This window comes from Ochotona princeps, chromosome 32 (assembly GCF_030435755.1).
Source record: "Ochotona princeps isolate mOchPri1 chromosome 32, mOchPri1.hap1, whole genome shotgun sequence".
In the NCBI taxonomy this organism is placed as follows: domain Eukaryota; kingdom Metazoa; phylum Chordata; class Mammalia; order Lagomorpha; family Ochotonidae; genus Ochotona; species Ochotona princeps.
Genome location: NC_080863.1, coordinates 14,513,650 through 14,583,860, shown reverse-complemented (window position 1 = coordinate 14,583,860; position 70,211 = coordinate 14,513,650).

Below are 70,211 nucleotides of genomic sequence, written 5' to 3'. Positions count from 1 at the left end.
TCACTGAGTTCCCTAGGTGTCATAGCCACTTTCAGACATATGTGCTGCCAGAGCACTTGGTTTCCATGGCAGCGGGAAATGGCTTGGGCGCTGAACTTGTGTTTGGCTGTGGAGTTTTGAGCGCCTTGAGTGAGGAGCTCCATGTTAGTTTACTGTCGCTGCTCAAGCTGCTTGATTCCATCACACTGGGCTCAATGGGCATTGGACCGGAAGTGACCAAACAGGGTTTCCTAGATAGCTGCTAGCTAGCACAGCTGATGGTATGTGAAGTTCCTGAGCCAGGTGGAGTCGTTTTGGCACTGGAAGAGCTGTGCTGCTGCTTCGGGCAGTTGCCATTCACCACCTCACTGAGTTCCCTAGGTGTCATAGCCACTTTCAGACATATGTGCTGCCAGAGCACTTGGTTTCCATGGCAGCGGGAAATGGCTTGGGCGCTGAACTTGTGTTTGGCTGTGGAGTTTTGAGCGCCTTGAGTGAGGAGCTCCATGTTAGTTTAGTGTGGCTGCTCAAGCTGCTTGATTCCATCACACTGGGCTCAATGGGCATTGGACCGGAAGTGACCAAACAGGGTTTCCTAGATAGCTGCTAGCTAGCACAGCTGATGGTATGTGAAGTTCCTGAGCCAGGTGGAGTCGTTTTGGCACTGGAAGAGCTGTGCTGCTGCTTCGGGCAGTTGCCATTCACCACCTCACTGAGTTCCCTAGCTGTCATAGCCACTTTCAGACATATGTGCTGCCAGAGCACTTGGTTTCCATGGCAGCGGGAAATGGCTTGGGCGCTGAACTTGTGTTTGGCTGTGGAGTTTTGAGCGCCTTGAGTGAGGAGCTCCATGTTAGTTTACTGTCGCTGCTCAAGCTGCTTGATTCCATCACACTGGGCTCAATGGGCATTGGACCGGAAGTGACCAAACAGGGTTTCCTAGATAGCTGCTAGCTAGCACAGCTGATGGTATGTGAAGTTCCTGAGCCAGGTGGAGTCGTTTTGGCACTGGAAGAGCTGTGCTGCTGCTTCGGGCAGTTGCCATTCAACACCTCACTGAGTTCCCTAGCTGTCATAGCCACTTTCAGACATATGTGCTGCCAGAGCACTTGGTTTCCATGGCAGCGGGAAATGGCTTGGGCGCTGAACTTGTGTTTGGCTGTGGAGTTTTGAGCGCCTTGAGTGAGGAGCTCCATGTTAGTTTAGTGTGGGTGCTCAAGCTGCTTGATTCCATCACACTGGGCTCAATGGGCATTGGACCGGAAGTGACCAAACAGGGTTTCCTAGATAGCTGCTAGCTAGCACAGCTGATGGTATGTGAAGTTCCTGAGCCAGGTGGAGTCGTTTTGGCACTGGAAGAGCTGTGCTGCTGCTTCGGGCAGTTGCCATTCACCACCTCACTGAGTTCCCTAGCTGTCATAGCCACTTTCAGACATATGTGCTGCCAGAGCACTTGGTTTCCATGGCAGCGGGAAATGGCTTGGGCGCTGAACTTGTGTTTGGCTGTGGAGTTTTGAGCGCCTTGAGTGAGGAGCTCCATGTTAGTTTACTGTCGCTGCTCAAGCTGCTTGATTCCATCACACTGAGCTCAATGGGCATTGGACCGGAAGTGACCAAACAGGGTTTCCTAGATAGCTGCTAGCTAGCACAGCTGATGGTATGTGAAGTTCCTGAGCCAGGTGGAGTTGTTTTGGCACTGAAAGAGCTGTGCTGCTGCTTCGCGCAGATGCCATTCACCACCTCACTGAGTTCCCTAGCTGTCATAGCCACTTCCAGACATATGTGCTGCCAGAGCACTTGGTTTCCATGGCAGCGGGAAATGGCTTGGGCGCTGAACTTGTGTTTGGCTGTGGAGTTTTGAGCGCCTTGAGTGAGGAGCTCCATGTTAGTTTAGTGTGGGTGCTCAAGCTGCTTGATTCCATCACGTTGGGCTCAATGGGCATTGGACCGGAAGTGACCAAACAGGGTTTCCTAGATAGCTGCTAGCTAGCACAGCTGATGGTATGTGAAGTTCCTGAGCCAGGTGGAGTCGTTTTGGCACTGGAAGAGATGTGCTGCTGCTTCGGACAATTGCCATTCACCACCTCACTGAGTTCCCTAGCTGTCATAGCCACTTTCAGACACATGTGCTGCCAGAGCACTTGGTTTCCATGGCAGCGGGAAATGGCTTGGGCGCTGAACTTGTGTTTGGCTGTGGAGTTTTGAGCGCCTTGAGTGAGGAGCTCCATGTCAGTTTAGTGTGGGTGCTCAAGCTGCTTGATTCCATCACACTGGGCTCAATGGGCATTGGATCGGAAGTGACCAAACAGGGTTTCCTAGATAGCTGCTAGCTAGCACAGCTGATGGTATGTGAAGTTCCTGAGCCAGGTGGAGTCGTTTTGGCACTGGAAGAGCTGTGCTGCTGCTTCGGGCAGTTGCCATTCACCACCTCACTGAGTTCCCTAGGTGTCATAGCCACTTTCAGACATATGTGCTGCCAGAGCACTTGGTTTCCATGGCAGCGGGAAATGGCTTGGGCGCTGAACTTGTGTTTGGCTGTGGAGTTTTGAGCGCCTTGAGTGAGGAGCTCCATGTTAGTTTAGTGTGGGTGCTCAAGCTGCTTGATTCCATCACACTGGGCTCAATGGGCATTGGACCGGAAGTGACCAAACAGGGTTTCCTAGATAGCTGCTAGCTAGCACAGCTGATGGTATGTGAAGTTCCTGAGCCAGGTGGAGTCGTTTTGGCACTGGAAGAGCTGTGCTGCTGCTTCGGGCAGTTGCCATTCACCACCTCACTGAGTTCCCTAGCTGTCATAGCCACTTTCAGACATATGTGCTGCCAGAGCACTTGGTTTCCATGGCAGCGGGAAATGGCTTGGGCGCTGAACTTGTGTTTGGCTGTGGAGTTTTGAGCGCCTTGAGTGAGGAGCTCCATGTTAGTTTAGTGTGGCTGCTCAAGCTGCTTGATTCCATCACACTGGGCTCAATGGGCATTGGACCGGAAGTGACCAAACAGGGTTTCCTAGATAGCTGCTAGCTAGCACAGCTGATGGTATGTGAAGTTCCTGAGCCAGGTGGAGTCGTTTTGGCACTGGAAGAGCTGTGCTGCTGCTTCGGGCAGTTGCCATTCACCACCTCACTGAGTTCCCTAGCTGTCATAGCCACTTTCAGACATATATGCTGCCAGAGCACTTGGTTTCCATGGCAGCGGGAAATGGCTTGGGCGCTGAACTTGTGTTTGGCTGTGGAGTTTTGAGCGCCTTGAGTGAGGAGCTCCATGTTAGTTTACTGTCGCTGCTCAAGCTGCTTGATTCCATCACACTGGGCTCAATGGGCATTGGACCGGAAGTGACCAAACAGGGTTTCCTAGATAGCTGCTAGCTAGCACAGCTGATGGTATGTGAAGTTCCTGAGCCAGGTGGAGTCGTTTTGGCACTGGAAGAGCTGTGCTGCTGCTTCGGGCAGTTGCCATTCAACACCTCACTGAGTTCCCTAGCTGTCATAGCCACTTTCAGACATATGTGCTGCCAGAGCACTTGGTTTCCATGGCAGCGGGAAATGGCTTGGGCGCTGAACTTGTGTTTGGCTGTGGAGTTTTGAGCGCCTTGAGTGAGGAGCTCCATGTTAGTTTAGTGTGGGTGCTCAAGCTGCTTGATTCCATCACACTGGGCTCAATGGGCATTGGACCGGAAGTGACCAAACAGGGTTTCCTAGATAGCTGCTAGCTAGCACAGCTGATGGTATGTGAAGTTCCTGAGCCAGGTGGAGTCGTTTTGGCACTGGAAGAGCTGTGCTGCTGCTTCGGGCAGTTGCCATTCACCACCTCACTGAGTTCCCTAGCTGTCATAGCCACTTTCAGACATATGTGGTGCCAGAGCACTTGGTTTCCATGGCAGCGGGAAATGGCTTGGTCGCTGAACTTGTGTTTGGCTGTGGAGTTTTGAGCGCCTTGAGTGAGGAGCTCCATGTTAGTTTACTGTCGCTGCTCAAGCTGCTGGATTCCATCACACTGAGCTCAATGGGCATTGGACCGGAAGTGACCAAACAGGGTTTCCTAGATAGCTGCTAGCTAGCACAGCTGATGGTATGTGAAGTTCCTGAGCCAGGTGGAGTTGTTTTGGCACTGAAAGAGCTGTGCTGCTGCTTCGCGCAGATGCCATTCACCACCTCACTGAGTTCCCTAGCTGTCATAGCCACTTCCAGACATATGTGCTGCCAGAGCACTTGGTTTCCATGGCAGCGGGAAATGGCTTGGGCGCTGAACTTGTGTTTGGCTGTGGAGTTTTGAGCGCCTTGAGTGAGGAGCTCCATGTTAGTTTAGTGTGGGTGCTCAAGCTGCTTGATTCCATCACGTTGGGCTCAATGGGCATTGGACCGGAAGTGACCAAACAGGGTTTCCTAGATAGCTGCTAGCTAGCACAGCTGATGGTATGTGAAGTTCCTGAGCCAGGTGGAGTCGTTTTGGCACTGGAAGAGATGTGCTGCTGCTTCGGGCAATTGCCATTCACCACCTCACTGAGTTCCCTAGCTGTCATAGCCACTTTCAGACATATGTGCTGCCAGAGCACTTGGTTTCCATGGCAGCGGGAAATGGCTTGGGCGCTGAACTTGTGTTTGGCTGTGGAGTTTTGAGCGCCTTGAGTGAGGAGCTCCATGTCAGTTTAGTGTGGGTGCTCAAGCTGCTTGATTCCATCACACTGGGCTCAATGGGCATTGGATCGGAAGTGACCAAACAGGGTTTCCTAGATAGCTGCTAGCTAGCACAGCTGATGGTATGTGAAGTTCCTGAGCCAGGTGGAGTCGTTTTGGCACTGGAAGAGCTGTGCTGCTGCTTCGGGCAGTTGCCATTCACCACCTCACTGAGTTCCCTAGGTGTCATAGCCACTTTCAGACATATGTGCTGCCAGAGCACTTGGTTTCCATGGCAGCGGGAAATGGCTTGGGCGCTGAACTTGTGTTTGGCTGTGGAGTTTTGAGCGCCTTGAGTGAGGAGCTCCATGTTAGTTTAGTGTGGGTGCTCAAGCTGCTTGATTCCATCACACTGGGCTCAATGGGCATTGGACCGGAAGTGACCAAACAGGGTTTCCTAGATAGCTGCTAGCTAGCACAGCTGATGGTATGTGAAGTTCCTGAGCCAGGTGGAGTCGTTTTGGCACTGGAAGAGCTGTGCTGCTGCTTCGGGCAGTTGCCATTCACCACCTCACTGAGTTCCCTAGGTGTCATAGCCACTTTCAGACATATGTGCTGCCAGAGCACTTGGTTTCCATGGCAGCGGGAAATGGCTTGGGCGCTGAACTTGTGTTTGGCTGTGGAGTTTTGAGCGCCTTGAGTGAGGAGCTCCATGTTAGTTTAGTGTGGGTGCTCAAGCTGCTTGATTCCATCACACTGGGCTCAATGGGCATTGGACCGGAAGTGACCAAACAGGGTTTCCTAGATAGCTGCTAGCTAGCACAGCTGATGGTATGTGAAGTTCCTGAGCCAGGTGGAGTCGTTTTGGCACTGGAAGAGCTGTCCTGCTGCTTCGGGCAGTTGCCATTCACCACCTCACTGAGTTCCCTAGCTGTCATATCCACTTTCAGACATATGTGCTGCCAGAGCACTTGGTTTCCATGGCAGCGGGAAATGGCTTGGGCGCTGAACTTGTGTTTGGCTGTGGAGTTTTGAGCGCCTTGAGTGAGGAGCTCCATGTTAGTTTACTGTGGGTGCTCAAGCTGCTTGATTCCATCACACTGGGCTCAATGGGCATTGGACCGGAAGTGACCAAACAGGGTTTCCTAGATAGCTGCTAGCTAGCACAGCTGATGGTATGTGAAGTTCCTGAGCCAGGTGGAGTCGTTTTGGCACTGGAAGAGCTGTGCTGCTGCTTCGGGCAGTTGCCATTCACCACCTCACTGAGTTCCCTAGGTGTCATAGCCACTTTCAGACATATGTGCTGCCAGAGCACTTGGTTTCCATGGCAGCGGGAAATGGCTTGGGCGCTGAACTTGTGTTTGGCTGTGGAGTTTTGAGCGCCTTGAGTGAGGAGCTCCATGTTAGTTTAGTGTGGGTGCTCAAGCTGCTTGATTCCATCACACTGGGCTCAATGGGCATTGGACCGGAAGTGACCAAACAGGGTTTCCTAGATAGCTGCTAGCTAGCACAGCTGATGGTATGTGAAGTTCCTGAGCCAGGTGGAGTCGTTTTGGCACTGGAAGAGCTGTGCTGCTGCTTCGGGCAGTTGCCATTCACCACCTCACTGAGTTCCCTAGCTGTCATAGCCACTTTCAGACATATGTGCTGCCAGAGCACTTGGTTTCCATGGCAGCGGGAAATGGCTTGGGCGCTGAACTTGTGTTTGGCTGTGGAGTTTTGAGCGCCTTGAGTGAGGAGCTCCATGTTAGTTTAGTGTGGCTGCTCAAGCTGCTTGATTCCATCACACTGGGCTCAATGGGCATTGGACCGGAAGTGACCAAACAGGGTTTCCTAGATAGCTGCTAGCTAGCACAGCTGATGGTATGTGAAGTTCCTGAGCCAGGTGGAGTCGTTTTGGCACTGGAAGAGCTGTCCTGCTGCTTCGGGCAGTTGCCATTCACCACCTCACTGAGTTCCCTAGGTGTCATAGCCACTTTCAGACATATGTGCTGCCAGAGCACTTGGTTTCCATGGCAGCGGGAAATGGCTTGGGCGCTGAACTTGTGTTTGGCTGTGGAGTTTTGAGCGCCTTGAGTGAGGAGCTCCATGTTAGTTTACTGTCGCTGCTCAAGCTGCTTGATTCCATCACACTGGGCTCAATGGGCATTGGACCGGAAGTGACCAAACAGGGTTTCCTAGATAGCTGCTAGCTAGCACAGCTGATGGTATGTGAAGTTCCTGAGCCAGGTGGAGTCGTTTTGGCACTGGAAGAGCTGTGCTGCTGCTTCGGGCAGTTGCCATTCACCACCTCACTGAGTTCCCTAGCTGTCATAGCCACTTTCAGACATATGTGCTGCCAGAGCACTTGGTTTCCATGGCAGCGGGAAATGGCTTGGGCGCTGAACTTGTGTTTGGCTGTGGAGTTTTGAGCGCCTTGAGTGAGGAGCTCCATGTTAGTTTACTGTGGCTGCTCAAGCTGCTTGATTCCATCACACTGAGCTCAATGGGCATTGGACCGGAAGTGACCAAACAGGGTTTCCTAGATAGCTGCTAGCTAGCACAGCTGATGGTATGTGAAGTTCCTGAGCCAGGTGGAGTCGTTTTGGCACTGAAAGAGCTGTGCTGCTGCTTCGGGCAGTTGCCATTCACCACCTCACTGAGTTCCCTAGCTGTCATAGCCACTTCCAGACATATGTGCTGCCAGAGCACTTGGTTTCCATGGCAGCGGGAAATGGCTTGGGCGCTGAACTTGTGTTTGGCTGTGGAGTTTTGAGCGCCTTGAGTGAGGAGCTCCATGTTAGTTTAGTGTGGGTGCTCAAGCTGCTTGATTCCATCACGTTGGGCTCAATGGGCATTGGACCGGAAGTGACCAAACAGGGTTTCCTAGATAGCTGCTAGCTAGCACAGCTGATGGTATGTGAAGTTCCTGAGCCAGGTGGAGTCGTTTTGGCACTGGAAGAGCTGTGCTGCTGCTTCGGGCAATTGCCATTCACCACCTCACTGAGTTCCCTAGCTGTCATAGCCACTTTCAGACATATGTGCTGCCAGAGCACTTGGTTTCCATGGCAGCGGGAAATGGCTTGGGCGCTGAACTTGTGTTTGGCTGTGGAGTTTTGAGCGCCTTGAGTGAGGAGCTCCATGTCAGTTTAGTGTGGGTGCTCAAGCTGCTTGATTCCATCACACTGGGCTCAATGGGCATTGGACCGGAAGTGACCAAACAGGGTTTCCTAGATAGCTGCTAGCTAGCACAGCTGATGGTATGTGAAGTTCCTGAGCCAGGTGGAGTCGTTTTGGCACTGGAAGAGCTGTGCTGCTGCTTCGGGCAGTTGCCATTCACCACCTCACTGAGTTCCCTAGCTGTCATATCCACTTTCAGACATATGTGCTGCCAGAGCACTTGGTTTCCATGGCAGCGGGAAATGGCTTGGGCGCTGAACTTGTGTTTGGCTGTGGAGTTTTGAGCGCCTTGAGTGAGGATCTCCATGTTAGTTTAGTGTGGGTGCTCAAGCTGCTTGATTCCATCACACTGGGCTCAATGGGCATTGGACCGGAAGTGACCAAACAGGGTTTCCTAGATAGCTGCTAGCTAGCACAGCTGATGGTATGTGAAGTTCCTGAGCCAGGTGGAGTCGTTTTGGCACTGGAAGAGCTGTGCTGCTGCTTCGGGCAGTTGCCATTCACCACCTCACTGAGTTCCCTAGCTGTCATAGCCACTTTCAGACATATGTGCTGCCAGAGCACTTGGTTTCCATGGCAGCGGGAAATGGCTTGGGCGCTGAACTTGTGTTTGGCTGTGGAGTTTTGAGCGCCTTGAGTGAGGAGCTCCATGTTAGTTTACTGTGGCTGCTCAAGCTGCTTGATTCCATCACACTGAGCTCAATGGGCATTGGACCGGAAGTGACCAAACAGGGTTTCCTAGATAGCTGCTAGCTAGCACAGCTGATGGTATGTGAAGTTCCTGAGCCAGATGGAGTCGTTTTGGCACTGGAAGAGCTGTGCTGCTGCTTCGGGCAGTTGCCATTCACCACCTCACTGAGTTCCCTAGGTGTCATAGCCACTTTCAGACATATGTGCTGCCAGAGCACTTGGTTTCCATGGCAGCGGGAAATGGCTTGGGCGCTGAACTTGTGTTTGGCTGTGGAGTTTTGAGCGCCTTGAGTGAGGAGCTCCATGTTAGTTTAGTGTGGGTGCTCAAGCTGCTTGATTCCATCACGTTGGGCTCAATGGGCATTGGACCGGAAGTGACCAAACAGGGTTTCCTAGATAGCTGCTAGCTAGCACAGCTGATGGTATGTGAAGTTCCTGAGCCAGGTGGAGTCGTTTTGGCACTGGAAGAGCTGTGCTGCTGCTTCGGGCAGTTGCCATTCACCACCTCACTGAGTTCCCTAGCTGTCATAGCCACTTTCAGACATATGTGCTGCCAGAGCACTTGGTTTCCATGGCAGCGGGAAATGGCTTGGGCGCTGAACTTGTGTTTGGCTGTGGAGTTTTGAGCGCCTTGAGTGAGGAGCTCCATGTTAGTTTAGTGTGGGTGCTCAAGCTGCTTGATTCCATCACACTGGGCTCAATGGGCATTGGACCGGAAGTGACCAAACAGGGTTTCCTAGATAGCTGCTAGCTAGCACAGCTGATGGTATGTGAAGTTCCTGAGCCAGGTGGAGTCGTTTTGGCACTGGAAGAGCTGTGCTGCTGCTTCGGGCAGTTGCCATTCACCACCTCACTGAGTTCCCTAGCTGTCATAGCCACTTTCAGACATATGTGCTGCCAGAGCACTTGGTTTCCATGGCAGCGGGAAATGGCTTGGGCGCTGAACTTGTGTTTGGCTGTGGAGTTTTGAGCGCCTTGAGTGAGGAGCTCCATGTCAGTTTAGTGTGGGTGCTCAAGCTGCTTGATTCCATCACACTGGGCTCAATGGGCATTGGACCGGAAGTGACCAAACAGGGTTTCCTAGATAGCTGCTAGCTAGCACAGCTGATGGTATGTGAAGTTCCTGAGCCAGGTGGAGTCGTTTTGGCACTGGAAGAGCTGTGCTGTTGCTTCGGGCAGTTGCCATTCACCACCTCACTGAGTTCCCTAGGTGTCATAGCCACTTTCAGACATATGTGCTGCCAGAGCACTTGGTTTCCATGGCAGCGGGAAATGGCTTGGGCGCTGAACTTGTGTTTGGCTGTGGAGTTTTGAGCGCCTTGAGTGAGGAGCTCCATGTTAGTTTACTGTCGCTGCTCAAGCTGCTTGATTCCATCACACTGGGCTCAATGGGCATTGGACCGGAAGTGACCAAACAGGGTTTCCTAGATAGCTGCTAGCTAGCACAGCTGATGGTATGTGAAGTTCCTGAGCCAGGTGGATTCGTTTTGGCACTGGAAGAGCTGTGCTGCTGCTTCGGGCAATTGCCATTCACCACCTCACTGAGTTCCCTAGCTGTCATAGCCACTTTCAGACATATGTGCTGCCAGAGCACTTGGTTTCCATGGCAGCGGGAAATGGCTTGGGCGCTGAACTTGTGTTTGGCTGTGGAGTTTTGAGCGCCTTGAGTGAGGAGCTCCATGTCAGTTTAGTGTGGGTGCTCAAGCTGCTTGATTCCATCACACTGGGCTCAATGGGCATTGGACCGGAAGTGACCAAACAGGGTTTCCTAGATAGCTGCTAGCTAGCACAGCTGATGGTATGTGAAGTTCCTGAGCCAGGTGGAGTCGTTTTGGCACTGGAAGAGCTGTGCTGCTGCTTCGGGCAGTTGCCATTCACCACCTCACTGAGTTCCCTAGCTGTCATATCCACTTTCAGACATATGTGCTGCCAGAGCACTTGGTTTCCATGGCAGCGGGAAATGGCTTGGGCGCTGAACTTGTGTTTGGCTGTGGAGTTTTGAGCGCCTTGAGTGAGGATCTCCATGTTAGTTTAGTGTGGGTGCTCAAGCTGCTTGATTCCATCACACTGGGCTCAATGGGCATTGGACCGGAAGTGACCAAACAGGGTTTCCTAGATAGCTGCTAGCTAGCACAGCTGATGGTATGTGAAGTTCCTGAGCCAGGTGGAGTCGTTTTGGCACTGGAAGAGCTGTGCTGCTGCTTCGGGCAGTTGCCATTCACCACCTCACTGAGTTCCCTAGGTGTCATAGCCACTTTCAGACATATGTGCTGCCAGAGCACTTGGTTTCCATGGCAGCGGGAAATGGCTTGGGCGCTGAACTTGTGTTTGGCTGTGGAGTTTTGAGCGCCTTGAGTGAGGAGCTCCATGTTAGTTTACTGTGGCTGCTCAAGCTGCTTGATTCCATCACACTGAGCTCAATGGGCATTGGACCGGAAGTGACCAAACAGGGTTTCCTAGATAGCTGCTAGCTAGCACAGCTGATGGTATGTGAAGTTCCTGAGCCAGATGGAGTCGTTTTGGCACTGGAAGAGCTGTGCTGCTGCTTCGGGCAGTTGCCATTCACCACCTCACTGAGTTCCCTAGGTGTCATAGCCACTTTCAGACATATGTGCTGCCAGAGCACTTGGTTTCCATGGCAGCGGGAAATGGCTTGGGCGCTGAACTTGTGTTTGGCTGTGGAGTTTTGAGCGCCTTGAGTGAGGAGCTCCATGTTAGTTTAGTGTGGGTGCTCAAGCTGCTTGATTCCATCACGTTGGGCTCAATGGGCATTGGACCGGAAGTGACCAAACAGGGTTTCCTAGATAGCTGCTAGCTAGCACAGCTGATGGTATGTGAAGTTCCTGAGCCAGGTGGAGTCGTTTTGGCACTGGAAGAGCTGTGCTGCTGCTTCGGGCAGTTGCCATTCACCACCTCACTGAGTTCCCTAGGTGTCATAGCCACTTTCAGACATATGTGCTGCCAGAGCACTTGGTTTCCATGGCAGCGGGAAATGGCTTGGGCGCTGAACTTGTGTTTGGCTGTGGAGTTTTGAGCGCCTTGAGTGAGGAGCTCCATGTTAGTTTAGTGTGGGTGCTCAAGCTGCTTGATTCCATCACACTGGGCTCAATGGGCATTGGACCGGAAGTGACCAAACAGGGTTTCCTAGATAGCTGCTAGCTAGCACAGCTGATGGTATGTGAAGTTCCTGAGCCAGGTGGAGTCGTTTTGGCACTGGAAGAGCTGTGCTGCTGCTTCGGGCAGTTGCCATTCACCACCTCACTGAGTTCCCTAGCTGTCATAGCCACTTTCAGACATATGTGCTGCCAGAGCACTTGGTTTCCATGGCAGCGGGAAATGGCTTGGGCGCTGAACTTGTGTTTGGCTGTGGAGTTTTGAGCGCCTTGAGTGAGGAGCTCCATGTCAGTTTAGTGTGGGTGCTCAAGCTGCTTGATTCCATCACACTGGGCTCAATGGGCATTGGACCGGAAGTGACCAAACAGGGTTTCCTAGATAGCTGCTAGCTAGCACAGCTGATGGTATGTGAAGTGCCTGAGCCAGGTGGAGTCGTTTTGGCACTGGAAGAGCTGTGCTGCTGCTTCGGGCAGTTGCCATTCACCACCTCACTGAGTTCCCTAGGTGTCATAGCCACTTTCAGACATATGTGCTGCCAGAGCACTTGGTTTCCATGGCAGCGGGAAATGGCTTGGGCGCTGAACTTGTGTTTGGCTGTGGAGTTTTGAGCGCCTTGAGTGAGGAGCTCCATGTTAGTTTACTGTCGCTGCTCAAGCTGCTGGATTCCATCACACTGGGCTCAATGGGCATTGGACCGGAAGTGACCAAACAGGGTTTCCTAGATAGCTGCTAGCTAGCACAGCTGATGGTATGTGAAGTTCCTGAGCCAGGTGGAGTCGTTTTGGCACTGGAAGAGCTGTGCTGCTGCTTCGGGCCGTTGCCATTCACCACCTCACTGAGTTCCCTAGCTGTCATAGCCACTTTCAGACATATGTGCTGCCAGAGCACTTGGTTTCCATGGCAGCGGGAAATGGCTTGGGTGCTGAACTTGTGTTTGGCTGTGGAGTTTTGAGCGCCTTGAGTGAGGAGCTCCATGTTAGTTTAGTGTGGGTGCTCAAGCTGCTTGATTCCATCACACTGGGCTCAATGGGCATTGGACCGGAAGTGACCAAACAGGGTTTCCTAGATAGCTGCTAGCTAGCACAGCTGATGGTATGTGAAGTTCCTGAGCCAGGTGGAGTCGTTTTGGCACTGGAAGAGCTGTGCTGTTGCTTCGGGCAGTTGCCATTCACCGCCTCTCTGAGTTCCCTAGGTGTCATAGCCACTTTCAGACATATGTGCTGCCAGAGCACTTGGTTTCCATGGCAGCGGGAAATGGCTTGGGCGCTGAACTTGTGTTTGGCTGTGGAGTTTTGAGCGCCTTGAGTGAGGAGCTCCATGTTAGTTTAGTGTGGGTGCTCAAGCTGCTTGATTCCATCACACTGGGCTCAATGGGCATTGGACCGGAAGTGACCAAACAGGGTTTCCTAGATAGCTGCTAGCTAGCACAGCTGATGGTATGTGAAGTTCCTGAGCCAGGTGGAGTCGTTTTGGCACTGGAAGAGCTGTCCTGCTGCTTCGGGCAGTTGCCATTCACCACCTCACTGAGTTCCCTAGCTGTCATAGCCACTTTCAGACATATGTGCTGCCAGAGCACTTGGTTTCCATGGCAGCGGGAAATGGCTTGGGCGCTGAACTTGTGTTTGGCTGTGGAGTTTTGAGCGCCTTGAGTGAGGAGCTCCATGTTAGTTTACTGTGGCCGCTCAAGCTGCTTGATTCCATCACACTGAGCTCAATGGGCATTGGACCGGAAGTGACCAAACAGGGTTTCCTAGATAGCTGCTAGCTAGCACAGCTGATGGTATGTGAAGTTCCTGAGCCAGGTGGAGTTGTTTTGGCACTGAAAGAGCTGTGCTGCTGCTTCGCGCAGTTGCCATTCACCACCTCACTGAGTTCCCTAGGTGTCATAGCCACTTTCAGACATATGTGCTGCCAGAGCACTTGGTTTCCATGGCAGCGGGAAATGGCTTGGGCGCTGAACTTGTGTTTGGCTGTGGAGTTTTGAGCGCCTTGAGTGAGGAGCTCCATGTCAGTTTAGTGTGGGTGCTCAAGCTGCTTGATTCCATCACGTTGGGCTCAATGGGCATTGGACCGGAAGTGACCAAACAGGGTTTCCTAGATAGCTGCTAGCTAGCACAGCTGATGGTATGTGAAGTTCCTGAGCCAGGTGGAGTCGTTTTGGCACTGGAAGAGCTGTGCTGCTGCTTCGGGCAGTTGCCATTCACCACCTCACTGAGTTCCCTAGGTGTCATAGCCACTTTCAGACATATGTGCTGCCAGAGCACTTGGTTTCCATGGCAGCGGGAAATGGCTTGGGCGCTGAACTTGTGTTTGGCTGTGGAGTTTTGAGCGCCTTGAGTGAGGAGCTCCATGTTAGTTTAGTGTGGGTGCTCAAGCTGCTTGATTCCATCACACTGGGCTCAATGGGCATTGGACCGGAAGTGACCAAACAGGGTTTCCTAGATAGCTGCTAGCTAGCACAGCTGATGGTATGTGAAGTTCCTGAGCCAGGTGGAGTCGTTTTGGCACTGGAAGAGCTGTGCTGCTGCTTCGGGCAGTTGCCATTCACCACCTCACTGAGTTCCCTAGCTGTCATAGCCACTTTCAGACATATGTGCTGCCAGAGCACTTGGTTTCCATGGCAGCGGGAAATGGCTTGGGCGCTGAACTTGTGTTTGGCTGTGGAGTTTTGAGCGCCTTGAGTGAGGAGCTCCATGTCAGTTTAGTGTGGGTGCTCAAGCTGCTTGATTCCATCACACTGGGCTCAATGGGCATTGGACCGGAAGTGACCAAACAGGGTTTCCTAGATAGCTGCTAGCTAGCACAGCTGATGGTATGTGAAGTGCCTGAGCCAGGTGGAGTCGTTTTGGCACTGGAAGAGCTGTGCTGCTGCTTCGGGCAGTTGCCATTCACCACCTCACTGAGTTCCCTAGGTGTCATAGCCACTTTCAGACATATGTGCTGCCAGAGCACTTGGTTTCCATGGCAGCGGGAAATGGCTTGGGCGCTGAACTTGTGTTTGGCTGTGGAGTTTTGAGCGCCTTGAGTGAGGAGCTCCATGTTAGTTTACTGTCGCTGCTCAAGCTGCTGGATTCCATCACACTGGGCTCAATGGGCATTGGACCGGAAGTGACCAAACAGGGTTTCCTAGATAGCTGCTAGCTAGCACAGCTGATGGTATGTGAAGTTCCTGAGCCAGGTGGAGTCGTTTTGGCACTGGAAGAGCTGTGCTGCTGCTTCGGGCCGTTGCCATTCACCACCTCACTGAGTTCCCTAGCTGTCATAGCCACTTTCAGACATATGTGCTGCCAGAGCACTTGGTTTCCATGGCAGCGGGAAATGGCTTGGGTGCTGAACTTGTGTTTGGCTGTGGAGTTTTGAGCGCCTTGAGTGAGGAGCTCCATGTTAGTTTAGTGTGGGTGCTCAAGCTGCTTGATTCCATCACACTGGGCTCAATGGGCATTGGACCGGAAGTGACCAAACAGGGTTTCCTAGATAGCTGCTAGCTAGCACAGCTGATGGTATGTGAAGTTCCTGAGCCAGGTGGAGTCGTTTTGGCACTGGAAGAGCTGTGCTGTTGCTTCGGGCAGTTGCCATTCACCGCCTCTCTGAGTTCCCTAGGTGTCATAGCCACTTTCAGACATATGTGCTGCCAGAGCACTTGGTTTCCATGGCAGCGGGAAATGGCTTGGGCGCTGAACTTGTGTTTGGCTGTGGAGTTTTGAGCGCCTTGAGTGAGGAGCTCCATGTTAGTTTAGTGTGGGTGCTCAAGCTGCTTGATTCCATCACACTGGGCTCAATGGGCATTGGACCGGAAGTGACCAAACAGGGTTTCCTAGATAGCTGCTAGCTAGCACAGCTGATGGTATGTGAAGTTCCTGAGCCAGGTGGAGTCGTTTTGGCACTGGAAGAGCTGTCCTGCTGCTTCGGGCAGTTGCCATTCACCACCTCACTGAGTTCCCTAGCTGTCATAGCCACTTTCAGACATATGTGCTGCCAGAGCACTTGGTTTCCATGGCAGCGGGAAATGGCTTGGGCGCTGAACTTGTGTTTGGCTGTGGAGTTTTGAGCGCCTTGAGTGAGGAGCTCCATGTTAGTTTACTGTGGCCGCTCAAGCTGCTTGATTCCATCACACTGAGCTCAATGGGCATTGGACCGGAAGTGACCAAACAGGGTTTCCTAGATAGCTGCTAGCTAGCACAGCTGATGGTATGTGAAGTTCCTGAGCCAGGTGGAGTTGTTTTGGCACTGAAAGAGCTGTGCTGCTGCTTCGCGCAGTTGCCATTCACCACCTCACTGAGTTCCCTAGCTGTCATAGCCACTTCCAGACATATGTGCTGCCAGAGCACTTGGTTTCCATGGCAGCGGGAAATGGCTTGGGCGCTGAACTTGTGTTTGGCTGTGGAGTTTTGAGCGCCTTGAGTGAGGAGCTCCATGTTAGTTTAGTGTGGGTGCTCAAGCTGCTTGATTCCATCACGTTGGGCTCAATGGGCATTGGACCGGAAGTGACCAAACAGGGTTTCCTAGATAGCTGCTAGCTAGCACAGCTGATGGTATGTGAAGTTCCTGAGCCAGGTGGAGTCGTTTTGGCACTGGAAGAGCTGTGCTGCTGCTTCGGGCAGTTGCCATTCACCACCTCACTGAGTTCCCTAGCTGTCATAGCCACTTTCAGACATATGTGCTGCCAGAGCACTTGGTTTCCATGGCAGCAGGAAATGGCTTGGGCGCTGAACTTGTGTTTGGCTGTGGAGTTTTGAGCGCCTTGAGTGAGGAGCTCCATGTTAGTTTAGTGTGGGTGCTCAAGCTGCTTGATTCCATCACACTGGGCTCAATGGGCATTGGACCGGAAGTGACCAAACAGGGTTTCCTAGATAGCTGCTAGCTAGCACAGCTGATGGTATGTGAAGTTCCTGAGCCAGGTGGAGTCGTTTTGGCACTGGAAGAGCTGTGCTGCTGCTTCGGGCAGTTGCCATTCACCACCTCACTGAGTTCCCTAGGTGTCATAGCCACTTTCAGACATATGTGCTGCCAGAGCACTTGGTTTCCATGGCAGCGGGAAATGGCTTGGGCGCTGAACTTGTGTTTGGCTGTGGAGTTTTGAGCGCCTTGAGTGAGGAGCTCCATGTTAGTTTAGTGTGGGTGCTCAAGCTGCTTGATTCCATCACACTGGGCTCAATGGGCATTGGACCGGAAGTGACCAAACAGGGTTTCCTAGATAGCTGCTAGCTAGCACAGCTGATGGTATGTGAAGTTCCTGAGCCAGGTGGAGTCGTTTTGGCACTGGAAGAGCTGTCCTGCTGCTTCGGGCAGTTGCCATTCACCACCTCACTGAGTTCCCTAGCTGTCATATCCACTTTCAGACATATGTGCTGCCAGAGCACTTGGTTTCCATGGCAGCGGGAAATGGCTTGGGCGCTGAACTTGTGTTTGGCTGTGGAGTTTTGAGCGCCTTGAGTGAGGAGCTCCATGTTAGTTTACTGTGGCTGCTCAAGCTGCTTGATTCCATCACACTGAGCTCAATGGGCATTGGACCGGAAGTGACCAAACAGGGTTTCCTAGATAGCTGCTAGCTAGCACAGCTGATGGTATGTGAAGTTCCTGAGCCAGGTGGAGTTGTTTTGGCACTGAAAGAGCTGTGCTGCTGCTTCGCGCAGTTGCCATTCACCACCTCACTGAGTTCCCTAGCTGTCATAGCCACTTCCAGACATATGTGCTGCCAGAGCACTTGGTTTCCATGGCAGCGGGAAATGGCTTGGGCGCTGAACTTGTGTTTGGCTGTGGAGTTTTGAGCGCCTTGAGTGAGGAGCTCCATGTTAGTTTAGTGTGGGTGCTCAAGCTGCTTGATTCCATCACGTTGGGCTCAATGGGCATTGGACCGGAAGTGACCAAACAGGGTTTCCTAGATAGCTGCTAGCTAGCACAGCTGATGGTATGTGAAGTTCCTGAGCCAGGTGGAGTCGTTTTGGCACTGGAAGAGCTGTGCTGCTGCTTCAGGAAATTGCCATTCACCACCTCACTGAGTTCCCTAGGTGTCATAGCCACTTTCAGACATATGTGCTGCCAGAGCACTTGGTTTCCATGGCAGCGGGAAATGGCTTGGGCGCTGAACTTGTGTTTGGCTGTGGAGTTTTGAGCGCCTTGAGTGAGGAGCTCCATGTCAGTTTAGTGTGGGTGCTCAAGCTGCTTGATTCCATCACACTGAGCTCAATGGGCATTGGACCGGAAGTGACCAAACAGGGTTTCCTAGATAGCTGCTAGCTAGCACAGCTGATGGTATGTGAAGTTCCTGAGCCAGGTGGAGTTGTTTTGGCACTGAAAGAGCTGTGCTGCTGCTTCGCGCAGTTGCCATTCACCACCTCACTGAGTTCCCTAGCTGTCATAGCCACTTCCAGACATATGTGCTGCCAGAGCACTTGGTTTCCATGGCAGCGGGAAATGGCTTGGGCGCTGAACTTGTGTTTGGCTGTGGAGTTTTGAGCGCCTTGAGTGAGGAGCTCCATGTTAGTTTACTGTGGGTGCTCAAGCTGCTTGATTCCATCACGTTGGGCTCAATGGGCATTGGACCGGAAGTGACCAAACAGGGTTTCCTAGATAGCTGCTAGCTAGCACAGCTGATGGTATGTGAAGTTCCTGAGCCAGGTGGAGTCGTTTTGGCACTGGAAGAGCTGTGCTGCTGCTTCGGGCAGTTGCCATTCACCACCTCACTGAGTTCCCTAGCTGTCATAGCCACTTTCAGACATATGTGCTGCCAGAGCACTTGGTTTCCATGGCAGCAAGAAATGGCTTGGGCGCTGAACTTGTGTTTGGCTGTGGAGTTTTGAGCGCCTTGAGTGAGGAGCTCCATGTCAGTTTAGTGTGGGTGCTCAAGCTGCTTGATTCCATCACACTGGGCTCAATGGGCATTGGACCGGAAGTGACCAAACAGGGTTTCCTAGATAGCTGCTAGCTAGCACAGCTGATGGTATGTGAAGTTCCTGAGCCAGGTGGAGTCGTTTTGGCACTGGAAGAGCTGTGCTGCTGCTTCGGGCAGTTGCCATTCACCACCTCACTGAGTTCCCTAGCTGTCATAGCCACTTTCAGACATATGTGCTGCCAGAGCACTTGGTTTCCATGGCAGCGGGAAATGGCTTGGGCGCTGAACTTGTGTTTGGCTGTGGAGTTTTGAGCGCCTTGAGTGAGGAGCTCCATGTTAGTTTAGTGTGGGTGCTCAAGCTGCTTGATTCCATCACACTGGGCTCAATGGGCATTGGACCGGAAGTGACCAAACAGGGTTTCCTAGATAGCTGCTAGCTAGCACAGCTGATGGTATGTGAAGTTCCTGAGCCAGGTGGAGTCGTTTTGGCACTGGAAGAGCTGTGCTGCTGCTTCGGGCAGTTGCCATTCACCACCTCACTGAGTTCCCTAGCTGTCATAGCCACTTTCAGACATATGTGCTGCCAGAGCACTTGGTTTCCATGGCAGCGGGAAATGGCTTGGGCGCTGAACTTGTGTTTGGCTGTGGAGTTTTGAGCGCCTTGAGTGAGGAGCTCCATGTTAGTTTAGTGTGGGTGCTCAAGCTGCTTGATTCCATCACACTGGGCTCAATGGGCATTGGACCGGAAGTGACCAAACAGGGTTTCCTAGATAGCTGCTAGCTAGCACAGCTGATGGTATGTGAAGTTCCTGAGCCAGGTGGAGTCGTTTTGGCACTGGAAGAGCTGTGCTGCTGCTTCGGGCAGTTGCCATTCACCACCTCACTGAGTTCCCTAGCTGTCATAGCCACTTTCAGACATATGTGCTGCCAGAGCACTTGGTTTCCATGGCAGCGGGAAATGGCTTGGGCGCTGAACTTGTGTTTGGCTGTGGAGTTTTGAGCGCCTTGAGTGAGGAGCTTCATGTCAGTTTAGTGTGGGTGCTCAAGCTGCTTGATTCCATCACACTGAGCTCAATGGGCATTGGACCGGAAGTGACCAAACAGGGTTTCCTAGATAGCTGCTAGCTAGCACAGCTGATGGTATGTGAAGTTCCTGAGCCAGGTGGAGTTGTTTTGGCACTGAAAGAGCTGTGCTGCTGCTTCGCGCAGTTGCCATTCACCACCTCACTGAGTTCCCTAGCTGTCATAGCCACTTCCAGACATATGTGCTGCCAGAGCACTTGGTTTCCATGGCAGCGGGAAATGGCTTGGGCGCTGAACTTGTGTTTGGCTGTGGAGTTTTGAGCGCCTTGAGTGAGGAGCTCCATGTTAGTTTAGTGTGGGTGCTCAAGCTGCTTGATTCCATCACGTTGGGCTCAATGGGCATTGGACCAGAAGTGACCAAACAGGGTTTCCTAGATAGCTGCTAGCTAGCACAGCTGATGGTATGTGAAGTTCCTGAGCCAGGTGGAGTCGTTTTGGCACTGGAAGAGCTGTGCTGCTGCTTCAGGAAATTGCCATTCACCACCTCACTGAGTTCCCTAGGTGTCATAGCCACTTTCAGACATATGTGCTGCCAGAGCACTTGGTTTCCATGGCAGCGGGAAATGGCTTGGGCGCTGAACTTGTGTTTGGCTGTGGAGTTTTGAGCGCCTTGAGTGAGGAGCTCCATGTCAGTTTAGTGTGGGTGCTCAAGCTGCTTGATTCCATCACACTGAGCTCAATGGGCATTGGACCGGAAGTGACCAAACAGAGTTTCCTAGATAGCTGCTAGCTAGCACAGCTGATGGTATGTGAAGTTCCTGAGCCAGGTGGAGTTGTTTTGGCACTGAAAGAGCTGTGCTGCTGCTTCGCGCAGTTGCCATTCACCACCTCACTGAGTTCCCTAGCTGTCATAGCCACTTCCAGACATATGTGCTGCCAGAGCACTTGGTTTCCATGGCAGCGGGAAATGGCTTGGGCGCTGAACTTGTGTTTGGCTGTGGAGTTTTGAGCGCCTTGAGTGAGGAGCTCCATGTTAGTTTAGTGTGGGTGCTCAAGCTGCTTGATTCCATCACGTTGGGCTCAATGGGCATTGGATCGGAAGTGACCAAACAGGGTTTCCTAGATAGCTGCTAGCTAGCACAGCTGATGGTATGGGAAGTTCCTGAGCCAGGTGGAGTCGTTTTGGCACTGGAAGAGCTGTGCTGCTGCTTCAGGCAGTTGCCATTCACCACCTCACTGAGTTCCCTAGGTGTCATAGCCACTTTCAGACATATGTGCTGCCAGAGCACTTGGTTTCCATGGCAGCGGGAAATGGCTTGGGCGCTGAACTTGTGTTTGGCTGTGGAGTTTTGAGCGCCTTGAGTGAGGAGCTCCATGTCAGTTTAGTGTGGGTGCTCAAGCTGCTTGATTCCATCACACTGGGCTCAATGGGCATTGGACCGGAAGTGACCAAACAGGGTTTCCTAGATAGCTGCTAGCTAGCACAGCTGATGGTATGTGAAGTTCCTGAGCCAGGTGGAGTCGTTTTGGCACTGGAAGAGCTGTGCTGCTGCTTCGGGCAGTTGCCATTCACCAACGGACTGAGGGCCCTAGGTGTCTTAGCCACTTTCAGACATATGTGCTGCCAGAGCACTTGGTTTCCATGGCAGCGGGAAATGGCTTGGGCGCTGAACTTGTGTTTGGCTGTGGAGTTTTGAGCGCCTTGAGTGAGGAGCTCCATGTTAGTTTAGTGTGGGTGCTCAAGCTGCTTGATTCCATCACACTGGGCTCAATGGGCATTGGACCGGAAGTGACCAAACAGGGTTTCCTAGATAGCTGCTAGCTAGCACAGCTGATGGTATGTGAAGTTCCTGAGCCAGGTGGAGTCGTTTTGGCACTGGAAGAGCTGTGCTGCTGCTTCGGGCAGTTGCCATTCACCACCTCACTGAGTTCCCTAGCTGTCATAGCCACTTTCAGACATATGTGCTGCCAGAGCACTTGGTTTCCATGGCAGCGGGAAATGGCTTGGGCGCTGAACTTGTGTTTGGCTGTGGAGTTTTGAGCGCCTTGAGTGAGGAGCTCCATGTTAGTTTAGTGTGGGTGCTCAAGCTGCTTGATTCCATCACACTGAGCTCAATGGGCATTGGACCGGAAGTGACCAAACAGGGTTTCCTAGATAGCTGCTAGCTAGCACAGCTGATGGTATGTGAAGTTCCTGAGCCAGGTGGAGTTGTTTTGGCACTGAAAGAGCTGTGCTGCTGCTTCGCGCAGATGCCATTCACCACCTCACTGAGTTCCCTAGCTGTCATAGCCACTTCCAGACATATGTGCTGCCAGAGCACTTGGTTTCCATGGCAGCGGGAAATGGCTTGGGCGCTGAACTTGTGTTTGGCTGTGGAGTTTTGAGCGCCTTGAGTGAGGAGCTCCATGTTAGTTTAGTGTGGGTGCTCAAGCTGCTTGATTCCATCACGTTGGGCTCAATGGGCATTGGACCGGAAGTGACCAAACAGGGTTTCCTAGATAGCTGCTAGCTAGCACAGCTGATGGTATGTGAAGTTCCTGAGCCAGGTGGAGTCGTTTTGGCACTGGAAGAGCTGTGCTGCTGCTTCGGGCAGTTGCTAATCACATCCTCACTGAGTTCCCTAGGTGTCATAGCCACTTTCAGACATATGTGCTGCCAGAGCACTTGGTTTCCATGGCAGCGGGAAATGGCTTGGGCGCTGAACTTGTGTTTGGCTGTGGAGTTTTGAGCGCCTTGAGTGAGGAGCTCCATGTCAGTTTAGTGTGGGTGCTCAAGCTGCTTGATTCCATCACACTGGGCTCAATGGGCATTGGATCGGAAGTGACCAAACAGGGTTTCCTAGATAGCTGCTAGCTAGCACAGCTGATGGTATGTGAAGTTCCTGAGCCAGGTGGAGTCGTTTTGGCACTGGAAGAGCTGTGCTGCTGCTTCGGGCAGTTGCCATTCACCACCTCACTGAGTTCCCTAGGTGTCATAGCCACTTTCAGACATATGTGCTGCCAGAGCACTTGGTTTCCATGGCAGCGGGAAATGGCTTGGGCGCTGAACTTGTGTTTGGCTGTGGAGTTTTGAGCGCCTTGAGTGAGGAGCTCCATGTTAGTTTAGTGTGGGTGCTCAAGCTGCTTGATTCCATCACACTGGGCTCAATGGGCATTGGACCGGAAGTGACCAAACAGGGTTTCCTAGATAGCTGCTAGCTAGCACAGCTGATGGTATGTGAAGTTCCTGAGCCAGGTGGAGTCGTTTTGGCACTGGAAGAGCTGTGCTGCTGCTTCGGGCAGTTGCCATTCACCACCTCACTGAGTTCCCTAGGTGTCATAGCCACTTTCAGACATATGTGCTGCCAGAGCACTTGGTTTCCATGGCAGCGGGAAATGGCTTGGGCGCTGAACTTGTGTTTGGCTGTGGAGTTTTGAGCGCCTTGAGTGAGGAGCTCCATGTTAGTTTACTGTGGCTGCTCAAGCTGCTTGATTCCATCACACTGAGCTCAATGGGCATTGGACCGGAAGTGACCAAACAGGGTTTCCTAGATAGCTGCTAGCTAGCACAGCTGATGGTATGTGAAGTTCCTGAGCCAGGTGGAGTTGTTTTGGCACTGAAAGAGCTGTGCTGCTGCTTCGCGCAGTTGCCATTCACCACCTCACTGAGTTCCCTAGCTGTCATAGCCACTTCCAGACATATGTGCTGCCAGAGCACTTGGTTTCCATGGCAGCGGGAAATGGCTTGGGCGCTGAACTTGTGTTTGGCTGTGGAGTTTTGAGCGCCTTGAGTGAGGAGCTCCATGTCAGTTTAGTGTGGGTGCTCAAGCTGCTTGATTCCATCACGTTGGGCTCAATGGGCATTGGACCGGAAGTGACCAAACAGGGTTTCCTAGATAGCTGCTAGCTAGCACAGCTGATGGTATGTGAAGTTCCTGAGCCAGGTGGAGTCGTTTTTTCACTGGAAGAGCTGTGCTGCTGCTTCAGGAAATTGCCATTCACCACCTCACTGAGTTCCCTAGGTGTCATAGCCACTTTCAGACATATGTGCTGCCAGAGCACTTGGTTTCCATGGCAGCGGGAAATGGCTTGGGCGCTGAACTTGTGTTTGGCTGTGGAGTTTTGAGCGCCTTGAGTGAGGAGCTCCATGTCAGTTTAGTGTGGGTGCTCAAGCTGCTTGATTCCATCACACTGAGCTCAATGGGCATTGGACCGGAAGTGACCAAACAGGGTTTCCTAGATAGCTGCTAGCTAGCACAGCTGATGGTATGTGAAGTTCCTGAGCCAGGTGGAGTTGTTTTGGCACTGAAAGAGCTGTGCTGCTGCTTCGCGCAGTTGCCATTCACCACCTCACTGAGTTCCCTAGCTGTCATAGCCACTTCCAGACATATGTGCTGCCAGAGCACTTGGTTTCCATGGCAGCGGGAAATGGCTTGGGCGCTGAACTTGTGTTTGGCTGTGGAGTTTTGAGCGCCTTGAGTGAGGAGCTCCATGTTAGTTTAGTGTGGGTGCTCAAGCTGCTTGATTCCATCACGTTGGGCTCAATGGGCATTGGACCGGAAGTGACCAAACAGGGTTTCCTAGATAGCTGCTAGCTAGCACAGCTGATGGTATGTGAAGTTCCTGAGCCAGGTGGAGTCGTTTTGGCACTGGAAGAGCTGTGCTGCTGCTTCGGGCAGTTGCCATTCACCACCTCACTGAGTTCCCTAGCTGTCATAGCCACTTTCAGACATATGTGCTGCCAGAGCACTTGGTTTCCATGGCAGCAGGAAATGGCTTGGGCGCTGAACTTGTGTTTGGCTGTGGAGTTTTGAGCGCCTTGAGTGAGGAGCTCCATGTCAGTTTAGTGTGGGTGCTCAAGCTGCTTGATTCCATCACACTGGGCTCAATGGGCATTGGACCGGAAGTGACCAAACAGGGTTTCCTAGATAGCTGCTAGCTAGCACAGCTGATGGTATGTGAAGTTCCTGAGCCAGGTGGAGTCGTTTTGGCACTGGAAGAGCTGTGCTGCTGCTTCGGGCAGTTGCCATTCACCACCTCACTGAGTTCCCTAGGTGTCATAGCCACTTTCAGACATATGTGCTGCCAGAGCACTTGGTTTCCATGGCAGCGGGAAATGGCTTGGGCGCTGAACTTGTGTTTGGCTGTGGAGTTTTGAGCGCCTTGAGTGAGGAGCTCCATGTTAGTTTAGTGTGGGTGCTCAAGCTGCTTGATTCCATCACACTGGGCTCAATGGGCATTGGACCGGAAGTGACCAAACAGGGTTTCCTAGATAGCTGCTAGCTAGCACAGCTGATGGTATGTGAAGTTCCTGAGCCAGGTGGAGTCGTTTTGGCACTGGAAGAGCTGTGCTGCTGCTTCGGGCAGTTGCCATTCACCACCTCACTGAGTTCCCTAGGTGTCATAGCCACTTTCAGACATATGTGCTGCCAGAGCACTTGGTTTCCATGGCAGCGGGAAATGGCTTGGGCGCTGAACTTGTGTTTGGCTGTGGAGTTTTGAGCGCCTTGAGTGAGGAGCTCCATGTTAGTTTAGTGTGGGTGCTCAAGCTGCTTGATTCCATCACACTGGGCTCAATGGGCATTGGACCGGAAGTGACCAAACAGGGTTTCCTAGATAGCTGCTAGCTAGCACAGCTGATGGTATGTGAAGTTCCTGAGCCAGGTGGAGTCGTTTTGGCACTGGAAGAGCTGTGCTGCTGCTTCGGGCAGTTGCCATTCACCAGCGGACTGAGGGCCCTAGGTGTCTTAGCCACTTTCAGACATATGTGCTGCCAGAGCACTTGGTTTCCATGGCAGCGGGAAATGGCTTGGGCGCTGAACTTGTGTTTGGCTGTGGAGTTTTGAGCGCCTTGAGTGAGGAGCTCCATGTTAGTTTACTGTGGCTGCTCAAGCTGCTTGATTCCATCACACTGAGCTCAATGGGCATTGGACCGGAAGTGACCAAACAGGGTTTCCTAGATAGCTGCTAGCTAGCACAGCTGATGGTATGTGAAGTTCCTGAGCCAGGTGGAGTTGTTTTGGCACTGAAAGAGCTGTGCTGCTGCTTCGCGCAGATGCCATTCACCACCTCACTGAGTTCCCTAGCTGTCATAGCCACTTCCAGACATATGTGCTGCCAGAGCACTTGGTTTCCATGGCAGCGGGAAATGGCTTGGGCGCTGAACTTGTGTTTGGCTGTGGAGTTTTGAGCGCCTTGAGTGAGGAGCTCCATGTTAGTTTAGTGTGGGTGCTCAAGCTGCTTGATTCCATCACGTTGGGCTCAATGGGCATTGGACCGGAAGTGACCAAACAGGGTTTCCTAGATAGCTGCTAGCTAGCACAGCTGATGGTATGTGAAGTTCCTGAGCCAGGTGGAGTCGTTTTGGCACTGGAAGAGCTGTGCTGCTGCTTCGGGCAATTGCCATTCACCACCTCACTGAGTTCCCTAGCTGTCATAGCCACTTTCAGACATATGTGCTGCCAGAGCACTTGGTTTCCATGGCAGCGGGAAATGGCTTGGGCGCTGAACTTGTGTTTGGCTGTGGAGTTTTGAGCGCCTTGAGTGAGGAGCTCCATGTCAGTTTAGTGTGGGTGCTCAAGCTGCTTGATTCCATCACACTGGGCTCAATGGGCATTGGATCGGAAGTGACCAAACAGGGTTTCCTAGATAGCTGCTAGCTAGCACAGCTGATGGTATGTGAAGTTCCTGAGCCAGGTGGAGTCGTTTTGGCACTGGAAGAGCTGTGCTGCTGCTTCGGGCAGTTGCCATTCACCACCTCACTGAGTTCCCTAGGTGTCATAGCCACTTTCAGACATATGTGCTGCCAGAGCACTTGGTTTCCATGGCAGCGGGAAATGGCTTGGGCGCTGAACTTGTGTTTGGCTGTGGAGTTTTGAGCGCCTTGAGTGAGGAGCTCCATGTTAGTTTAGTGTGGGTGCTCAAGCTGCTTGATTCCATCACACTGGGCTCAATGGGCATTGGACCGGAAGTGACCAAACAGGGTTTCCTAGATAGCTGCTAGCTAGCACAGCTGATGGTATGTGAAGTTCCTGAGCCAGGTGGAGTCGTTTTGGCACTGGAAGAGCTGTGCTGCTGCTTCGGGCAGTTGCCATTCACCACCTCACTGAGTTCCCTAGGTGTCATAGCCACTTTCAGACATATGTGCTGCCAGAGCACTTGGTTTCCATGGCAGCGGGAAATGGCTTGGGCGCTGAACTTGTGTTTGGCTGTGGAGTTTTGAGCGCCTTGAGTGAGGAGCTCCATGTTAGTTTACTGTGGCTGCTCAAGCTGCTTGATTCCATCACACTGAGCTCAATGGGCATTGGACCGGAAGTGACCAAACAGGGTTTCCTAGATAGCTGCTAGCTAGCACAGCTGATGGTATGTGAAGTTCCTGAGCCAGGTGGAGTTGTTTTGGCACTGAAAGAGCTGTGCTGCTGCTTCGCGCAGTTGCCATTCACCACCTCACTGAGTTCCCTAGCTGTCATAGCCACTTCCAGACATATGTGCTGCCAGAGCACTTGGTTTCCATGGCAGCGGGAAATGGCTTGGGCGCTGAACTTGTGTTTGGCTGTGGAGTTTTGAGCGCCTTGAGTGAGGAGCTCCATGTTAGTTTACTGTGGGTGCTCAAGCTGCTTGATTCCATCACGTTGGGCTCAATGGGCATTGGACCGGAAGTGACCAAACAGGGTTTCCTAGATAGCTGCTAGCTAGCACAGCTGATGGTATGTGAAGTTCCTGAGCCAGGTGGAGTCGTTTTTTCACTGGAAGAGCTGTGCTGCTGCTTCAGGAAATTGCCATTCACCACCTCACTGAGTTCCCTAGCTGTCATAGCCACTTTCAGACATATGTGCTGCCAGAGCACTTGGTTTCCATGGCAGCGGGAAATGGCTTGGGCGCTGAACTTGTGTTTGGCTGTGGAGTTTTGAGCGCCTTGAGTGAGGAGCTCCATGTCAGTTTAGTGTGGGTGCTCAAGCTGCTTGATTCCATCACACTGAGCTCAATGGGCATTGGACCGGAAGTGACCAAACAGGGTTTCCTAGATAGCTGCTAGCTAGCACAGCTGATGGTATGTGAAGTTCCTGAGCCAGGTGGAGTTGTTTTGGCACTGAAAGAGCTGTGCTGCTGCTTCGCGCAGTTGCCATTCACCACCTCACTGAGTTCCCTAGCTGTCATAGCCACTTCCAGACATATGTGCTGCCAGAGCACTTGGTTTCCATGGCAGCGGGAAATGGCTTGGGCGCTGAACTTGTGTTTGGCTGTGGAGTTTTGAGCGCCTTGAGTGAGGAGCTCCATGTTAGTTTAGTGTGGGTGCTCAAGCTGCTTGATTCCATCACGTTGGGCTCAATGGGCATTGGACCGGAAGTGACCAAACAGGGTTTCCTAGATAGCTGCTAGCTAGCACAGCTGATGGTATGTGAAGTTCCTGAGCCAGGTGGAGTCGTTTTGGCACTGGAAGAGCTGTGCTGCTGCTTCGGGCAGTTGCCATTCACCACCTCACTGAGTTCCCTAGCTGTCATAGCCACTTTCAGACATATGTGCTGCCAGAGCACTTGGTTTCCATGGCAGCAGGAAATGGCTTGGGCGCTGAACTTGTGTTTGGCTGTGGAGTTTTGAGCGCCTTGAGTGAGGAGCTCGATGTCAGTTTAGTGTGGGTGCTCAAGCTGCTTGATTCCATCACACTGGGCTCAATGGGCATTGGACCCGAAGTGACCAAACAGGGTTTCCTAGATAGCTGCTAGCTAGCACAGCTGATGGTATGTGAAGTTCCTGAGCCAGGTGGAGTCGTTTTGGCACTGGAAGAGCTGTGCTGCTGCTTCGGGCAGTTGCCATTCACCACCTCACTGAGTTCCCTAGGTGTCATAGCCACTTTCAGACATATGTGCTGCCAGAGCACTTGGTTTCCATGGCAGCGGGAAATGGCTTGGGCGCTGAACTTGTGTTTGGCTGTGGAGTTTTGAGCGCCTTGAGTGAGGAGCTCCATGTTAGTTTACTGTGGCTGCTCAAGCTGCTTGATTCCATCACACTGGGCTCAATGGGCATTGGACCGGAAGTGACCAAACAGGGTTTCCTAGATAGCTGCTAGCTAGCACAGCTGATGGTATGTGAAGTTCCTGAGCCAGGTGGAGTCGTTTTGGCACTGGAAGAGCTGTGCTGCTGCTTCGGGCAGTTGCCATTCACCACCTCACTGAGTTCCCTAGGTGTCATAGCCACTTTCAGACATATGTGCTGCCAGAGCACTTGGTTTCCATGGCAGCGGGAAATGGCTTGGGCGCTGAACTTGTGTTTGGCTGTGGAGTTTTGAGCGCCTTGAGTGAGGAGCTCCATGTTAGTTTAGTGTGGGTGCTCAAGCTGCTTGATTCCATCACACTGGGCTCAATGGGCATTGGACCGGAAGTGACCAAACAGGGTTTCCTAGATAGCTGCTAGCTAGCACAGCTGATGGTATGTGAAGTTCCTGAGCCAGGTGGAGTCGTTTTGGCACTGGAAGAGCTGTGCTGCTGCTTCGGGCAGTTGCCATTCACCACCTCACTGAGTTCCCTAGCTGTCATAGCCACTTTCAGACATATGTGCTGCCAGAGCACTTGGTTTCCATGGCAGCGGGAAATGGCTTGGGCGCTGAACTTGTGTTTGGCTGTGGAGTTTTGAGCGCCTTGAGTGAGGAGCTCCATGTTAGTTTACTGTCGCTGCTCAAGCTGCTTGATTCCATCACACTGGGCTCAATGGGCATTGGACCGGAAGTGACCAAACAGGGTTTCCTAGATAGCTGCTAGCTAGCACAGCTGATGGTATGTGAAGTTCCTGAGCCAGGTGGAGTCGTTTTGGCACTGAAAGAGCTGTGCTGCTGCTTCGCGCAGTTGCCATTCACCACCTCACTGAGTTCCCTAGCTGTCATAGCCACTTCCAGACATATGTGCTGCCAGAGCACTTGGTTTCCATGGCAGCGGGAAATGGCTTGGGCGCTGAACTTGTGTTTGGCTGTGGAGTTTTGAGCGCCTTGAGTGAGGAGCTCCATGTTAGTTTAGTGTGGGTGCTCAAGCTGCTTGATTCCATCACGTTGGGCTCAATGGGCATTGGACCGGAAGTGACCAAACAGGGTTTCCTAGATAGCTGCTAGCTAGCACAGCTGATGGTATGTGAAGTTCCTGAGCCAGGTGGAGTCGTTTTGGCACTGGAAGAGCTGTGCTGCTGCTTCGGGCAATTGCCATTCACCACCTCACTGAGTTCCCTAGCTGTCATAGCCACTTTCAGACATATGTGCTGCCAGAGCACTTGGTTTCCATGGCAGCGGGAAATGGCTTGGGCGCTGAACTTGTGTTTGGCTGTGGAGTTTTGAGCGCCTTGAGTGAGGAGCTCCATGTCAGTTTAGTGTGGGTGCTCAAGCTGCTTGATTCCATCACACTGGGCTCAATGGGCATTGGACCGGAAGTGACCAAACAGGGTTTCCTAGATAGCTGCTAGCTAGCACAGCTGATGGTATGTGAAGTTCCTGAGCCAGGTGGAGTCGTTTTGGCACTGGAAGAGCTGTGCTGCTGCTTCGGGCAGTTGCCATTCACCACCTCACTGAGTTCCCTAGCTGTCATAGCCACTTTCAGACATATGTGCTGCCAGAGCACTTGGTTTCCATGGCAGCGGGAAATGGCTTGGGCGCTGAACTTGTGTTTGGCTGTGGAGTTTTGAGCGCCTTGAGTGAGGAGCTCCATGTTAGTTTAGTGTGGGTGCTCAAGCTGCTTGATTCCATCACGTTGGGCTCAATGGGCATTGGACTGGAAGTGACCAAACAGGGTTTCCTAGATAGCTGCTAGCTAGCACAGCTGATGGTATGTGAAGTTCCTGAGCCAGGTGGAGTCGTTTTGGCACTGGAAGAGCTGTGCTGCTGCTTCGGGCAGTTGCCATTCACCACCTCACTGAGTTCCCTAGCTGTCATAGCCACTTTCAGACATATGTGCTGCCAGAGCACTTGGTTTCCATGGCAGCGGGAAATGGCTTGGGCGCTGAACTTGTGTTTGGCTGTGGAGTTTTGAGCGCCTTGAGTGAGGAGCTCCATGTTAGTTTACTGTGGCTGCTCAAGCTGCTTGATTCCATCACACTGGGCTCAGTGGGCATTGGACCGGAAGTGACCAAACAGGGTTTCCTAGATAGCTGCTAGCTAGCACAGCTGATGGTATGTGAAGTTCCTGAGCCAGATGGAGTCGTTTTGGCACTGGAAGAGCTGTGCTGCTGCTTCGGGCAGTTGCCATTCACCACCTCACTGAGTTCCCTAGGTGTCATAGCCACTTTCAGACATATGTGCTGCCAGAGCACTTGGTTTCCATGGCAGCGGGAAATGGCTTGGGCGCTGAACTTGTGTTTGGCTGTGGAGTTTTGAGCGCCTTGAGTGAGGAGCTCCATGTTAGTTTAGTGTGGGTGCTCAAGCTGCTTGATTCCATCACACTGGGCTCAATGGGCATTGGACCGGAAGTGACCAAACAGGGTTTCCTAGATAGCTGCTAGCTAGCACAGCTGATGGTATGTGAAGTTCCTGAGCCAGGTGGAGTCGTTTTGGCACTGGAAGAGCTGTGCTGCTGCTTCGGGCAGTTGCCATTCACCACCTCACTGAGTTCCCTAGCTGTCATAGCCACTTTCAGACATATGTGCTGCCAGAGCACTTGGTTTCCATGGCAGCGGGAAATGGCTTGGGCGCTGAACTTGTGTTTGGCTGTGGAGTTTTGAGCGCCTTGAGTGAGGAGCTCCATGTTAGTTTACTGTGGCTGCTCAAGCTGCTTGATTCCATCACACTGGGCTCAATGGGCATTGGACCGGAAGTGACCAAACAGGGTTTCCTAGATAGCTGCTAGCTAGCACAGCTGATGGTATGTGAAGTTCCTGAGCCAGGTGGAGTCGTTTTGGCACTGGAAGAGCTGTGCTGCTGCTTCGGGCAGTTGCCATTCACCACCTCACTGAGTTCCCTAGCTGTCATAGCCACTTTCAGACATATGTGCCGCCAGAGCACTTGGTTTCCATGGCAGCGGGAAATGGCTTTGGCGCTGAACTTGTGTTTGGCTGTGGAGTTTTGAGCGCCTTGAGTGAGGAGCTCCATGTTAGTTTACTGTGGCTGCTCAAGCTGCTTGATTCCATCACACTGGGCTCAATGGGCATTGGACCGGAAGTGACCAAACAGGGTTTCCTAGATAGCTGCTAGCTAGCACAGCTGATGGTATGTGAAGTTCCTGAGCCAGGTGGAGTCGTTTTGGCACTGGAAGAGCTGTGCTGCTGCTTCGGGCAGTTGCCATTCACCACCTCACTGAGTTCCCTAGCTGTCATAGCCACTTTCAGACATATGTGCTGCCAGAGCACTTGGTTTCCATGGCAGCGGGAAATGGCTTGGGCGCTGAACTTGTGTTTGGCTGTGGAGTTTTGAGCGCCTTGAGTGAGGAGCTCCATGTTAGTTTAGTGTGGGTGCTCAAGCTGCTTGATTCCATCACACTGGGCTCAATGGGCATTGGACCGGAAGTGACCAAACAGGGTTTCCTAGATAGCTGCTAGCTAGCACAGCTGATGGTATGTGAAGTTCCTGAGCCAGGTGGAGTCGTTTTGGCACTGGAAGAGCTGTGCTGCTGCTTCGGGCCGTTGCCATTCACCACCTCACTGAGTTCCCTAGGTGTCATAGCCACTTTCAGACATATGTGCTGCCAGAGCACTTGGTTTCCATGGCAGCGGGAAATGGCTTGGGTGCTGAACTTGTGTTTGGCTGTGGAGTTTTGAGCGCCTTGAGTGAGGAGCTCCATGTTAGTTTAGTGTGGGTGCTCAAGCTGCTTGATTCCATCACACTGGGCTCAATGGGCATTGGACCGGAAGTGACCAAACAGGGTTTCCTAGATAGCTGCTAGCTAGCACAGCTGATGGTATGTGAAGTTCCTGAGCCAGGTGGAGTCGTTTTGGCACTGGAAGAGCTGTGCTGCTGCTTCGGGCAGTTGCCATTCACCACCTCACTGAGTTCCCTAGGTGTCATAGCCACTTTCAGACATATGTGCTGCCAGAGCACTTGGTTTCCATGGCAGCGGGAAATGGCTTGGGCGCTGAACTTGTGTTTGGCTGTGGAGTTTTGAGCGCCTTGAGTGAGGAGCTCCATGTCAGTTTAGTGTGGGTGCTCAAGCTGCTTGATTCCATCACACTGGGCTCAATGGGCATTGGACCAGAAGTGACCAAACAGGGTTTCCTAGATAGCTGGTAGCTAGCACAGCTGATGGTATGTGAAGTGCCTGAGCCAGGTGGAGTCGTTTTGGCACTGGAAGAGCTGTGCTGCTGCTTCGGGCAGTTGCCATTCACCACCTCACTGAGTTCCCTAGCTGTCATAGCCACTTTCAGACATATGTGCTGCCAGAGCACTTGGTTTCCATGGCAGCGGGAAATGGCTTGGGCGCTGAACTTGTGTTTGGCTGTGGAGTTTTGAGCGCCTTGAGTGAGGAGCTCCATGTTAGTTTACTGTCGCTGCTCAAGCTGCTTGATTCCATCACACTGGGCTCAATGGGCATTGGACCGGAAGTGACCAAACAGGGTTTCCTAGATAGCTGCTAGCTAGCACAGCTGATGGTATGTGAAGTTCCTGAGCCAGGTGGAGTCGTTTTGGCACTGGAAGAGCTGTGCTGCTGCTTCGGGCAGTTGCCATTCACCACCTCACTGAGTTCCCTAGCTGTCATATCCACTTCCAGACATATGTGCTGCCAGAGCACTTGGTTTCCATGGCAGCGGGAAATGGCTTGGGCGCTGAACTTGTGTTTGGCTGTGGAGTTTTGAGCGCCTTGAGTGAGGAGCTCCATGTTAGTTTAGTGTGGGTGCTCAAGCTGCTTGATTCCATCACACTGGGCTCAATGGGCATTGGACCGGAAGTGACCAAACAGGGTTTCCTAGATAGCTGCTAGCTAGCACAGCTGATGGTATGTGAAGTTCCTGAGCCAGGTGGAGTCGTTTTGGGACTGGAAGAGCTGTGCTGCTGCTTCGGGCAGTTGCCATTCACCACCTCACTGAGTTCCCTAGGTGTCATAGCCACTTTCAGACATATGTGCTGCCAGAGCACTTGGTTTCCATGGCAGCGGGAAATGGCTTGGGCGCTGAACTTGTGTTTGGCTGTGGAGTTTTGAGCGCCTTGAGTGAGGAGCTCCATGTTAGTTTAGTGTGGGTGCTCAAGCTGCTTGATTCCATCACACTGGGCTCAATGGGCATTGGACCAGAAGTGACCAAACAGGGTTTCCTAGATAGCTGCTAGCTAGCACAGCTGATGGTATGGGAAGTTCCTGAGCCAGGTGGAGTCGTTTTGGCACTGGAAGAGCTGTGCTGCTGCTTCGGGCAGTTGCCATTCACCACCTCACTGAGTTCCCTAGCTGTCATAGCCACTTTCAGACATATGTGCTGCCAGAGCACTTGGTTTCCATGGCAGCGGGAAATGGCTTGGGCGCTGAACTTGTGTTTGGCTGTGGAGTTTTGAGCGCCTTGAGTGAGGAGCTCCATGTTAGTTTACTGTCGCTGCTCAAGCTGCTTGATTCCATCACACTGGGCTCAATGGGCATTGGACCGGAAGTGACCAAACAGGGTTTCCTAGATAGCTGCTAGCTAGCACAGCTGATGGTATGTGAAGTTCCTGAGCCAGGTGGAGTCGTTTTGGCACTGGAAGAGCTGTGCTGCTGCTTCGGGCAGTTGCCATTCACCACCTCACTGAGTTCCCTAGGTGTCATAGCCACTTTCAGACATATGTGCTGCCAGAGCACTTGGTTTCCATGGCAGCGGGAAATGGCTTGTTCGCTGAACTTGTGTTTGGCTGTGGAGTTTTGAGCGCCTTGAGTGAGGAGCTCCATGTTAGTTTACTGTGGCTGCTCAAGCTGCTTGATTCCATCACACTGGGCTCAATGGGCATTGGACCGGAAGTGACCAAACAGGGTTTCCTAGATAGCTGCTAGCTAGCACAGCTGATGGTATGTGAAGTTCCTGAGCCAGGTGGAGTCGTTTTGGCACTGGAAGAGCTGTGCTGCTGCTTCGGGCAGTTGCCATTCACCACCTCACTGAGTTCCCTAGCTGTCATAGCCACTTTCAGACATATGTGCTGCCAGAGCACTTGGTTTCCATGGCAGCGGGAAATGGCTTGGGCGCTGAACTTGTGTTTGGCTGTGGAGTTTTGAGCGCCTTGAGTGAGGAGCTCCATGTTAGTTTACTGTGGCTGCTCAAGCTGCTTGATTCCATCACACTGAGCTCAATGGGCATTGGACCGGAAGTGACCAAACAGGGTTTCCTAGATAGCTGCTAGCTAGCACAGCTGATGGTATGTGAAGTTCCTGAGCCAGGTGGAGTTGTTTTGGCACTGGAAGAGCTGTGCTGCTGCTTCGCGCAGTTGCCATTCACCACCTCACTGAGTTCCCTAGCTGTCATAGCCACTTTCAGACATATGTGCTGCCAGAGCACTTGGTTTCCATGGCAGCGGGAAATGGCTTGGGCGCTGAACTTGTGTTTGGCTGTGGAGTTTTGAGCGCCTTGAGTGAGGAGCTCCATGTTAGTTTAGTGTGGGTGCTCAAGCTGCTTGATTCCATCACGTTGGGCTCAATGGGCATTGGACCGGAAGTGACCAAACAGGGTTTCCTAGATAGCTGCTAGCTAGCACAGCTGATGGTATGTGAAGTTCCTGAGCCAGGTGGAGTCGTTTTGGCACTGGAAGAGCTGTGCTGCTGCTTCGGGCAATTGCCATTTACCACCTCACTGAGTTCCCTAGGTGTCATAGCCACTTTCAGACATATGTGCTGCCAGAGCACTTGGTTTCCATGGCAGCGGGAAATGGCTTGGGCGCTGAACTTGTGTTTGGCTGTGGAGTTTTGAGCGCCTTGAGTGAGGAGCTCCATGTCAGTTTAGTGTGGGTGCTCAAGCTCCTTGATTCCATCACACTGGGCTCAATGGGCATTGGACCGGAAGTGACGAAACAGGGTTTCCTAGATAGCTGGTAGCTAGCACAGCTGATGGTATGTGAAGTGCCTGAGCCAGGTGGAGTCGTTTTGGCAGTGGAAGAGCTGTGCTGCTGCTTCGGGCAGTTGCCATTCACCACCTCACTGAGTTCCCTAGGTGTCATAGCCACTTTCAGACATATGTGCTGCCAGAGCACTTGGTTTCCATGGCAGCGGGAAATGGCTTGGGCGCTGAACTTGTGTTTGGCTGTGGAGTTTTGAGCGCCTTGAGTGAGGAGCTCCATGTTAGTTTAGTGTGGGTGCTCAAGCTGCTTGATTCCATCACACTGGGCTCAATGGGCATTGGACCGGAAGTGACCAAACAGGGTTTCCTAGTTAGCTGCTAGCTAGCACAGCTGATGGTATGTGAAGTTCCTGAGCCAGGTGGAGTCGTTTTGGCACTGGAAGAGCTGTGCTGCTGCTTCGGGCAGTTGCCATTCACCACCTCACTGAGTTCCCTAGGTGTCATAGCCACTTTCAGACATATGTGCTGCCAGAGCACTTGGTTTCCATGGCAGCGGGAAATGGCTTGTTCGCTGAACTTGTGTTTGTCTGTGGAGTATTGAGCGCCTTGAGTGAGGAGCTCCATGTTAGTTTAGTGTGGGTGCTCAAGCTGCTTGATTCCATCACACTGGGCTCAATGGGCATTGGACCGGAAGTGACCAAACAGGGTTTCCTAGATAGCTGCTAGCTAGCACAGCTGATGGTATGTGAAGTTCCTGAGCCAGGTGGAGTCGTTTTGGCACTGGAAGAGCTGTGCTGCTGCTTCGGGTAGTTGCCATTCACCACCTCACTGAGTTCCCTAGGTGTCATAGCCACTTTCAGACATATGTGCTGCCAGAGCACTTGGTTTCCATGGCAGCGGGAAATGGCTTGGGCGCTGAACTTGTGTTTGGCTGTGGAGTTTTGAGCGCCTTGAGTGAGGAGCTCCATGTTAGTTTAGTGTGGCTGCTCAAGCTGCTTGATTCCATCACACTGGGCTCAATGGGCATTGGACCGGAAGTGACCAAACAGGGTTTCCTAGATAGCTGCTAGCTAGCACAGCTGATGGTATGTGAAGTTCCTGAGCCAGGTGCAGTCGTTTTGGCACTGGAAGAGCTGTGCTGCTGCTTCGCGCAGTTGCCATTCACCACCTCACTGAGTTCCCTAGGTGTCATAGCCACTTTCAGACATATGTGCTGCCAGAGCACTTGGTTTCCATGGCAGCGGGAAATGGCTTGGGCGCTGAACTTGTGTTTGGCTGTGGAGTATTGAGCGCCTTGAGTGAGGAGCTCCATGTTAGTTTAGTGTGGGTGCTCAAGCTGCTTGATTCCATCACACTGGGCTCAATGGGCATTGGACCGGAAGTGACCAAACAGGGTTTCCTAGATAGCTGCTAGCTAGCACAGCTGATGGTATGTGAAGTTCCTGAGCCAGGTGGAGTCGTTTTGGCACTGGAAGAGCTGTGCTGCTGATTCAGGAAATTGCCATTCACCACCTCACTGAGTTCCCTAGGTGTCATATCCACTTTCATTCATATGTGCTGCCAGAGCACTTGGTTTCCATGGCAGCGGGAAATGGCTTGGGCGCTGAACTTGTGTTTGGCTGTGGAGTTTTGAGCGCCTTGAGTGAGGAGCTCCATGTTAGTTTAGTGTGGGTGCTCAAGCTGCTTGATTCCATCACACTGGGCTCAATGGGCATTGGACCGGAAGTGACCAAACAGGGTTTCCTAGATAGCTGCTAGCTAGCACAGCTGATGGTATGTGAAGTTCCTGAGCCAGGTGGAGTCGTTTTGGCACTGGAAGAGCTGTGCTGCTGCTTCGGGCAGTTGCCATTCACCACCTCACTGAGTTCCCTAGGTGTCATAGCCACTTTCAGACATATGTGCTGCCAGAGCACTTGGTTTCCATGGCAGCGGGAAATGGCTTGGGCGCTGAACTTGTGTTTGGCTGTGGAGTTTTGAGCGCCTTGAGTGAGGAGCTCCATGTTAGTTTAGTGTGGGTGCTCAAGCTGCTTGATTCCATCACACTGGGCTCAATGGGCATTGGACCGGAAGTGACCAAACAGGGTTTCCTAGATAGCTGCTAGCTAGCACAGCTGATGGTATGTGAAGTTCCTGAGCCAGGTGGAGTTGTTTTGGCACTGGAAGAGCTGTGCTGCTGCTTCGGGCAGTTGCCATTCCCTACCTCACTGAGCTCCCTAGGTGTCTTAGCCACTTTCAGACATATGTGCTGCCAGAGCACTTGGTTTCCATGGCAGCGGGAAATGGCTTGGGCGCTGAACTTGTGTTTGGCTGTGGAGTTTTGAGTGCCTTGAGTGAGGATCTCCATGTTAGTTTAGTGTGGGTGCTCAAGCTGCTTGATTCCATCACACTGGGCTCAATGGGCATTGGACCGGAAGTGACCAAACAGGGTTTCCTAGATAGCTGCTAGCTAGCACAGCTGATGGTATGTGAAGTTCCTGAGCCAGGTGGAGTCGTTTTTTCACTGGAAGAGCTGTGCTGCTGCTTCGGGCAGTTGCCATTCACCAACGGACTGAGGGCCCTAGGTGTCATAGCCACTTTCAGACATATGTGCTGCCAGAGCACTTGGTTTCCATGGCAGCGGGAAATGGCTTGGGCGCTGAACTTGTGTTTGGCTGTGGAGTTTTGAGCGCCTTGAGTGAGGAGCTCCATGTTAGTTTAGTGTGGGTGCTCAAGCTGCTTGATTCCATCACACTGGGCTCAATGGGCATTGGACCGGAAGTGACCAAACAGGGTTTCCTAGATAGCTGCTAGCTAGCACAGCTGATGGTATGTGAAGTTCCTGAGCCAGGTGGAGTCGTTTTGGCACTGGAAGAGCTGTGCTGCTGCTTGGGGCAGTTGCCATTCACCAACGGACTGAGGGCCCTAGGTGTCTTAGCCACTTTCAGACATATGTGCTGCCAGAGCACTTGGTTTCCATGGCAGCGGGAAATGGCTTGGGCGCTGAACTTGTGTTTGGCTGTGGAGTTTTGAGCGCCTTGAGTGAGGAGCTCCATGTTAGTTTACTTTGGCTGCTCAAGCTGCTTGATTCCATCACACTGGGCTCAATGGGCATTGGACCGGAAGTGACCAAACAGGGTTTCCTAGATAGCTGCTAGCTAGCACAGCTGATGGTATGTGAAGTTCCTGAGCCAGGTGGAGTCGTTTTGGCACTGGAAGAGCTGTGCTGCTGCTTCGGGCAGTTGCCATTCACCACCTCACTGAGTTCCCTAGCTGTCATAGCCACTTTCAGACATATGTGCTGCCAGAGCACTTGGTTTCCATGGCAGCGGGAAATGGCTTGGGCGCTGAACTTGTGTTTGGCTGTGGAGTTTTGAGCGCCTTGAGTGAGGAGCTCCATGTTAGTTTAGTGTGGGTGCTCAAGCTGCTTGATTCCATCACACTGGGCTCAATGGGCATTGGACCGGAAGTGACCAAACAGGGTTTCCTAGATAGCTGCTAGCTAGCACAGCTGATGGTATGTGAAGTTCCTGAGCCAGGTGGAGTCGTTTTGGCACTGGAAGAGCTGTGCTGCTGCTTCGGGCAGTTGCCATTCACCACCTCACTGAGTTCCCTAGGTGTCATAGCCACTTTCAGACATATGTGCTGCCAGAGCACTTGGTTTCCATGGCAGCGGGAAATGGCTTGGGCGCTGAACTTGTGTTTGGCTGTGGAGTTTTGAGCGCCTTGAGTGAGGAGCTCCATGTTAGTTTAGTGTGGGTGCTCAAGCTGCTTGATTCCATCACACTGGGCTCAATGGGCATTGGACCGGAAGTGACCAAACAGGGTTTCCTAGATAGCTGCTAGCTAGCACAGCTGATGGTATGTGAAGTTCCTGAGCCAGGTGGAGTCGTTTTGGCACTGGAAGAGCTGTGCTGCTGCTTCGGGCAGTTGCCATTCACCACCTCACTGAGTTCCCTAGGTGTCATAGCCACTTTCAGACATATGTGCTGCCAGAGCACTTGGTTTCCATGGCAGCGGGAAATGGCTTGGGCGCTGAACTTGTGTTTGGCTGTGGAGTTTTGAGTGCCTTGAGTGAGGAGCTCCATGTTAGTTTAGTGTGGGTGCTCAAGCTGCTTGATTCCATCACACTGGGCTCAATGGGCATTGGACCGGAAGTGACCAAACAGGGTTTCCTAGATAGCTGCTAGCTAGCACAGCTGATGGTATGTGAAGTTCCTGAGCCAGGTGGAGTCGTTTTGGCACTGGAAGAGCTGTGCTGCTGCTTCGGGCAGTTGCCATTCACCACCTCACTGAGTTCCCTACGTGTCATAGCCACTTTCAGACATATGTGCTGCCACAGCACTTGGTTTCCATGGCAGCGGGAAATGGCTTTGGTGCTGAACTTGTGTTTGGCTGTGGAGTTTTGAGCGCCTTGAGTGAGGAGCTCCATGTTAGTTTAGTGTGGGTGCTCAAGCTGCTTGATTCCATCACACTGGGCTCAATGGGCATTGGACCGGAAGTGACCAAACAGGGTTTCCTAGATAGCTGCTAGCTAGCACAGCTGATGGTATGTGAAGTTCCTGAGCCAGGTGGAGTCGTTTTGGCACTGGAAGAGCTGTGCTGCTGCTTCGGGCAGTTGCCATTCACCAACGGACTGAGGGCCCTAGGTGTCTTAGCCACTTTCAGACATATGTGCTGCCAGAGCACTTGGTTTCCATGGCAGCGGGAAATGGCTTGGGCGCTGAACTTGTGTTTGGCTGTGGAGTTTTGAGCGCCTTGAGTGAGGAGCTCCATGTTAGTTTAGTGTGGCTGCTCAAGCTGCTTGATTCCATCACACTGGGCTCAATGGGCATTGGACCGGAAGTGACCAAACAGGGTTTCCTAGATAGCTGCTAGCTAGCACAGCTGATGGTATGTGAAGTTCCTGAGCCAGGTGGAGTCGTTTTGGCACTGGAAGAGCTGTGCTGCTGCTTCGGGCAGTTGCCATTCACCAACGGACTGAGGGCCCTAGGTGTCTTAGCCACTTTCATACATATGTGCTGCCAGAGCACTTGGTTTCCATGACAGCGGGAAATGGCTTGGGCGCTGAACTTGTGTTTGGCTGTGGAGTTTTGAGCGCCTTGAGTGAGGAGCTCCATGTTAGTTTAGTGTGGCTGCTCAAGCTGCTTGATTCCATCACGTTGAGCTCAATGGGCATTGGACCGGAAGTGACCAAACAGGGTTTCCTAGATAGCTGCTAGCTAGCACAGCTGATGGTATGTGAAGTTCCTGAGCCAGGTGCAGTCGTTTTGGCACTGGAAGAGCTGTGCTGCTGCTTCGGGCAGTTGCCATTCACCACCTCACTGAGTTCCCTAGGTGTCATAGCCACTTTCAGACATATGTGCTGCCAGAGCACTTGGTTTCCATGGCAGCGGGAAATGGCTTGGGCGCTGAACTTGTGTTTGGCTGTGGAGTTTTGAGCGCCTTGAGGGAGGAGCTCCATGTTAGTTTACTGTGGCTGCTCAAGCTGCTTGATTCCATCACACTGGGCTCAATGGGCATTGTACCGGAAGTGACCAAACAGGGTTTCCTAGATAGCTGCTAGCTAGCACAGCTGATGGTATGTGAAGTTCCTGAGCCAGGTGGAGTCGTTTTGGCACTGGAAGAGCTGTGCTGCTGCTTCGGGCAGTTGCCATTCACCACCTCACTGAGTTCCCTAGGTGTCATAGCCACTTTCAGACATATGTGCTGCCAGAGCACTTGGTTTCCATGGCAGCGGGAAATGGCTTGGGCGCTGAACTTGTGTTTGGCTGTGGAGTTTTGAGCGCCTTGAGTGAGGAGCTCCATGTTAGTTTAGTGTGGGTGCTCAAGCTGCTTGATTCCATCACACTGGGCTCAATGGGCATTGGACCGGAAGTGACCAAACAGGGTTTCCTAGATAGCTGCTAGCTAGCACAGCTGATGGTATGTGAAGTTCCTGAGCCAGGTGGAGTCGTTTTGGCACTGGAAGAGCTGTGCTGCTGCTTCGGGCAGTTGCCATTCACCAACGGACTGAGGGCCCTAGGTGTCTTAGCCACTTTCATACATATGTGCTGCCAGAGCACTTGGTTTCCATGACAGCGGGAAATGGCTTGTTCGCTGAACTTGTGTTTGGCTGTGGAGTTTTGAGCGCCTTGAGTGAGGAGCTCCATGTTAGTTTAGTGTGGCTGCTCAAGCTGCTTGATTCCATCACACTGAGCTCAATGGGCATTGGACCGGAAGTGACCAAACAGGGTTTCCTAGATAGCTGCTAGCTAGCACAGCTGATGGTATGTGAAGTTCCTGAGCCAGGTGGAGTTGTTTTGGCACTGGAAGAGCTGTGCTGCTGCTTCGGGCAGTTGCCATTCACCACCTCACTGAGTTCCCTAGGTGTCATAGCCACTTTCAGACATATGTGCTGCCAGAGCACTTGGTTTCCATGGCAGCGGGAAATGGCTTGGGCGCTGAACTTGTGTTTGGCTGTGGAGTTTTGAGCGCCTTGAGGGAGGAGCTCCATGTTAGTTTAGTGTGGGTGCTCAAGCTGCTTGATTCCATCACACTGGGCTCAATGGGCATTGTACCGGAAGTGACCAAACAGGGTTTCCTAGATAGCTGGTAGCTAGCACAGCTGATGGTATGTGAAGTTCCTGAGCCAGGTGGAGTCGTTTTGGCACTGGAAGAGCTGTGCTGCTGCTTCGGGCAGTTGCCATTCACCACCTCACTGAGTTCCCTAGGTGTCATAGCCACTTTCAGACATATGTGCTGCCAGAGCACTTGGTTTCCATGGCAGCGGGAAATGGCTTGGGCGCTGAACTTGTGTTTGGCTGTGGAGTTTTGAGCGCCTTGAGTGAGGAGCTCCATGTCAGTTTAGTGTGGGTGCTCAAGCTGCTTGATTCCATCACACTGGGCTCAATGGGCATTGGACCGGAAGTGACCAAACAGGGTTTCCTAGATAGCTGCTAGCTAGCACAGCTGATGGTATGTGAAGTGCCTGAGCCAGGTGGAGTCGTTTTGGCACTGGAAGAGCTGTGCTGCTGCTTCGGGCAGTTGCCATTCACCACCTCACTGAGTTCCCTAGCTGTCATAGCCACTTTCAGACATATGTGCTGCCAGAGCACTTGGTTTCCATGGCAGCGGGAAATGGCTTGGGCGCTGAACTTGTGTTTGGCTGTGGAGTATTGAGCGCCTTGAGTGAGGAGCTCCATGTTAGTTTAGTGTGGGTGCTCAAGCTGCTTGATTCCATCACACTGGGCTCAATGGGCATTGGACCAGAAGTGACCAAACAGGGTTTCCTAGATAGCTGCTAGCTAGCACAGCTGATGGTATGTGAAGTTCCTGAGCCAGGTGGAGTCGTTTTGGCACTGGAAGAGCTGTGCTGCTGCTTCGGGCAGTTGCCATTCACCACCTCACTGAGTTCCCTAGGTGTCATAGCCACTTTCAGACATATGTGCTGCCAGAGCACTTGGTTTCCATGGCAGCGGGAAATGGCTTGGGCGCTGAACTTGTGTTTGGCTGTGGAGTTTTGAGCGCCTTGAGTGAGGAGCTCCATGTTAGTTTAGTGTGGGTGCTCAAGCTGCTTGATTCCATCACACTGGGCTCAATGGGCATTGGACCGGAAGTGACCAAACAGGGTTTCCTAGTTAGCTGCTAGCTAGCACAGCTGATGGTATGTGAAGTTCCTGAGCCAGGTGGAGTCGTTTTGGCACTGGAAGAGCTGTGCTGCTGCTTCGGGCAGTTGCCATTCACCACCTCACTGAGTTCCCTAGGTGTCATATCCACTTTCAGGCATATGTGCTGCCAGAGCACTTGGTTTCCATGGCAGCGGGAAATGGCTTGTTCGCTGAACTTGTGTTTGTCTGTGGAGTATTGAGCGCCTTGAGTGAGGAGCTCCATGTTAGTTTAGTGTGGGTGCTCAAGCTGCTTGATTCCATCACACTGGGCTCAATGGGCATTGGACCGGAAGTGACCAAACAGGGTTTCCTAGATAGCTGCTAGCTAGCACAGCTGATGGTATGTGAAGTTCCTGAGCCAGGTGGAGTCGTTTTGGCACTGGAAGAGCTGTGCTGCTGCTTCGGGCAGTTGCCATTCACCACCTCACTGAGTTCCCTAGGTGTCATAGCCACTTTCAGACATATGTGCTGCCAGAGCACTTGGTTTCCATGGCAGCGGGAAATGGCTTGGGCGCTGAACTTGTGTTTGGCTGTGGAGTTTTGAGCGCCTTGAGTGAGGAGCTCCATGTTAGTTTAGTGTGGCTGCTCAAGCTGCTTGATTCCATCACACTGGGCTCAATGGGCATTGGACCGGAAGTGACCAAACAGGGTTTCCTACATAGCTGCTAGCTAGCACAGCTGATGGTATGTGAAGTTCCTGAGCCAGGTGCAGTCGTTTTGGCACTGGAAGAGCTGTGCTGCTGCTTCGCGCAGTTGCCATTCACCACCTCACTGAGTTCCCTAGGTGTCATAGCCACTTTCAGACATATGTGCTGCCAGAGCACTTGGTTTCCATGGCAGCGGGAAATGGCTTGTTCGCTGAACTTGTGTTTGTCTGTGGAGTATTGAGCGCCTTGAGTGAGGAGCTCCATGTTAGTTTAGTGTGGGTGCTCAAGCTGCTTGATTCCATCACACTGGGCTCAATGGGCATTGGACCGGAAGTGACCAAACAGGGTTTCCTAGATAGCTGCTAGCTAGCACAGCTGATGGTATGTGAAGTTCCTGAGCCAGGTGGAGTCGTTTTGGCACTGGAAGAGCTGTGCTGCTGATTCAGGAAATTGCCATTCACCACCTCACTGAGTTCCCTAGGTGTCATATCCACTTTCATTCATATGTGCTGCCAGAGCACTTGGTTTCCATGGCAGCGGGAAATGGCTTGGGCGCTGAACTTGTGTTTGGCTGTGGAGTTTTGAGCGCCTTGAGTGAGGAGCTCCATGTTAGTTTAGTGTGGGTGCTCAAGCTGCTTGATTCCATCACACTGGGCTCAATGGGCATTGGACCGGAAGTGACCAAACAGGGTTTCCTAGATAGCTGCTAGCTAGCACAGCTGATGGTATGTGAAGTTCCTGAGCCAGGTGGAGTCGTTTTGGCACTGGAAGAGCTGTGCTGCTGCTTCGGGCAGTTGCCATTCACCACCTCACTGAGTTCCCTAGGTGTCATAGCCACTTTCAGACATATGTGCTGCCAGAGCACTTGGTTTCCATGGCAGCGGGAAATGGCTTGGGCGCTGAACTTGTGTTTGGCTGTGGAGTTTTGAGCGCCTTGAGTGAGGAGCTCCATGTTAGTTTAGTGTGGGTGCTCAAGCTGCTTGATTCCATCACACTGGGCTCAATGGGCATTGGACCGGAAGTGACCAAACAGGGTTTCCTAGATAGCTGCTAGCTAGCACAGCTGATGGTATGTGAAGTTCCTGAGCCAGGTGGAGTCGTTTTGGCACTGGAAGAGCTGTGCTGCTGCTTCGGGCAGTTGCCATTCCCTACCTCACTGAGCTCCCTAGGTGTCTTAGCCACTTTCAGACATATGTGCTGCCAGAGCACTTGGTTTCCATGGCAGCGGGAAATGGCTTGGGCGCTGAACTTGTGTTTGGCTGTGGAGTTTTGAGTGCCTTGAGTGAGGATCTCCATGTTAGTTTAGTGTGGGTGCTCAAGCTGCTTGATTCCATCACACTGGGCTCAATGGGCATTGGACCGGAAGTGACCAAACAGGGTTTCCTAGATAGCTGCTAGCTAGCACAGCTGATGGTATGTGAAGTTCCTGAGCCAGGTGGAGTCGTTTTTTCACTGGAAGAGCTGTGCTGCTGCTTCGGGCAGTTGCCATTCACCAACGGACTGAGGGCCCTAGGTGTCATAGCCACTTTCAGACATATGTGCTGCCAGAGCACTTGGTTTCCATGGCAGCGGGAAATGGCTTGGGCGCTGAACTTGTGTTTGGCTGTGGAGTTTTGAGCGCCTTGAGTGAGGAGCTCCATGTTAGTTTAGTGTGGGTGCTCAAGCTGCTTGATTCCATCACACTGGGCTCAATGGGCATTGGACCGGAAGTGACCAAACAGGGTTTCCTAGATAGCTGCTAGCTAGCACAGCTGATGGTATGTGAAGTTCCTGAGCCAGGTGGAGTCGTTTTGGCACTGGAAGAGCTGTGCTGCTGCTTCGGGCAGTTGCCATTCACCAACGGACTGAGGGCCCTAGGTGTCTTAGCCACTTTCAGACATATGTGCTGCCACAGCACTTGGTTTCCATGGCAGCGGGAAATGGCTTGGGCACTGAACTTGTGTTTGGCTGTGGAGTTTTGAGCGCCTTGAGTGAGGAGCTCCATGTTAGTTTAGTGTGGGTGCTCAAGCTGCTTGATTCCATCACACTGGGCTCAATGTGCATTGGACCGGAAGTGACCAAACAGGGTTTCCTAGATAGCTGCTAGCTAGCACAGCTGATGGTATGTGAAGTTCCTGAGCCAGGTGGAGTCGTTTTGGCACTGGAAGAGCTGTGCTGCTGCTTCGGGCAGTTGCCATTCACCACCTCACTGAGTTCCCTAGGTGTCATAGCCACTTTCAGACATATGTGCTGCCAGAGCACTTGGTTTCCATGGCAGCGGGAAATGGCTTGGGCGCTGAACTTGTGTTTGGCTGTGGAGTTTTGAGCGCCTTGAGTGAGGAGCTCCATGTTAGTTTAGTTTGGCTGCTCAAGCTGCTTGATTCCATCACACTGGGCTCAATGGGCATTGGACCGGAAGTGACCAAACAGGGTTTCCTAGATAGCTGCTAGCTAGCACAGCTGATGGTATGTGAAGTTCCTGAGCCAGGTGGAGTCGTTTTGGCACTGGAAGAGCTGTGCTGCTGCTTCGGGCAGTTGCCATTCACCACCTCACTGAGTTCCCTAGCTGTCATAGCCACTTTCAGACATATGTGCTGCCAGAGCACTTGGTTTCCATGGCAGCGGGAAATGGCTTGGGCGCTGAACTTGTGTTTGGCTGTGGAGTTTTGAGCGCCTTGAGTGAGGAGCTCCATGTTAGTTTAGTGTGGGTGCTCAAGCTGCTTGATTCCATCACACTGGGCTCAATGGGCATTGGACCGGAAGTGACCAAACAGGGTTTCCTAGATAGCTGCTAGCTAGCACAGCTGATGGTATGTGAAGTTCCTGAGCCAGGTGGAGTCGTTTTGGCACTGGAAGAGCTGTGCTGCTGCTTCGGGCAGTTGCCATTCACCACCTCACTGAGTTCCCTAGGTGTCATAGCCACTTTCAGACATATGTGCTGCCAGAGCACTTGGTTTCCATGGCAGCGGGAAATGGCTTGGGCGCTGAACTTGTGTTTGGCTGTGGAGTTTTGAGCGCCTTGAGTGAGGAGCTCCATGTTAGTTTAGTGTGGGTGCTCAAGCTGCTTGATTCCATCACACTGGGCTCAATGGGCATTGGACCGGAAGTGACCAAACAGGGTTTCCTAGATAGCTGCTAGCTAGCACAGCTGATGGTATGTGAAGTTCCTGAGCCAGGTGGAGTCGTTTTGGCACTGGAAGAGCTGTGCTGCTGCTTCGGGCAGTTGCCATTCACCACCTCACTGAGTTCCCTAGGTGTCATAGCCACTTTCAGACATATGTGCTGCCAGAGCACTTGGTTTCCATGGCAGCGGGAAATGGCTTGGGCGCTGAACTTGTGTTTGGCTGTGGAGTTTTGAGCGCCTTGAGTGAGGAGCTCCATGTTAGTTTAGTGTGGGTGCTCAAGCTGCTTGATTCCATCACACTGGGCTCAATGGGCATTGGACCGGAAGTGACCAAACAGGGTTTCCTAGATAGCTGCTAGCTAGCACAGCTGATGGTATGTGAAGTTCCTGAGCCAGGTGGAGTCGTTTTGGCACTGGAAGAGCTGTGCTGCTGCTTCGGGCAGTTGCCATTCACCACCTCACTGAGTTCCCTACGTGTCATAGCCACTTTCAGACATATGTGCTGCCACAGCACTTGGTTTCCATGGCAGCGGGAAATGGCTTTGGTGCTGAACTTGTGTTTGGCTGTGGAGTTTTGAGCGCCTTGAGTGAGGAGCTCCATGTTAGTTTAGTGTGGGTGCTCAAGCTGCTTGATTCCATCACACTGGGCTCAATGGGCATTGGACCGGAAGTGACCAAACAGGGTTTCCTAGATAGCTGCTAGCTAGCACAGCTGATGGTATGTGAAGTTCCTGAGCCAGGTGGAGTCGTTTTTTCACTGGAAGAGCTGTGCTGCTGCTTCGGGCAGTTGCCATTCACCAACGGACTGAGGGCCCTAGGTGTCATAGCCACTTTCAGACATATGTGCTGCCAGAGCACTTGGTTTCCATGGCAGCGGGAAATGGCTTGTTCGCTGAACTTGTGTTTGGCTGTGGAGTTTTGAGCGCCTTGAGTGAGGAGCTCCATGTTAGTTTAGTGTGGGTGCTCAAGCTGCTTGATTCCATCACACTGGGCTCAATGGGCATTGGACCGGAAGTGACCAAACAGGGTTTCCTAGATAGCTGCTAGCTAGCACAGCTGATGGTATGTGAAGTTCCTGAGCCAGGTGGAGTCGTTTTGGCACTGGAAGAGCTGTGCTGCTGCTTCGGGCAGTTGCCATTCACCACCTCACTGAGTTCCCTACGTGTCATAGCCACTTTCATACATATGTGCTGCCAGAGCACTTGGTTTCCATGACAGCGGGAAATGGCTTGTTCGCTGAACTTGTGTTTGGCTGTGGAGTTTTGAGCGCCTTGAGTGAGGAGCTCCATGTTAGTTTAGTGTGGCTGCTCAAGCTGCTTGATTCCATCACACTGAGCTCAATGGGCATTGGACCGGAAGTGACCAAACAGGGTTTCCTAGATAGCTGGTAGCTAGCACAGCTGATGGTATGTGAAGTTCCTGAGCCAGGTGGAGTTGTTTTGGCACTGGAAGAGCTGTGCTGCTGCTTCGGGCAGTTGCCATTCACCACCTCACTGAGTTCCCTAGGTGTCATAGCCACTTTCAGACATATGTGCTGCCAGAGCACTTGGTTTCCATGGCAGCGGGAAATGGCTTGGGCGCTGAACTTGTGTTTGGCTGTGGAGTTTTGAGCGCCTTGAGGGAGGAGCTCCATGTTAGTTTAGTGTGGGTGCTCAAGCTGCTTGATTCCATCACACTGGGCTCAATGGGCATTGTACCGGAAGTGACCAAACAGGGTTTCCTAGATAGCTGGTAGCTAGCACAGCTGATGGTATGTGAAGTTCCTGAGCCAGGTGGAGTCGTTTTGGCACTGGAAGAGCTGTGCTGCTGCTTCGGGCAGTTGCCATTCACCACCTCACTGAGTTCCCTAGGTGTCATAGCCACTTTCAGACATATGTGCTGCCAGAGCACTTGGTTTCCATGGCAGCGGGAAATGGCTTGGGCGCTGAACTTGTGTTTGGCTGTGGAGTTTTGAGCGCCTTGAGTGAGGAGCTCCATGTCAGTTTAGTGTGGGTGCTCAAGCTGCTTGATTCCATCACACTGGGCTCAATGGGCATTGGACCGGAAGTGACCAAACAGGGTTTCCTAGATAGCTGCTAGCTAGCACAGCTGATGGTATGTGAAGTGCCTGAGCCAGGTGGAGTCGTTTTGGCACTGGAAGAGCTGTGCTGCTGCTTCGGGCAGTTGCCATTCACCACCTCACTGAGTTCCCTAGCTGTCATAGCCACTTTCAGACATATGTGCTGCCAGAGCACTTGGTTTCCATGGCAGCGGGAAATGGCTTGGGCGCTGAACTTGTGTTTGGCTGTGGAGTATTGAGCGCCTTGAGTGAGGAGCTCCATGTTAGTTTAGTGTGGGTGCTCAAGCTGCTTGATTCCATCACACTGGGCTCAATGGGCATTGGACCAGAAGTGACCAAACAGGGTTTCCTAGATAGCTGCTAGCTAGCACAGCTGATGGTATGTGAAGTTCCTGAGCCAGGTGGAGTCGTTTTGGCACTGGAAGAGCTGTGCTGCTGCTTCGGGCAGTTGCCATTCACCACCTCACTGAGTTCCCTAGGTGTCATAGCCACTTTCAGACATATGTGCTGCCAGAGCACTTGGTTTCCATGGCAGCGGGAAATGGCTTGGGCGCTGAACTTGTGTTTGGCTGTGGAGTTTTGAGCGCCTTGAGTGAGGAGCTCCATGTTAGTTTAGTGTGGGTGCTCAAGCTGCTTGATTCCATCACACTGGGCTCAATGGGCATTGGACCGGAAGTGACCAAACAGGGTTTCCTAGATAGCTGCTAGCTAGCACAGCTGATGGTATGTGAAGTTCCTGAGCCAGGTGGAGTCGTTTTGGCACTGGAAGAGCTGTGCTGCTGCTTCGGGCAGTTGCCATTCACCACCTCACTGAGTTCCCTACGTGTCATAGCCACTTTCAAACATATGTGCTGCCACAGCACTTGGTTTCCATGGCAGCGGGAAATGGCTTTGGTGCTGAACTTGTGTTTGGCTGTGGAGTTTTGAGCGCCTTGAGTGAGGAGCTCCATGTTAGTTTAGTGTGGGTGCTCAAGCTGCTTGATTCCATCACACTGGGCTCAATGGGCATTGGACCGGAAGTGACCAAACAGGGTTTCCTAGATAGCTGCTAGCTAGCACAGCTGATGGTATGTGAAGTTCCTGAGCCAGGTGGAGTCGTTTTGGCACTGGAAGAGCTGTGCTGCTGCTTCGGGCAGTTGCCATTCACCAACGGACTGAGGGCCCTAGGTGTCTTAGCCACTTTCAGACATATGTGCTGCCAGAGCACTTGGTTTCCATGGCAGCGGGAAATGGCTTGGGCGCTGAACTTGTGTTTGGCTGTGGAGTTTTGAGCGCCTTGAGTGAGGAGCTCCATGTTAGTTTAGTGTGGCTGCTCAAGCTGCTTGATTCCATCACACTGGGCTCAATGGGCATTGGACCGGAAGTGACCAAACAGGGTTTCCTAGATAGCTGGTAGCTAGCACAGCTGATGGTATGTGAAGTTCCTGAGCCAGGTGGAGTCGTTTTGGCACTGGAAGAGCTGTGCTGCTGCTTCGGGCAGTTGCCATTCACCACCTCACTGAGTTCCCTAGGTGTCATAGCCACTTTCAGACATATGTGCTGCCAGAGCACTTGGTTTCCATGGCAGCGGGAAATGGCTTGGGCGCTGAACTTGTGTTTGGCTGTGGAGTTTTGAGCGCCTTGAGTGAGGAGCTCCATGTTAGTTTAGTGTGGGTGCTCAAGCTGCTTGATTCCATCACACTGAGCTCAATGGGCATTGGACCGGAAGTGACCAAACAGGGTTTCCTAGATAGCTGCTAGCTAGCACAGCTGATGGTATGTGAAGTTCCTGAGCCAGGTGGAGTTGTTTTGGCACTGGAAGAGCTGTGCTGCTGCTTCGGGCAGTTGCCATTCACCACCTCACTGAGTTCCCTAGGTGTCATAGCCACTTTCAGACATATGTGCTGCCAGAGCACTTGGTTTCCATGGCAGCGGGAAATGGCTTGGGCGCTGAACTTGTGTTTGGCTGTGGAGTTTTGAGCGCCTTGAGGGAGGAGCTCCATGTTAGTTTAGTGTGGGTGCTCAAGCTGCTTGATTCCATCACACTGGGCTCAATGGGCATTGTACCGGAAGTGACCAAACAGGGTTTCCTAGATAGCTGGTAGCTAGCACAGCTGATGGTATGTGAAGTTCCTGAGCCAGGTGGAGTCGTTTTGGCACTGGAAGAGCTGTGCTGCTGCTTCGGGCAGTTGCCATTCACCACCTCACTGAGTTCCCTAGGTGTCATAGCCACTTTCAGACATATGTGCTGCCAGAGCACTTGGTTTCCATGGCAGCGGGAAATGGCTTGGGCGCTGAACTTGTGTTTGGCTGTGGAGTTTTGAGCGCCTTGAGTGAGGCGCCCCATGTTAGTTTAGTGTGGGTGCTCAAGCTGCTTGATTCCATCACACTGGGCTCAATGGGCATTGGACCGGAAGTGACCAAACAGGGTTTCCTAGATAGCTGCTAGCTAGCACAGCTGATGGTATGTGAAGTTCCTGAGCCAGGTGGAGTCGTTTTGGCACTGGAAGAGCTGTGCTGCTGCTTCGGGCAGTTGCCATTCACCACCTCACTGAGTTCCCTAGGTGTCATAGCCACTTTCAGACATATGTGCTGCCAGAGCACTTGGTTTCCATGGCAGCGGGAAATGGCTTGGGCGCTGAACTTGTGTTTGGCTGTGGAGTTTTGAGCGCCTTGAGTGAGGAGCTCCATGTTAGTTTAGAGTGGGTGCTCAAGCTGCTTGATTCCATCACACTGAGCTCAATTGGCATTGGACCCGAAGTGACCAAACAGGGTTTCCTAGATAGCTGCTAGCTAGCACAGCTGATGGTATGTGAAGTTCCTGAGCCAGGTGGAGTCGTTTTGGCACTGGAAGAGCTGTGCTGCTGCTTTGGGCAGTTGCCATTCACCAGCGGACTGAGGGCCCTAGGTGTCTTAGCCACTTTCAGACATATGTGCTGCCAGAGCACTTGGTTTCCATGGCAGCGGGAAATGGCTTGGGCGCTGAACTTGTGTTTGGCTGTGGAGTTTTGAGCGCCTTGAGTGAGGAGCTCCATGTTAGTTTAGTGTGGGTGCTCAAGCTGCTTGATTCCATCACACTGGGCTCAATGGGCATTGGACCAGAAGTGACCAAACAGGGTTTCCTAGATAGCTGCTAGCTAGCACAGCTGATGGTATGTGAAGTTCCTGAGCCAGATGGAGTCGTTTTGGCACTGGAAGAGCTGTGCTGCTGCTTCGGGCAGTTGCCATTCACCACCTCACTGAGTTCCCTAGCTGTCATATCCACTTTCAGACATATGTGCTGCCAGAGCACTTGGTTTCCATGGCAGCGGGAAATGGCTTGGGCGCTGAACTTGTGTTTGGCTGTGGAGTTTTGAGCGCCTTGAGTGAGGAGCTCCATGTCAGTTTAGTGTGGGTGCTCAAGCTGCTTGATTCCATCACACTGGGCTCAATGGGCATTGGACCGGAAGTGACCAAACAGGGTTTCCTAGATAGCTGGTAGCTAGCACAGCTGATGGATGTGAAGTGCCTGAGCCAGGTGGAGTCGTTTTGGCACTGGAAGAGCTGTGCTGCTGCTTCGGGCAGTTGCCATTCACCACCTCACTGAGTTCCCTAGGTGTCATAGCCACTTTCAGACATATGTGCTGCCAGAGCACTTGGTTTCCATGGCAGCGGGAAATGGCTTGGGCGCTGAACTTGTGTTTGGCTGTGGAGTTTTGAGCGCCTTGAGTGAGGAGCTCCATGTTAGTTTAGTGTGGCTGCTCAAGCTGCTTGATTCCATCACACTGGGCTCAATGGGCATTGGACCGGAAGTGACCAAACAGGGTTTCCTAGATAGCTGCTAGCTAGCACAGCTGATGGTATGTGAAGTTCCTGAGCCAGGTGGAGTCGTTTTGGCACTGGAAGAGCTGTGCTGCTGCTTCGGGCAGTTGCCATTCACCACCTCACTGAGTTCCCTAGGTGTCATAGCCACTTTCAGACATATGTGCTGCCAGAGCACTTGGTTTCCATGGCAGCGGGAAATGGCTTGGGCGCTGAACTTGTGTTTGGCTGTGGAGTTTTGAGCGCCTTGAGTGAGGAGCTCCATGTTAGTTTAGTGTGGGTGCTCAAGCTGCTTGATTCCATCACACTGGGCTCAATGGGCATTGGACCAGAAGTGACCAAACAGGGTTTCCTAGATAGCTGCTAGCGAGCACAGCTGATGGTATGTGAAGTTCCTGAGCCAGGTGGAGTCGTTTTGGCACTGGAAGAGCTGTGCTGCTGATTCAGGAAATTGCCATTCAGCACCTCACTGAGTTCCCTAGGTGTCATATCCACTTTCAGGCATATGTGCTGCCAGAGCACTTGGTTTCCATGGCAGCGGGAAATGGCTTGGGCGCTGAACTTGTGTTTGGCTGTGGAGTTTTGAGCGCCTTGAGTGAGGAGCTCCATGTCAGTTTAGTGTGGCTGCTCAAGCTGCTTGATTCCATCACACTGGGCTCAATGGGCATTGGACCGGAAGTGACCAAACAGGGTTTCCTAGATAGCTGCTAGCTAGCACAGCTGATGGTATGTGAAGTGCCTGAGCCAGGTGGAGTCGTTTTGGCACTGGAAGAGCTGTGCTGCTGCTTCGGGCAGTTGCCATTCAAAAACGGACTGAGGGCCCTAGGTGTCTTAGCCACTTTCAGACATATGTGCTGCCAGAGCACTTGGTTTCCATGGCAGCGGGAAATGGCTTGGGCGCTGAACTTGTGTTTGGCTGTGGAGTTTTGAGTGCCTTGAGTGAGGAGCTCCATGTCAGTTTAGTGTGGGTGCTCAAGCTGCTTGATTCCATCACACTGGGCTCAATGGGCATTGGACCGGAAGTGACCAAACAGGGTTTCCTAGATAGCTGGTAGCTAGCACAGCTGATGGTATGTGAAGTGCCTGAGCCAGGTGGAGTCGTTTTGGCACTGGAAGAGCTGTGCTGCTGCTTCGGGCAGTTGCCATTCACCACCTCACTGAGTTCCCTAGGTGTCATAGCCACTTTCAGACATATGTGCTGCCAGAGCACTTGGTTTCCATGGCAGCGGGAAATGGCTTGGGCGCTGAACTTGTGTTTGGCTGTGGAGTTTGAGTGCCTTGAGTGAGGAGCTCCATGTTAGTTTAGTGTGGGTGCTCAAGCTGCTTGATTCCATCACACTGGGCTCAATGGGCATTGGACCGGAAGTGACCAAACAGGGTTTCCTAGATAGCTGCTAGCTAGCACAGCTGATGGTATGTGAAGTTCCTGAGCCAGGTGGAGTCGTTTTGGCACTGGAAGAGCTGTGCTGCTGCTTCGAGCAGTTGCCATTCACCACCTCACTGAGTTCCCTAGGTGTCATAGCCACTTTCAGACATATGTGCTGCCAGAGCACTTGGTTTCCATGGCAGCGGGAAATGGCTTGGGCGCTGAACTTGTGTTTGGCTGTGGAGTTTTGAGCGCCTTGAGTGAGGAGCTCCATGTTAGTTTACTGTGGCTGCTCAAGCTGCTTGATTCCATCACACTGGGCTCAATGGGCATTGGACCGGAAGTGACCAAACAGGGTTTCCTAGATAGCTGCTAGCTAGCACAGCTGATGGTATGTGAAGTTCCTGAGCCAGGTGGAGTCGTTTTGGCACTGGAAGAGCTGTGCTGCTGCTTCGGGTAGTTGCCATTCACCACCTCACTGAGTTCCCTAGGTGTCATAGCCACTTTCAGACATATGTGCTGCCAGAGCACTTGGTTTCCATGGCAGCGGGAAATGGCTTGGGCGCTGAACTTGTGTTTGGCTGTGGAGTTTTGAGCGCCTTGAGTGAGGAGCTCCATGTTAGTTTAGTGTGGGTGCTCAAGCTGCTTGATTCCATCACACTGGGCTCAATGGGCATTGGACCGGAAGTGACCAAACAGGGTTTCCTAGATAGCTGCTAGCTAGCACAGCTGATGGTATGTGAAGTGCCTGAGCCAGGTGGAGTCGTTTTGGCACTGGAAGAGCTGTGCTGCTGCTTCGGGCAGTTGCCATTCACCACCTCACTGAGCTCCCTAGGTGTCATAGCCACTTTCAGACATATGTGCTGCCAGAGCACTTGGTTTCCATGGCAGCGGGAAATGGCTTGGGCGCTGAACTTGTGTTTGGCTGTGGAGTTTTGAGCGCCTTGAGTGAGGAGCTCCATGTTAGTTTAGTGTGGCTGCTCAAGCTGCTTGATTCCATCACACTGGGCTCAATGGGCATTGGACCGGAAGTGACCAAACAGGGTTTCCTAGATAGCTGCTAGCTAGCACAGCTGATGGTATGTGAAGTTCCTGAGCCAGGTGGAGTCGTTTTGGCACTGGAAGAGCTGTGCTGCTGCTTCGGGCAGTTGCCATTCACCACCTCACTGAGTTCCCTAGCTGTCATATCCACTTTCAGACATATGTGCTGCCAGAGCACTTGGTTTCCATGGCAGCGGGAAATGGCTTGGGCGCTGAACTTGTGTTTGGCTGTGGAGTTTTGAGCGCCTTGAGTGAGGAGTTCCATGTTAGTTTACTGTGGCTGCTCAAGCTGCTTGATTCCATCACACTGGGCTCAATGGGCATTGGACCGGAAGTGACCAAACAGGGTTTCCTAGATAGCTGGTAGCTAGCACAGCTGATGGTATGTGAAGTTCCTGAGCCAGGTGGAGTCGTTTTGGCACTGGAAGAGCTGTGCTGCTGCTTCGGGTAGTTGCCATTCACCACCTCACTGAGTTCCCTAGGTGTCATAGCCACTTTCATTCATATGTGCTGCCAGAGCACTTGGTTTCCATGGCAGCGGGAAATGGCTTGGGCGCTGAACTTGTGTTTGGCTGTGGAGTTTTGAGCGCCTTGAGTGAGGAGCTCCATGTTAGTTTAGTGTGGGTGCTCAAGCTGCTTGATTCCATCACACTGGGCTCAATGGGCATTGGACCGGAAGTGACCAAACAGGGTTTCCTAGATAGCTGCTAGCTAGCACAGCTGATGGTATGTGAAGTTCCTGAGCCAGGTGGAGTCGTTTTGGCACTGGAAGAGCTGTGCTGCTGCTTCGGGCAGTTGCCATTCACCACCTCACTGAGCTCCCTAGGTGTCATAGCCACTTTCAGACATATGTGCTGCCAGAGCACTTGGTTTCCATGGCAGCGGGAAATGGCTTGGGCGCTGAACTTGTGTTTGGCTGTGGAGTTTTGAGCGCCTTGAGTGAGGAGCTCCATGTTAGTTTAGTGTGGGTGCTCAAGCTGCTTGATTCCATCACACTGAGCTCAATGGGCATTGGACCCGAAGTGACCAAACAGGGTTTCCTAGATAGCTGCTAGCTAGCACAGCTGATGGTATGTGAAGTTCCTGAGCCAGGTGGAGTCGTTTTGGCACTGGAAGAGCTGTGCTGCTGCTTCGGGCAGTTGCCATTCACCACCTCACTGAGTTCCCTAGCTGTCATAGCCACTTTCAGACATATGTGCTGCCAGAGCACTTGGTTTCCATGGCAGCGGGAAATGGCTTGGGCGCTGAACTTGTGTTTGGCTGTGGAGTTTTGAGCGCCTTGAGTGAGGAGCTCCATGTTAGTTTAGTGTGGCTGCTCAAGCTGCTTGATTCCATCACACTGGGCTCAATGGGCATTGGACCGGAAGTGACCAAACAGGGTTTCCTAGATAGCTGCTAGCTAGCACAGCTGATGGTATGTGAAGTTCCTGAGCCAGGTGGAGTCGTTTTGGCACTGGAAGAGCTGTGCTGCTGCTTCGGGCAGTTGCCATTCACCACCTCACTGAGTTCCCTAGCTGTCATAGCCACTTTCAGACATATGTGCTGCCAGAGCACTTGGTTTCCATGGCAGCGGGAAATGGCTTGGGCGCTGAACTTGTGTTTGGCTGTGGAGTTTTGAGCGCCTTGAGTGAGGAGCTCCATGTTAGTTTAGTGTGGGTGCTCAAGCTGCTTGATTCCATCACGTTGGGCTCAATGGGCATTGGACCGGAAGTGACCAAACAGGGTTTCCTAGATAGCTGCTAGCTAGCACAGCTGATGGTATGTGAAGTTCCTGAGCCAGATGGAGTCGTTTTGGCACTGGAAGAGCTGTGCTGCTGCTTCGGGCAGTTGCCATTCACCACCTCACTGAGTTCCCTAGGTGTCATAGCCACTTTCAGACATATGTGCTGCCAGAGCACTTAGTTTCCATGGCAGCGGGAAATGGCTTGGGCGCTGAACTTGTGTTTGGCTGTGGAGTTTTGAGCGCCTTGAGTGAGGAGCTCCATGTTAGTTTAGTGTGGGTGCTCAAGCTGCTTGATTCCATCACACTGGGCTCAATGGGCATTGGACCGGAAGTGACCAAACAGGGTTTCCTAGATAGCTGCTAGCTAGCACAGCTGATGGTATGTGAAGTTCCTGAGCCAGGTGGAGTCGTTTTGGCACTGGAAGAGCTGTGCTGCTGCTTCGGGCAGTTGCCATTCACCACCTCACTGAGTTCCCTAGGTGTCATATCCACTTTCAGACATATGTGCTGCCACAGCACTTGGTTTCCATGGCAGCGGGAAATGGCTTGGGCGCTGAACTTGTGTTTGGCTGTGGAGTTTTGAGCGCCTTGAGTGAGGAGCTCCATGTTAGTTTAGTGTGGCTGCTCAAGCTGCTTGATTCCATCACACTGGGCTCAATGGGCATTGGACCGGAAGTGACCAAACAGGGTTTCCTAGATAGCTGCTAGCTAGCACAGCTGATGGTATGTGAAGTTCCTGAGCCAGGTGGAGTCGTTTTGGCACTGGAAGAGCTGTGCTGCTGATTCAGGAAATTGCCATTCACCACCTCACTGAGTTCCCTAGGTGTCATAGCCACTTTCAGACATATGTGCTGCCAGAGCACTTGGTTTCCATGGCAGCGGGAAATGGCTTGGGCGCTGAACTTGTGTTTGGCTGTGGAGTTTTGAGCGCCTTGAGTGAGGAGCTCCATGTTAGTTTAGTGTGGGTGCTCAAGCTGCTTGATTCCATCACACTGGGCTCAATGGGCATTGGACCGGAAGTGGCCAAACAGGGTTTCCTAGATAGCTGCTAGCTAGCACAGCTGATGGTATGTGAAGTTCCTGAGCCAGGTGGAGTCGTTTTGGCACTGGAAGAGCTGTGCTGCTGCTTCGGGCAGTTGCCATTCACCACCTCACTGAGCTCCCTAGGTGTCATAGCCACTTTCAGACATATGTGCTGCCAGAGCACTTGGTTTCCATGGCAGCGGGAAATGGCTTGGGCGCTGAACTTGTGTTTGGCTGTGGAGTTTTGAGCGCCTTGAGTGAGGAGCTCCATGTTAGTTTAGTGTGGCTGCTCAAGCTGCTTGATTCCATCACACTGGGCTCAATGGGCATTGGACCGGAAGTGACCAAACAGGGTTTCCTAGATAGCTGCTAGCTAGCACAGCTGATGGTATGTGAAGTTCCTGAGCCAGGTGGAGTTGTTTTGGCACTGGAAGAGCTGTGCTGCTGCTTCGCGCAGTTGCCATTCACCACCTCACTGAGTTCCCTACGTGTCTTAGCCACTTTCAGACATATGTGCTGCCAGAGCACTTGGTTTCCATGGCAGCGGGAAATGGCTTGGGCACTGAACTTGTGTTTGGCTGTGGAGTTTTGAGCGCCTTGAGTGAGGAGCTCCATGTTAGTTTAGTGTGGCTGCTCAAGCTGCTTGATTCCATCACACTGGGCTCAATGGGCATTGGACCGGAAGTGACCAAACAGGGTTTCCTAGATAGCTGCTAGCTAGCACAGCTGATGGTATGTGAAGTTCCTGAGCCAGGTGGAGTTGTTTTGGCACTGGAAGAGCTGTGCTGCTGATTCAGGAAATTGCCATTCACCACCTCTCTGAGTTCCCTACGTGTCATATCCACTTTCAGACATATGTGCTGCCAGAGCACTTGGTTTCCATGGCAGCGGGAAATGGCTTGGGCGCTGAACTTGTGTTTGGCTGTGGAGTTTTGAGCGCCTTGAGTGAGGAGCTCAATGTCAGTTTAGTGTGGGTGCTCAAGCTGTTTGATTCCATCACACTGGGCTCAATGGGCATTGGACCGGAAGTGACCAAACAGGGTTTCCTAGATAGCTGCTAGCTAGCACAGCTGATGGTATGTGAAGTTCCTGAGCCAGGTGGAGTCGTTTTGGCACTGGAAGAGCTGTGCTGCTGCTTCGGGCAGTTGCCATTCACCACCTCACTGAGTTCCCTAGCTGTCATATCCACTTTCAGACATATGTGCTGCCAGAGCACTTGGTTTCCATGGCAGCGGGAAATGGCTTGGGCGCTGAACTTGTGTTTGGTTGTGGAGTTTTGAGCGCCTTGAGTGAGGATCTCCATGTTAGTTTAGTGTGGGTGCTCAAGCGGCTTGATTCCATCACACTGGGCTCAATGGGCATTGGACCAGAAGTGACCAAACAGGGTTTCCTAGATAGCTGCTAGCTAGCACAGCTGATGGTATGTGAAGTTCCTGAGCCAGGTGGAGTTGTTTTGGCACTGGAAGAGCTGTGCTGCTGCTTCGGGCAGTTGCTATTCACCATCTCAGTGAGATCCCTAGGTGTCATAGCCACTTTCAGACATATGTGCTGCCAGAGCACTTGGTTTCCATGGCAGCGGGAAATGGCTTGGGCGCTGAACTTGTGTTTGGCTGTGGAGTTTTGAGCGCCTTGAGTGAGGAGCTCCATGTTAGTTTAGTGTGGGTGCTCAAGCTGCTTGATTCCATCACACTGGGCTCAATGGGCATTGGACCGGAAGTGACCAAACAGGGTTTCCTAGATAGCTGCTAGCTAGCACAGCTGATGGTATGTGAAGTTCCTGAGCCAGGTGGAGTCGTTTTGGCACTGGAAGAGCTGAGCTGCTGCTTCGGGCAGTTGCCATTCACCACCTCACTGAGTTCCCTAGGTGTCATAGCCACTTTCAGACATATGTGCTGCCAGAGCACTTGGTTTCCATGGCAGCGGGAAATGGCTTGTTCGCTGAACTTGTGTTTGGCTGTGGAGTTTTGAGCGCCTTGAGTGAGGAGCTCCATGTTAGTTTAGTGTGGGTGCTCAAGCTGCTTGATTCCATCACACTGGGCTCAATGGGCATTGGACCGGAAGTGACCAAACAGGGTTTCCTAGATAGCTGCTAGCTAGCACAGCTGATGGTATGTGAAGTTCCTGAGCCAGGTGGAGTCGTTTTGGCACTGGAAGAGCTGTGCTGCTGCTTCGGGCAGTTGCCATTCCCCACCTCACTGAGCTCCCTAGGTGTCTTAGCCACTTTCAGACATATGTGCTGCCAGAGCACTTGGTTTCCATGGCAGCGGGAAATGGCTTGGGCGCTGAACTTGTGTTTGGCTGTGGAGTTTTGAGCGCCTTGAGTGAGGAGCTCCATGTTAGTTTAGTGTGGGTGCTCAAGCTGCTTGATTCCATCACACTGGGCTCAATGGGCATTGGACCGGAAGTGACCAAACAGGGTTTCCTAGATAGCTGCTAGCTAGCACAGCTGATGGTATGTGAAGTTCCTGAGCCAGGTGGAGTTGTTTTGGCACTGGAAGAGCTGTGCTGCTGATTCAGGAAATTGCCATTCACCACCTCTCTGAGTTCCCTAGGTGTCATAGCCACTTTCAGACATATGTGCTGCCAGAGCACTTGGTTTCCATGGCAGCGGGAAATGGCTTGGGCGCTGAACTTGTGTTTGGCTGTGGAGTTTTGAGTGCCTTGAGTGAGGAGCTCCATGTTAGTTTAGTGTGGCTGCTCAAGCTGCTTGATTCCATCACACTGGGTTCAATGGGCATTGGACCGGAAGTGACCAAACAGGGTTTCCTAAATAGCTGCTAGCTAGCACAGCTGATGGTATGTGAAGTTCCTGAGCCAGGTGGAGTTGTTTTGGCACTGGAAGAGCTGTGCTGCTGCTTCAGGCAGTTGCCATTCACCACCTCACTGAGTTCCCTAGGTGTCATAGCCACTTTCAGACATATCTGCTGCCAGAGCACTTGGTTTCCATGGCAGCGGGAAATGGCTTGGGCGCTGAACTTGTGTTTGGCTGTGGAGTTTTGAGCGCCTTGAGTGAGGAGCTCCATGTTAGTTTAGTGTGGGTGCTCAAGCTGCTTGATTCCATCACACTGGGTTCAATGGGCATTGGACCGGAAGTGACCAAACAGGGTTTCCTAGATAGCTGCTAGCTAGCACAGCTGATGGTATGTGAAGTTCCTGAGCCAGGTGGAGTCGTTTTGGCACTGGAAGAGCTGTGCTGCTGCTTCGGGCAGTTGCCATTCACCACCTCACTGAGTTCCCTAGGTGTCATAGCCACTTTCAGACATATGTGCTGCCAGAGCACTTGGTTTCCATGGCAGCGGGAAATGGCTTGTTCGCTGAACTTGTGTTTGGCTGTGGAGTTTTGAGCGCCTTGAGTGAGGAGCTCCATGTTAGTTTAGTGTGGGTGCTCAAGCTGCTTGATTCCATCCCACTGGGCTCAATGGGCATTGGACCGGAAGTGACCAAACAGGGTTTCCTAGATAGCTGCTAGCTAGCACAGCTGATGGTATGTGAAGTTCCTGAGCCAGGTGGAGTCGTTTTTTCACTGGAAGAGCTGTGCTGCTGCTTCAGGAAATTGCCATTCACCACCTCACTGAGTTCCCTACGTGTCATATCCACTTTCAGACATATGTGCTGCCAGAGCACTTGGTTTCCATGGCAGCGGGAAATGGCTTGGGCGCTGAACTTGTGTTTGGCTGTGGAGTTTTGAGCGCCTTGAGTGAGGAGCTCCATGTTAGTTTAGTGTGGGTGCTCAAGCTGCTTGATTCCATCACACTGGGCTCAATGGGCATTGGACCGGAAGTGACCAAACAGGGTTTCCTAGATAGCTGCTAGCTAGCACAGCTGATGGTATGTGAAGTTCCTGAGCCAGGTGGAGTCGTTTTGGCACTGGAAGAGCTGTGCTGCTGCTTCGGGCAGTTGCCATTCCCCACCTCACTGAGCTCCCTAGGTGTCTTAGCCACTTTCAGACATATGTGCTGCCAGAGCACTTGGTTTCCATGGCAGCGGGAAATGGCTTGGGCGCTGAACTTGTGTTTGGCTGTGGAGTTTTGAGCGCCTTGAGTGAGGAGCTCCATGTTAGTTTAGTGTGGGTGCTCAAGCTGCTTGATTCCATCACACTGGGCTCAATGGGCATTGGACCGGAAGTGACCAAACAGGGTTTCCTAGATAGCTGCTAGCTAGCACAGCTGATGGTATGTGAAGTTCCTGAGCCAGGTGGAGTTGTTTTGGCACTGGAAGAGCTGTGCTGCTGATTCAGGAAATTGCCATTCACCACCTCTCTGAGTTCCCTAGGTGTCATAGCCACTTTCAGACATATGTGCTGCCAGAGCACTTGGTTTCCATGGCAGCGGGAAATGGCTTGGGCGCTGAACTTGTGTTTGGCTGTGGAGTTTTGAGTGCCTTGAGTGAGGAGCTCCATGTTAGTTTAGTGTGGGTGCTCAAGCTGCTTGATTCCATCACACTGGGCTCAATGGGCATTGGACCGGAAGTGACCAAACAGGGTTTCCTAGATAGCTGCTAGCTAGCACAGCTGATGGTATGTGAAGTTCCTGAGCCAGGTGGAGTTGTTTTGGCACTGGAAGAGCTGTGCTGCTGCTTCGGGCAGTTGCCATTCACCACCTCACTGAGTTCCCTAGGTGTCATAGCCACTTTCAGACATATGTGCTGCCAGAGCACTTGGTTTCCATGGCAGCGGGAAATGGCTTGGGCGCTGAACTTGTGTTTGGCTGTGGAGTTTTGAGCGCCTTGAGTGAGGAGCTCCATGTTAGTTTAGTGTGGGTGCTCAAGCTGCTTGATTCCATCACACTGGGCTCAATGGGCATTGGACTGGAAGTGACCAAACAGGGTTTCCTAGATAGCTGCTAGCTAGCACAGGTGATGGTATGTGAAGTTCCTGAGTAGGTGGAGTTGTTTTGGCACTGGAAGAGCTGTGCTGCTGCTTCGGGCAGTTGCCATTCATTAGCGCACTGAGTTCCCTAGCTGTCATAGCCACTTTCAGACATATGTGCTGCCAGAGCACTTGGTTTCCATGGCAGCGGGAAATGGCTTGTTCGTTGAACTTGTGTTTGGCTGTGGAGTTTTGAGTGCCTTGAGTGAGGAGCTCCATGTTAGTTTAGTGTGGGTGCTCAACCTGCTTGATTCCATCACACTGGGCTCAATGGGCATTGGACCGGAAGTGACCAAACAGGGTTTCCTAGATAGCTGCTAGCTAGCACAGCTGATGGTATGTGAAGTTCCTGAGCCAGGTGGAGTTGTTTTGGCACTGGAAGAGCTGTGCTGCTGCTTCGGGCAGTTGCCATTCACCACCTCACTGAGTTCCCTAGGTGTCATAGCCACTTTCAGACATATGTGCTGCCAGAGCACTTGGTTTCCATGGCAGCGGGAAATGGCTTGGGCGCTGAACTTGTGTTTGGCTGTGGAGTTTTGAGCACCTTGAGTGAGGAGCTCAATGTCAGTTTAGTGTGGGTGCTCAAGCTGTTTGATTCCATCACACTGGGCTCAATGGGCATTGGACCGGAAGTGACCAAACAGGGTTTCCTAGATAGCTGGTAGCTAGCACAGCTGATGGTATGTGAAGTTCCTGAGCCAGGTGGAGTCGTTTTGGCACTGGAAGAGCTGTGCTGCTGCTTCGGGCAGTTGCCATTCACCACCTCACTGAGTTCCCTAGCTGTCATATCCACTTTCAGACATATGTGCTGCCAGAGCACTTGGTTTCCATGGCAGCGGGAAATGGCTTGGGCGCTGAACTTGTGTTTGGTTGTGGAGTTTTGAGCGCCTTGAGTGAGGATCTCCATGTTAGTTTAGTGTGGGTGCTCAAGCGGCTTGATTCCATCACACTGGGCTCAATGGGCATTGGACCGGAAGTGACCAAACAGGGTTTCCTAGATAGCTGCTAGCTAGCACAGCTGATGGTATGTGAAGTTCCTGAGCCAGGTGGAGTCGTTTTGGCACTGGAAGAGCTGTGCTGCTGCTTCGGGCAGTTGCTATTCACCATCTCAGTGAGATCCCTAGGTGTCATAGCCACTTTCAGACATATGTGCTGCCAGAGCACTTGGTTTCCATGGCAGCGGGAAATGGCTTGGGCGCTGAACTTGTGTTTGGCTGTGGAGTTTTGAGCGCCTTGAGTGAGGAGCTCCATGTTAGTTTAGTGTGGGTGCTCAAGCTGCTTGATTCCATCACACTGGGTTCAATGGGCATTGGACCGGAAGTGACCAAACAGGGTTTCCTAAATAGCTGCTAGCTAGCACAGCTGATGGTATGTGAAGTTCCTGAGCCAGGTGGAGTCGTTTTGGCACTGGAAGAGCTGTGCTGCTGCTTCGGGCAGTTGCCATTCACCACCTCACTGAGTTCCCTAGGTGTCATAGCCACTTTCAGACATATGTGCTGCCAGAGCACTTGGTTTCCATGGCAGCGGGAAATGGCTTGGGCGCTGAACTTGTGTTTGGCTGTGGAGTTTTGAGCGCCTTGAGTGAGGAGCTCCATGTTAGTTTAGTGTGGGTGCTCAACCTGCTGGATTCCATCACACTGGGCTCAATGGGCATTGGACCGGAAGTGACCAAACAGGGTTTCCTAGATAGCTGCTAGCTAGCACAGCTGATGGTATGTGAAGTGCCTGAGCCAGGTGGAGTCGTTTTGGCACTGGAAGAGCTGTGCTGCTGCTTCGGGCAGTTGCCATTCACCACCTCACTGAGTTCCCTAGGTGTCATAGCCACTTTCAGACATATGTGCTGCCAGAGCACTTGGTTTCCATGGCAGCGGGAAATGGCTTGGGCGCTGAACTTGTGTTTGGCTGTGGAGTTTTGAGCGGCTTGAGTGAGGAGCTCCATGTTAGTTTAGTGTGGGTGCTCAAGCTGCTTGATTCCATCACACTGGGTTCAATGGGCATTGGACCAGAAGTGACCAAACAGGGTTTCCTAGATAGCTGGTAGCTAGCACAGCTGATGGATGTGAAGTGCCTGAGCCAGGTGGAGTCGTTTTGGCACTGGAAGAGCTGTGCTGCTGCTTCGGGCAGTTGCCATTCACCACCTCACTGAGCTCCCTAGGTGTCATAGCCACTTTCAGACATATGTGCTGCCAGAGCACTTGGTTTCCATGGCAACGGGAAATGGCTTGGGCGCTGAACTTGTGTTTGGCTGTGGAGTTTTGAGTGCCTTGAGTGAGGAGCTCCATGTCAGTTTAGTGTGGGTGCTCAAGCTGCTTGATTCCATCACACTGGGCTCAATGGGCATTGGACCGGAAGTGACCAAACAGGGTTTCCTAGATAGCTGCTAGCTAGCACAGCTGATGGTATGTGAAGTGCCTGAGCCAGGTGGAGTCGTTTTGGCACTGGAAGAGCTGTGCTGCTGCTTCGGGCAGTTGCCATTCACCACCTCACTGAGTTCCCTAGCTGCCATAGGCACTTTCAGACATATGTGCTGCCAGAGCACTTGGTTTCCATGGCAGCGGGAAATGGCTTGGGCGCTGAACTTGTGTTTGGCTGTGGAGTTTTGAGCGCCTTGAGTGAGGAGCTCCATGTTAGTTTAGTGTGGGTGCTCAAGCTGCTTGATTCCATCACACTGGGCTCAATGGGCATTGGACCGGAAGTGACCAAACAGGGTTTCCTAGATAGCTGCTAGCTAGCACAGCTGATGGTATGTGAAGTTCCTGAGCCAGGTGGAGTCGTTTTGGCACTGGAAGAGCTGTGCTGCTGCTTCGGGCAGTTGCCATTCACCACCTCACTGAGTTCCCTAGGTGTCATAGCCACTTTCAGACATATGTGCTGCCAGAGCACTTGGTTTCCATGGCAGCGGGAAATGGCTTGGGCGCTGAACTTGTGTTTGGCTGTGGAGTTTTGAGCGCCTTGAGTGAGGAGCTCCATGTTAGTTTACTGTGGCTGCTCAAGCTGCTTGATTCCATCACACTGGGCTCAATGGGCATTGGACCGGAAGTGACCAAACAGGGTTTCCTAGATAGCTGCTAGCTAGCACAGCTGATGGTATGTGAAGTTCCTGAGCCAGGTGGAGTTGTTTTGGCACTGGAAGAGCTGTGCTGCTGCTTCGGGCAGTTGCCATTCACCACCTCACTGAGTTCCCTAGGTGTCATAGCCACTTTCAGACATATGTGCTGCCAGAGCACTTGGTTTCCATGGCAGCGGGAAATGGCTTGGGCGCTGAACTTGTGTTTGGCTGTGGAGTTTTGAGCGCCTTGAGTGAGGAGCTCCATGTTAGTTTAGTGTGGGTGCTCAAGCTGCTTGATTCCATCACACTGAGCTCAATTGGCATTGGACCCGAAGTGACCAAACAGGGTTTCCTAGATAGCTGCTAGCTAGCACAGCTGATGGTATGTGAAGTTCCTGAGCCAGGTGGAGTCGTTTTTTCACTGGAAGAGCTGTGCTGCTGCTTCGGGCAGTTGCCATTCACCACCTCACTGAGTTCCCTAGCTGCCATAGGCACTTTCAGACATATGTGCTGCCAGAGCACTTGGTTTCCATGGCAGCGGGAAATGGCTTGGGCGCTGAACTTGTGTTTGGCTGTGGAGTTTTGAGCGCCTTGAGTGAGGAGCTCCATGTTAGTTTAGTGTGGCTGCTCAAGCTGCTTGATTCCATCACACTGGGCTCAATGGGCATTGGACCGGAAGTGACCAAACAGGGTTTCCTAGATAGCTGCTAGCTAGCACAGCTGATGGTATGTGAAGTTCCTAAGCCAGGTGGAGTCGTTTTGGCACTGGAAGAGCTGTGCTGCTGCTTCGGGCAGTTGCCATTCACCACCTCACTGAGTTCCCTAGGTGTCATAGCCACTTTCAGACATATGTGCTGCCAGAGCACTTGGTTTCCATGGCAGCGGGAAATGGCTTGGGCGCTGAACTTGTGTTTGGCTGTGGAGTTTTGAGCGCCTTGAGTGAGGAGCTCCATGTTAGTTTAGTGTGGGTGCTCAAGCTGCTTGATTCCATCACACTGGGTTCAATGGGCATTGGACCAGAAGTGACCAAACAGGGTTTCCTAGATAGCTGGTAGCTAGCACAGCTGATGGATGTGAAGTGCCTGAGCCAGGTGGAGTCGTTTTGGCACTGGAAGAGCTGTGCTGCTGCTTCGGGCAGTTGCCATTCACCACCTCACTGAGCTCCCTAGGTGTCATAGCCACTTTCAGACATATGTGCTGCCAGAGCACTTGGTTTCCATGGCAGCGGGAAATGGCTTGGGCGCTGAACTTGTGTTTGGCTGTGGAGTTTTGAGTGCCTTGAGTGAGGAGCTCCATGTCAGTTTAGTGTGGGTGCTCAAGCTGCTTGATTCCATCACACTGGGCTCAATGGGCATTGGACCGGAAGTGACCAAACAGGGTTTCCTAGATAGCTGCTAGCTAGCACAGCTGATGGTATGTGAAGTGCCTGAGCCAGGTGGAGTCGTTTTGGCACTGGAAGAGCTGTGCTGCTGCTTCGGGCAGTTGCCATTCACCACCTCACTGAGTTCCCTAGCTGTCATAGCCACTTTCAGACATATGTGCTGCCAGAGCACTTGGTTTCCATGGCAGCGGGAAATGGCTTGGGCGCTGAACTTGTGTTTGGCTGTGGAGTTTGAGTGCCTTGAGTGAGGAGCTCCATGTTAGTTTAGTGTGGGTGCTCAAGCTGCTTGATTCCATCACACTGGGCTCAATGGGCATTGGACCGGAAGTGACCAAACAGGGTTTCCTAGATAGCTGCTAGCTAGCACAGCTGATGGTATGTGAAGTTCCTGAGCCAGGTGGAGTTGTTTTGGCACTGGAAGAGCTGTGCTGCTGCTTCGAGCAGTTGCCATTCACCACCTCACTGAGTTCCCTAGGTGTCATAGCCACTTTCAGACATATGTGCTGCCAGAGCACTTGGTTTCCATGGCAGCGGGAAATGGCTTGGGCGCTGAACTTGTGTTTGGCTGTGGAGTTTTGAGCGCCTTGAGTGAGGAGCTCCATGTTAGTTTACTGTGGCTGCTCAAGCTGCTTGATTCCATCACACTGGGCTCAATGGGCATTGGACCGGAAGTGACCAAACAGGGTTTCCTAGATAGCTGCTAGCTAGCACAGCTGATGGTATGTGAAGTTCCTGAGCCAGGTGGAGTTGTTTTGGCACTGGAAGAGCTGTGCTGCTGCTTCGGGCAGTTGCCATTCACCACCTCACTGAGCTCCCTAGGTGTCATAGCCACTTTCAGACATATGTGCTGCCAGAGCACTTGGTTTCCATGGCAGCGGGAAATGGCTTGGGCGCTGAACTTGTGTTTGGCTGTGGAGTTTTGAGCGCCTTGAGTGAGGAGCTCCATGTTAGTTTAGTGTGGGTGCTCAAGCTGCTTGATTCCATCACACTGAGCTCAATTGGCATTGGACCCGAAGTGACCAAACAGGGTTTCCTAGATAGCTGCTAGCTAGCACAGCTGATGGTATGTGAAGTTCCTGAGCCAGGTGGAGTCGTTTTGGCACTGGAAGAGCTGTGCTGCTGCTTCGGGCATTTGCCATTCACCACCTCACTGAGTTCCCTAGCTGCCATAGCCACTTTCAGACATATGTGCTGCCAGAGCACTTGGTTTCCATGGCAGCGGGAAATGGCTTGGGCGCTGAACTTGTGTTTGGCTGTGGAGTTTTGAGCGCCTTGAGTGAGGAGCTCCATGTTAGTTTAGTGTGGCTGCTCAAGCTGCTTGATTCCATCACACTGGGCTCAATGGGCATTGGACCGGAAGTGACCAAACAGGGTTTCCTAGATAGCTGCTAGCTAGCACAGCTGATGGTATGTGAAGTTCCTGAGCCAGGTGGAGTCGTTTTGGCACTGGAAGAGCTGTGCTGCTGCTTCGGGCAGTTGCCATTCACCACCTCACTGAGTTCCCTAGCTGTCATATCCACTTTCAGACATATGTGCTGCCAGAGCACTTGGTTTCCATGGCAGCGGGAAATGGCTTGGGCGCTGAACTTGTGTTTGGCTGTGGAGTTTTGAGCGCCTTGAGTGAGGAGCTCCATGTTAGTTTAGTGTGGGTGCTCAAGCTGCTTGATTCCATCACGTTGGGCTCAATGGGCATTGGACCGGAAGTGACCAAACAGGGTTTCCTAGATAGCTGCTAGCTAGCACAGCTGATGGTATGTGAAGTTCCTGAGCCAGATGGAGTCGTTTTGGCACTGGAAGAGCTGTGCTGCTGCTTCGGGCAGTTGCCATTCACCACCTCACTGAGTTCCCTAGGTGTCATATCCACTTTCAGACATATGTGCTGCCAGAGCACTTGGTTTCCATGGCAGCGGGAAATGGCTTGGGCGCTGAACTTGTGTTTGGCTGTGGAGTTTTGAGCGCCTTGAGTGAGGAGCTCCATGTTAGTTTAGTGTGGGTGCTCAAGCTGCTTGATTCCATCACACTGGGCTCAATGGGCATTGGACCGGAAGTGACCAAACAGGGTTTCCTAGATAGCTGCTAGCTAGCACAGCTGATGGTATGTGAAGTTCCTGAGCCAGGTGGAGTCGTTTTGGCACTGGAAGAGCTGTGCTGCTGATTCAGGAAATTGCCATTCACCACCTCACTGAGTTCCCTAGCTGTCATAGCCACTTTCAGACATATGTGCTGCCAGAGCACTTGGTTTCCATGGCAGCGGGAAATGGCTTGGGCGCTGAACTTGTGTTTGGCTGTGGAGTTTTGAGCGCCTTGAGTGAGGAGCTCCATGTTAGTTTAGTGTGGGTGCTCAAGCTGCTTGATTCCATCACACTGGGCTCAATGGGCATTGGACCGGAAGTGACCAAACAGGGTTTCCTAGATAGCTGCTAGCTAGCACAGCTGATGGTATGTGAAGTTCCTGAGCCAGGTGGAGTCGTTTTGGCACTGGAAGAGCTGTGCTGCTGCTTCGGGCAGTTGCCATTCACCACCTCACTGAGCTCCCTAGGTGTCATAGCCACTTTCAGACATATGTGCTGCCAGAGCACTTGGTTTCCATGGCAGCGGGAAATGGCTTGGGCGCTGAACTTGTGTTTGGCTGTGGAGTTTTGAGCGCCTTGAGTGAGGAGCTCCATGTTAGTTTAGTGTGGGTGCTCAAGCTGCTTGATTTCATCACACTGGGCTCAATGGGCATTGGACCGGAAGTGACCAAACAGGGTTTCCTAGATAGCTGCTAGCTAGCACAGCTGATGGTATGTGAAGTTCCTGAGCCAGGTGGAGTTGTTTTGGCACTGGAAGAGCTGTGCTGCTGCTTCGGGCAGTTGCCATTCACCACCTCACTGAGTTCCCTACGTGTCATATCCACTTTCAGACATATGTGCTGCCAGAGCACTTGGTTTCCATGGCAGCGGGAAATGGCTTGGGCACTGAACTTGTGTTTGGCTGTGGAGTTTTGAGCGCCTTGAGTGAGGAGCTCCATGTTAGTTTAGTGTGGGTGCTCAAGCTGCTTGATTCCATCACACTGGGCTCAATGGGCATTGGACCGGAAGTGACCAAACAGGGTTTCCTAGATAGCTGGTAGCTAGCACAGCTGATGGTATGTGAAGTTCCTGAGCCAGGTGGAGTTGTTTTGGCACTGGAAGAGCTGTGCTGCTGATTCAGAAAATTGCCATTCACCACCTCTCTGAGTTCCCTACGTGTCATATCCACTTTCAGACATAT